Genomic DNA, 72,089 nt, shown 5'->3' on the forward strand with positions numbered 1-72,089 from the left:
TGCCCCAAAAAAAAAAAAAAAAAACAACAACAAAGCAAACTCGAGTCAAAATCCTTGATCCTGCGGCATCGATGGTGCAAGCCGTTGGCCGTATGCGTGCGTCGGAGATCTGCGGTCGGATTGTGAACGTTACCAGCTTCTCAGTCTCCTGTTACATCGTTAAGTGACTTAAGGGGAGAGTGGAATAAAACCCGATTCGATCCAGTTCAAGAAGTGCAGCGCGCCCGTTCTTGTCGACACGGGCGGTGCCACGTTCGGCGACGGCCCCTCGTCCTCTGCGCCGGCAGCTCGTTCCCGCTGATTTCGGCAGGAGGAGAGGAGACGGCTCTTGCGATGGCCGTTCACCACCACCCACCACCACCACCCACCACCGCGTGAGACGTTGGTTGTGTACACATTGACGCCTCACCCCCCCCACCCCCACCCCCCTCCATCCTCCCTCCATCCGCTGCCCTCCATCCTCTCTCACCCTCTTCCCTAAAACCTCATATTATACAAGGATACTGCAGCCACAACGTGGGTCATTTCCTGCCCTCCTGACAACCGCCGCCTGTTTGGGGAGGCTTTCCAAGGCTCCTCGTGCCCTCCTACCTCCTCCCTCCTACCTCCTCCCTCCTACCTCCTACCTCCTCCCTCCTCCCTCCTACCTCCTCCCTCCTACCTCCTACCTCCTACCTCCTCCCTCCTACCTCCTACCTCCTCCCTCCTACCTCCTCCCTCCTACCTCCTACTGCCTACCTCCTTCCTCCTTCCTCCTACCTCCTCCCTCCTCCCTTCTACCTCCTCCCTCCTCCCTCCTCCCTCCTACCTCCTCCCTCCTTCTCCCTACCTCATCCCTCCTACCTCCTCCCTTCTCCCTCCTTCTCCCTCCTCCCTCCTTCTCCCTCCTCCTCCCTCCTCCCTCCCTCCTCCCTCCCTCCTTCTCCCTCCTCCCTTCTCACTCCTCCCTCCTCCCTCCCTCCTCCCTCCCTCCTTCTCCCTCCTCCCTTCTCACTCCTCCCTCCTCCCTCCCTCCTTCTCCCTCCCTCCTCCCACCTCCCTCCTCCCTCCTCCCTTCTCCCTCCTCCCTCCTCCCTCCCTCCTTCCTTCCTCCTTCCTTCTCCCTCCCTCCTCCCTCCCTCCTTCCCCTCCCTCCTGGGATGATGGAAAGAACGGTGCATCAAGTGGAGGAGAAGGAGGGGGAGAGGTGGAGTTCTCCCCAGAGGGATGAAATGAACCGGAAGAGAAAGTTGATTCACCGCAACTCAGCCAACGGTTTGGTGTGGGGACCGATTCGACCAAATCGCTCTCTCTCTCTCTCTCTCTCTTTCTCTCTCTCTTTCTCTCCCTCTCTCTCTCTCTCTCTCTCTCTCCCTCGCCCTCTTGAATTGTCGTCCAGTTTTTTGTGCCCGTGCCAATGGAATCTGTAGATACCACATATGTTAAATAAAGGTTTAAAAAAAAACACTCTCTCTCTCGCTCTCTTTCTCGCTACCACCCCGTCTCCCTCACTCTCTCCCGCCTTCGCTCTCTCCCTCCCCCCCCTCTCTCTGTCCACCCTTCTCTATCTACCCCCTCCCCTTCTGTCTCTCATCCCTCCCTTTCTCTGTCCCCACTCTCTCACTCTCTTTCCCTCTCTCTCCCTCTAATTATCCCCCTCTCGCACCCTCTCACTCTCTCTCGCCCCCCCCTCTCTTGACCCCCCCCCTCTCTCTCTCACCCCCCTCTCTCCTTTTTTCTCCCTCCCTCTCCCACCCTTCTCTCTCTCTTCACTTCCCTCTCTCTGTCTCTCCCTCCCCCCCTCTCTCTTGCCACCCCCCCCCCCCTCCTCTCCCTGTTTATCCCTCCCTCCCTCTCTCCACCAGCAGAGATTTGAAGGGCAGCAGCCCCAGCGGAGGGCGGCGCAGCGAGGTGAGGTGAGGTGAGGTGAAGATATGAGGAAACAGCGCGACTCCCCAGTGACCGCTCGCCCTGCCAAGGTGAGGCGGCAGAAAGAGGCGTGGAGGAGGAGGAGGAGGAGGAGGAGGAGGAGGAGGAGGAGGGGGAGTGGGAGGAGGAGGAGGAGGAGGAGGAGGAGGTTGCTGGAGGGAACTGAAGGACACTGGGGGGGGACGGAGAGAAGAAAAAGGGGGGGGGGGGGGGTGTTTTAAGACAGGTGTATGGAAAGGTTAAACAAGACGGAGGGAGAGAGCGAGCGGAACAGGGAGGGGGATGCAGGGGTGGGGGTGGGGGGGGACAAGATTGAGGATCAACGTTCAGGGTCAGTTTTTCCTCGCTGTGTAATCCAGGGATTGGATCTTAGAGGACGCTGCTTGGGATGCCAGGAGCGTCACGGACCTCATCACAGGGACGGAAGGATGGAAGAAAGAGAGGGATGGAGGGAAGGAGAGCGGTGGGAGGAAAACAAAAGCAGAAACCTCAATCTCTTGTTGAAGGATAATAACAATAATAATAATAATAATAATAACAATAATAATAGTAATAGTAACAATAAAAATAACAGTCAATGTAACAATAATAATAATAATTATAACAGTCATAGTGACAATAATAATAATAATAATAATAATAATAATAATAATAATAATAATAATGATAATAATAGGACTAATAATAATAATAACAACAATAATAACAATAATAATACTTATTATTATTATAATAGGAATAATAATAATAATAATAATAATAATAACAATAATAATAATAATAATAATGATAATATAATAATAAATATAGCTGCAGGCAGTGTGTGACGTGTGTGACTGCCTTGCCAAATGCATATTTTGCCACTTGGCTGTGAATCAGGTCTTTTCATTGTCAGAACTCACCCTGGTGTGTGTCTCGCAGTTTCCCAACGCAGCGCGGGGAACGGCCTGATACGCATTGTGCACGGTGCTGGAGCAGTGATCTGAGGTGTTCTCCTCTCTGCACCTAATATACTGCATGTATTTCGGGAGTTTTTGTCTTAAATTTCCTTTGTTAAAGTCCCTGAGGAGGACGAGGAGGAGGATGCTTCCTCTCCACATCCAGTATCTGATCGGCGAGCAGCCGCTGCGCCTCCCCTTCCAGAATGAAGGATGTGAACTCACAATTAGATTCAACTTTACTTCATTGTCATTGCACAGAGCACAAGTTTTGAGACAACAAAATGCAGTTTAGCATCTAACCAGATGCGCAAAACAGTAGTAAGGTGTAGAGTATGTACATACTCTATGTATAGAGGAAAATATAGACAAATAAGATATATGCAGTACCAACAGTAACGACAGTTGAACAGTGGTGGTAAATACTTTAGATAGGTTCAGCAGAAGACTGGTAGGATTGTAGGTAGTCCAATCTGTAGTAGTCCAATAAGTAGTAGTCCCATCTGTAGTAGTCCAATAAGTAGTAGTCCAATCAGTAGTAGTCCAATAAGTAGTCGTCCAATGTGTAGTAGTCCAGTCTGTAGAAGTCCAATCTGTAGTAGTCCAATAAGTAGTAGTCCAATGTGTAGTAGTCCAATCTAAGTAGTCCAAGCTGTAGTAGACCAATAAGTAGTAGTCGAATGTGTAGTAGTCCAATCATTAGTAGTCCAATCATTAGTAGTCCAATCAGTAGTCTGCAGTGATGCAGTAGTCTGCAAAATGCCGATTGTCTGTGACCAATCGATAATCTGGAGTGCTATCACGTGACCATTTCGGAGATGAGAAAGACACAGGTTTGTTTTTTTATTAACTCATCCTACAAAAACAGACCGATATGAATCAAACTAGGATGACGGCGTGTCTGGACTGCCCTGAATACAACTATCATTCGTGCTGTGGCCATAATAACGATAAAAAGATTTAACTTATTACTTATTGACAGAGAGTGTTGGTTATTTCGTCCTATCCCATATCTGTCATCCGTTCTCTCTCTCTCTCTCTCGCTCTCTCGCTCTCACTCTCTTTATCTCACTCTCTCTCTCTCTGTCTCCATCTCACTCTCTCCATTCAGGAATCACACTGACCGCCATTCACCCGCTGCTGAGGAGAGACACGCCCCTATTCACTGTAATGCTACACTCTTGGACCTGTTTTCTCACACACACACACACACACACACACACACACACACACACACACACACACACACACACAGATACACACACAGGGTAGAAGACACAAGCACAAAACCTCTTCTCGTGCATTGTCTTCCTGACACCCATGATGCAACGATACATACATGTGCTTTGTGAACCATCTCTCTGTTTTGCTACAGCTGCTGCAAGTAACACACACACACACACACACACACACACACTCTTTGGATTGCAAACAATTTTGGTATCTGCGTATGTATAAATGTTTAATGCATGCGCTGACACGAATATCCACTGTTTCTCGCCGGGGGTCGACCGACACAAGCCTCACACATACATATGCATACATACACACAAAGACAAACACACACACACACACACAAGTGACCGGTATACATTCTCTACAGTGCATGGGCCAGCTGCCAGTGTGCCCACATCCATCCCACTGCCAGTTATAATGCACACATTGTGGTCAAATCCCCCGTGGATCAGCGGTGGCTTGACAGGCGCCTCACTGTGCTCGGGGTCCCTCCAGATAAGCTATTGTAAGCCCCTCAGCCACTACATTATAGAGGCTTCCCCTTCTACAAGATGGAATATAGGTCATCGGGTCAAAGGGACTTAGTGCCGTGTATTACATAGGAATTATGAATGTGCCTTACTCCGTTTCATCCCCCTCCGCCACTCCCTCCCCCACCTCCCCCAGCTCCCCTGCCTCTGCGCTATCCGCACCAGTTAATAGCGGCTGGATTATCCGGTGCCCTTAATCAAACCGAGCTTAGAGAAAGTAAACAATGTATGTTGACATGTTTGGGGGTAAACAGTCGGTGGGGAAGTTGTCCACCGGGGCTTGGACAAATCCCTGGTGCTATCAGCGGCGGTGGTGGTGGTGGTGTTGGGGTAGGCGTGGTGTTTTTTCCCCGGTCTCAGAGTTTATCTGCGAGTGTTTATCCGACCCGAGTGGAATCTAGAACAAGAACAGGCTCTTCCTGACCCGACCAAGGTCGAGCTGACGACCAAAAACTGTGAAATAACAGCCTGACGACGGCTTAATTGTGGTCGGTGAGTCACTGCCCTGTCTGTCTCTGTCCCTCGCTCCTGCGCTCCCTCAATCTGTCTGTCTGTCTTTTTGTCTGTCCCTCTCTTCTGCTCTCCCTCAATCTGTCTGTCTGTCTGTCTGTCTGTCTGTCTGTCCATCTGTCCCTCTCTTCTGCTCTCCCTCAATCTGTCTGTCTGTCTTTCTGTCTGTCCCTCTCTTCTGCTCTCCCTCAATCTGTCTGTCTGTCTTTCTGTCTGTCTGTCTGTCTGTCCCCCTCTTCTGCTCTCCCTCAATCTGTCTTACTGTCTCTTGTGTTCTGTCTGTCTGTCTGTCTGTCTGTCTGTCTGTCTGTCCGTCTGTCCGTCTGTCCCTCTCTTCTGCTCTCTCCCAATCTGTCTAACTGTCTCTTGTGTTCTGACTGTCTGTCTGTCTGCCTGCCTGTCTGTCTGTCTGCCTGTCTGTCTGCCTGTCTGCCTGTCTGTCTGCCCGCCTGTCCATCCGTCTGTCGGTCTGTCTGTCTGTCTGTCTGTCTGTCGCTCCCTCCCTCCTGATATTGCGCTGTTATTTGATCTCTAATCAATTCCAGTTTGTCTCCCTCAATCTCTCTTCTACTTCACTCTACCTCTCTTTCTCCTGTCTGTCTCTCTCTCTCTCTCTCTCTCTCTCTCTCTCTCTCTCTCTCCTCCCTCCATCGTCCCCCCACCTCCTCTGCCTCGGCATCTCCCTCCCACCTTTCCTATCTGGCCATGCAACCCAAAGGGTCACAGGCCGGCGGTTCTGAGGGATGCTGGGATTTGGGGGATGTGGGTGGGTGTAATGGAGTTGGGGGGGGGGGGGTGTCTCTTAAACCCCCGTTTTCTGAGGCGGACCCTCCCCCACCCCCACCCGGCCCTTTTCTGCCGTCTCATTAAGTGGGGAGCTGAGCGCTCCATAGGAGGGTACACTGGGTCGCAGGCGTCTGCTCGCACCCCACCCCAAAAAAGCTGAGGAGGGCTGCCATCTGCGTCTTTTGTCTGGGGGCGGGGCAGGGGGGGGGCTACACCCACCTTTTATTATCTGCACACCCCTACACACATATACACACTCGTACAACACACACACACACACACACACATAGACAGACATAGACAGACATAGCAAGATAGTGAACAAGGAAGAATCTTATACAAGCTGGAGGACGTAGAGGAGGTTCCACCTTCCTCTGGTCTCTCTCTCCTTCTCTACCTCTCTCTCTCGCTCTCTCTCTCTCTCTTTCTCCTTCTCTCTCTCTCGGCCTTGTCTCTTTTTTTCTCCGACTACTTCTCATCCTGTCTCTCTTTTTCTGTCCTTGTCTTTTTCACATTTGGTGTCTCTCAACTCCCCCCCCCCCCACCAGCCACTGCAATTGGTACACACGTCCTGAGAGAGAGGGAGAGAGAGAGAGAGAGAGAAAGAGAGAGAGAGCGAGAGAGAGAGAGAGACAGAGAAAGAGAGAGAAATAAAGAAATGTACAGAATGACAGTTTATCTGCCGTCGCCTCCTCTCTCCAGCTCTCCGCTCTCCGCTCACCTCATCATGAAACATTAACTTCCCCTCCTCTCCGCTCTGCCCTCGCTCGTCCCCCTCGTCGCACTGGCACACAATGAGGGCCTGTGTGCACGTGGGAGTTGCCGATTGACTTGCCGAAATTGTCCATATAGCTCATTGTCTCTGCCCAGACTTTTTGGCAAAAAAAAAGGCCACCCCTCCACCACAGCCCCAATGGATGATAATGCCTGAATTATTCAAAGGGAGCAATAACTTCTTGGCAAATTCGTTTACGGCCGACTGATGTGAATGAAGGCTCTGGAATTTAAATATGAAACCAATAATAAAAAGAGAGTGAGAACCAAAATCACGCCAGCCGCGGCTTTGTCTATAAATGTAATGTCCATGAACAGGCGTAATGGGTGAAATTATAAAGAGGGGGGAAAAAAAAAAAAAAAAAAAGAAAACCTCACCGACGTGCGATGCGTCATCAGCCGTTCAATCCCATTTCATGTGATTTCTTTCTTCATAAGCCTCCCTGGGAGTGGGACAAGCAGAGAGCAGGGTTCATGACCAGGGGGCTAAAGATGGGCGCAACAATACACATGGAATCACCATTCAGGGGCCGATGAAAGTTTGTGTGTGTGGTGGTGGGGCGGGAGGCGGGAGGCGGGAGGGGCTTGAATAGAGCCCAGCCCTTTGCTTTGGATAAAGAACAGATGCTCAATAGGGAGACATATTTACAGAGAGGGGCACCCATGGCCTGGCGGAAAAGCTAAGCTGAAGGGGGGGGTTTTCTCCCGACCTTGTGCGGGCGTCTTTGCGATGGCTGGCTTTTTTTTTTGGAGAACCTATGCAAGTGTGCACGTTGACATTCATGCGCGTGCAGGTTCTTTAAGACTGTAAACTCCCTGACACGCTCGCTCGCTCGCCCAACCACTTGACTTACACCGCCCCCAACACACACACACACACACACACGCGCACACACACGCGCACGCGCACACGCACACACACACACACACACAGAGACACACTCACTCACTCACTCGCTCACCCACCCCCACCCTGCCTTATTGTCCTTGTTGGTTGGGCGTCCCCAAATTTGAGTGAATGAAAGACCTAGTTTTGGCGGCGGAGGATGACAAAATCCTCCCTCTGGCTTTGCCCCCTATTGTCTGCCTGGGCCTCTGCCTGGAGGCCATCTCTGGACCTAGTTACCCAGAAACAAACTCACCCTCACTATGGTCACCGCCGCTTTATGTCAATGTTTGGGCGCCCAGATGAGGCCCGTGCGCTACAGAATAATGATAGCCCTCTTCGACTCCACTCCTGGGGCCGCAGCGTGCTCAACGCAGCCAATGGCTTCCTTCTCGGAGATCTTTTTTTCTTGCTCGCCGCGTAAATAAAAACAACACGTCAGGTCCCAAAGTAGAGCCCTGGGGGACCCCGCAGGGGATACAGCGTTTAGACGGGGCCGAGTGACAGAAAGCGAGAAGGTTCTCTAGGAGGAAAGGAAAGTCCAGAGCTGTGCCAGAGCGACACCAACCAGTTTCTGCTGATGAACATTTGGGATTGTTCACATTTGGTGGAGGCTCCGGGCAAAAGATTTTGCTGAGCGTGCCAATTTTCAGCAACAATCTCAGAGGAATATTGCCCTCTTCCATCTTCACCTGTCTACTGTTATTTGGCTAAATCTTTTCATACGAGTCCTAAATTTAATCTCCTCTGCTCCCCTTCTTAGTTTTCAGATTCTCCCCCGGTGACCGGAATATTGTCATTTAGCCGAGCGGATCTGGGTTTTATTTGATAGAGTAACAATGGAGTTCAGAATGCCTACGCAGTACGGCTGGGCAAGTTAACATACACAAAACATTTTGTTTACGAGGTCCATTCACAGTGCTTTGCATCAGGCATCAAATGCATCACTGAGTCGAATTGAGATGGAAGATTGAAGTGCAATTTTAAAACAGGCAAATTATCGGCTGAGAAGCAGCTGCAAATACAAACGTTTTGAGCCTGGGTTTAAAAGAAGCATTCCAACGAGCCTGAGAACTCCCTGGAAGTTTGTTCCAGCAGTGTGTATAATAATAACTAAAACTAATCCAGTTGTATGTGGTCTTACATGCGGCATAAGAAGGATCTGGGAATTTAGCGCCAAAGCAAACACGCGTATTTTTCCTCGAGCATCACTCGCGTGACCAGGGCTCCCCGTAATACCAGAGTTGTGGTCGGCAGGTCATGCCTTTCACTGAGAGCTACGTCCAGGCATCAGACTTATGAGGATTTAGTGGTCACAGTCATGAGTTTAGGATGCAAGAGCCTGCCTTGGCCAGACATCATCATGAAGGATGTGTGTGCGTGCCCGTGTGTGTGTGTATGTGTGTGCGTGCGTGCGTGTGTGTGTGTGTGCGCGCGCGCGCGTGTGTGCGTGCATGTGCGTGCATGTGCGTGTGTGCGTGTGTGTGTGGGCCCCTCTACTCCTCGGTCATCCACCTACCACACGCCAAACCAAAGCCGAACGCATATATAGTGGAGAAGTGGGCGGAGTGAGGACCGTCGGCATGGTTTCTGGAAGTAAAAAAAACAACAAAACATCAATTATTTCCATGGACATTGCGTCGAAAGAAATCTGGTAAATAAATTTCAAAAGTCAGCGTTTTTTTTCTACTCCCGGAGAACATAACTCTGTCTACCTCTGCTCCCCTATACGTATATTCAGACACACACACACACGGACCAAAAAAGGGTTTTCTAAACGAGGCGGTTAAACTGTCATGGTGATTGCTGTTCTAGATGATGCTGTTGCAGGGAGATCACGGAGTTCTCACCCACACACATTCGCTGTGACTCATAGCTTCCCAAATCTGCAGCAGAGACGCAGAACCGGCTGAGAGAATGTGCGAGTTAACCACGAGAGAATTCGACGGAATCCATACGTACTGTAGGGAGAGCTGGGTGAAATGAGCCAATTTCTTTTACTTACGCCGTCCTCTAGTCGAGGAAAAATGAGACGGAGGAAATTTCAGGATGTGTCCCATCAACTGAAATGATAAGAATGCATCCGTGACAAAGGGCCCTGAGGGTATGACTTTGCAAAAGAAAAGTGTTCCCGTGGCTCGACTTGCCCCAGGTTAGCGGCAGGGGTAAGTTAGACTTCAAAAAAATAATTTACCTCTTTAAAAAACAACAGCAGGGGTGGATCATCAGCCGCAGCAGACTGCAACTCAGGGTCTGGCCTGTCTGACACCATGGACGGTTCAAACTCTTGCATCAGGGAAAATATCTGTGTTGTAAAGGGAAAATCCCGGTGGACCTAAATCCAGAGGAGATATTCCATGGTCTCATTCACACGTCCAGGGGTTTGGTGTACGCCGGCTGTTTGGCCTGGCTTGCTTCTCATCCGACCATCAAGAGCTCCGTCGTAATAGGTCTTAAATGGACCGTAAACACAGAGGCTGCAGGCGATGAGACGTGTGGGGTGGGGTCGTGAGCACAACAATAGCCTTTCTCTTTTGCTATACCCAATGCCCTCAGCGCAGCGTGGGCCCTGTGGTTATCGGGGATGTAGCGGCATGGGATGGTCAGAGGAGCAGCGGCTGTGCCGGACCAGATGTTCGAGGAACACGGCAAAGGTGTCGTCACTGATCCAGCCAGATTTTGTGGAGGCACCAGTCCATCCTGGAGCTTCTCCTGTGATGACACGGTCTTTGTGTCTCACCCTTGGAAAGATAAACATGGGAGGGGCCGCGTTCCCAGCAGCACTGACTCGGCAGACCATGGTCGCAGGATCTCCTCTTTCTGCGGACGCCATGGCTTTTACTTCCTTTACCTCCTTCTTCTTTGTGTACCTCTGCCAGGTTGCCCCGTCGATATTTCTGTCTCTGGCCGCTGGTCTGATTTTCCACCCTTGACATCAGTGGCTGCGCTCTCCATCTCGTCGAGGGGGTTTGAGTCCCAGTGGTTTAGACTCTTGCAGGTTCTTGGCATAGCAGTTTTTCTACAATGTTTGACATATGATAAACTATGATAAATAAATAAATAAATAAATAAATGAAAATTGGGGGGGATTTGCATGGTTTTATACGTGTATGTATGTATATGTGTGTATGATACACGTTTTAGACCTGGATAAAGTTGCTTTGACATAACAGTCATTATACCTGACATGCAGAAAATTTACTTTGACAAGCAAAAAAAACGTATTTTTTTGTGTGTAAAAAGTAAATACTTACCACTTCCGCTGTGTGCTTCTTTCCATCACAGCCAAATCGAAATGATGGGATGGGCGCTCCCTGAACTTACGGTCACATGACAACATATGTGCACAGTTGCCTAGAAACAAGGGGTGGCTCAACTTACCCACTGGCTCGTCTTACCACACCCTCCCTACACACAGGGTTGGGTCAGATTCTGCGTTACAGAATATAAATGCCATGGTAATATTTCGAAGTTACGTGATTCACCGGGTTGCCAAAAATGAGTCATTGAATGTAGATACTTTTAGAATTATTTTGAGATGACCAGTATTTCCAAATGTCACCGTGTACGCTAAATGAAAATGCGAAACACTTTTATGAAGCCTTCATAGAAAACCTTGAGAAGGTGAGGGTTAGGGTTCTGTGGCTCTGTGTGGGGACAGGAGTGTTCTTTCCTCTTTGCGGGTAATGAGACAATTACGGTCCTTCAGGGTTTTTGCTTTTTGCTGGAGGCCTGCGCTCCGATGACACCAGCCTTTGTGTGACGACCTGTTATTCATTCACATGAGAGCCCAAAAAATCTGAGCGAGTCGATACCTGCGTCTCTCCGTCCCGAACGGTTTGCAAATCCCGCAAAAAATCATGAGCCGGGCGATTTGTTTTTTTGTATTCAGTCGCATAATCCGCTGCCCACTCGCCCGAGGTCGCTCTTGTAAATGTGTGAATCTCAACGGAAAAAATAAAAAAGATTCACAAATAAAGTGATAGAAAGTGATAAAAACTTGAAAAGTGATCCTTAAAATGTAATTATAACAAAATTGGCCTTTTTTTTTTATTACAATTACTTTTTGTAATCGGATAACCTTATCTCCCAGTCACACACACACACACACACACACACACACACACACACACACACACACACACACACACAAACACCCACACACACACACACACACACACCAACAACCTCAAATTTATGGCATGCATGGTAACCCATGGCAATGAGGTTGGCAGCCTAATGAAAAGAGGGTTGAAGTTCACCCCCTTCCTGATAAACAATCCTGAAATGTGGCATTATGATAAACATATCCCCGGGCTTCACTTTATTTGATGGTAAATGAAAATAAATGGCATAAAACGTCGGGGAGCACTATTCTCGTCTGCGCCTAAGGCGATACCCATGACTTGCGAGAGTGCTTTTCAAGTAAATAACGTACAATGTTTTTTTAAGGCATCACATTCTGTCTGACAATTTGGCGGAATCTTCCTCTGCACGTCGGGAAATTAAAGTCAAACGGCCTTCGGCAAAATATCAAACCGGAGACGTTTTCGGATGCAGACCCTCAGACAATCCGGGTAAAGCAAAGCCCCATGCTTAAGTTGAGTCTCTTATCCTCACTCACACACACACGCACGCGCACACACACACACACGCGCGTGTGCGCGCGCGCACACACACACACACACACACACACACACACAAACAGAGGCACACACACACACACACACTCAACTACACAATCTAGCATGCACACACCCTCATCCAGAATGAAGCAGACACAAACATACACTCTGGAACTAGTACACAGACATGCACACACACACACACACACACACACACACACACACACACACACACACACACCGTGGGCCCCGCGGCAACGTGCTCTCTCCCGCTGAGCCCCGTCTTATCCTAATGGGATTGCCACGGTGGAAGTCGCCCAATAATGAAAATAATGAAATCAGCGAGGACCCCAAACAAAGGTTACAGCTCCAACTCGCGAGGCTTCCCCAGCACCCAGACTGCAGAGTCTGCCCTTCCCCAGTTTAGGAGAGGCGGGGGGCGGGGGGCGGACTGCGAGTGGGATTGGGACGTGGGAGTTGAGGGATGGGGGAGGAGAGGCTTTTCAATCAGGGACGGGTTCAGGCTCAGCGGGGGCCGCATTTGGGATTCCAACGTTCAAACACACCTGGGCTTTCAGAAACGTCCAGGTTCAGTGTTTCCAATCCGTAATGAATCCCAAGATCGCACACTTCTGGCGGCGGCGTCCGCCTTACGACCGGCGAGACAACTGTGGATGTGGATGAAGATTCACAAAAAAAAGAAGAGCAAGAAGAAATGTTTCCTCCCCTCCTCAAACTTTGGGGAAAAGTAACGAAAATGTAAATATAAAAATATGCTGCTGTTTAAAATTGAATTCAGGGACTTGTAGTCGTATCCCCCCCAACACAGACGATCTCATCTCCACTGAACGTAACGAATGACTTTATTTATATTCTGGGGAGCCCGACGGTAAAATATGTCCAAAATATGTGAGAGGAGGATCCCGTCGGTGCAGGAAACGGGAGTGGAGGGCAACAGGAAGCCGGTGTAAATATTCTCTCGGCGGCATTCCTCGTCCTCCCTCCCTCCCTCCCTCCCTCCCTCCTCCGCTCCTCTCTCGCTCCCTCCTCCCACCGCTCCGCTGCTTCGCCGCTCCTCAATTCCCTGCCGTTCCTTCTCTCCTCCCCCGCCCTCCCCCACCCCCTCCTCCACGCCTCCACACCTCTTCCTCCTCCTTCTCCTCCTCTTCCTCCTCTTCCTCCTCCTCCTCCTCTTCCTCACCTTACTTCCAGTGTTCACAGCAATCACGGCGTCCCCTCTCTGAGGCTTTCTCGAGGAAAGATGTGAACTAGAGAGGTTGTGTGTTTGTGTGCGTGCGTGCGTGCGTGTGCATGTGTGTGCGTGTGTGCGTGTGTGTGTGTGTGTGTGTGTGCGTGTGTGTGTAAAGGTCTGTCTTTTATTGTGGAAGCCGCAGAGTGGGACAGAGTGCACATAATTTGCCCTTTCGACCTCTCTATCTTGCTCTCCCTCTCCATGTCTTTTATTGTCTTCCTCCCCGTTTCTGTCTGTCTTCGCCGTTTTTAACCCCTTCATCAACCTGCCCTTTTTCCTTCTCCTTCAGTATTTTGATCCTTATGTCTGTCTGTCTGTCTGTCTGTCTGTCTGTCTGTCTCTCTCTCTTCATCACCGACTCCTTCTCCCCTGTAATTTTCGCAGGTAATTTGGCAGCATCCCACATCAGAGGGCCGGGGCCCAGTGAGAGGAAGGGGGATGGGGTTGTTGTTTTAATGCTTTAGCAGAGCGGTGCCACACCTCCAGTGGGGCCCCAGAGACAGCAGTCTGGAGCCCCCATGGGTAAATGACAGGTTAGACCCTTAAACTCCAGCAAAACAAAATCCTAGCTTGCTCGGGCTCCTGGTTTCACATTCACAGCAGAGGGGTCCGTGGCATGCTGGGTGCGTGTCTGGCCTCTCAGCCTCTCTCTGTGTTAACTCCTCATGTTTATGTGTGTGTGTGTGTGCGTGTGCGTATGTGTGCGTGTGTGTGTGTGTGTGTGTGTTTGTATGTGTCTGTTTGGGCGTGCTGTGATACCTCTCAAGTTTGTATTTGTCTAAGTCCATTGAGGATTGAGTGAGTAAGTGTTTTGTTTTTTCGATTTTGTCCAGGTCCCTCTTTACAGGTGTGTTTAGGTTTTGCTTTCGAGATGTGCATGTGTCTGCATCTCTGCCTGTGTGTGTGTGTGTCTGTGTGTGTCTGTGCGTGCGTGCGCGTGTGCAAACTCCAAAGACTTTTTCCTCTTTCCCACCGTGGCTATTGTCACCAGATGTCGGTGCCTGGGAACAGAGGGGAACAATGGTCACCAGGAGCCAAAGGCCAATCGCCCAGGGAGGGGTGATGTCACTCTCTCGTCAAACAGGTTTCTATTTCACCCTGTCATTACAATGCTGTGTGTGTCTCTGTGTGTGTGTGTGTGTGTGTGTGTGTGTGCGTGCATGTGTTTGTGTAGCATGTCCTCTGAGACCACTTCTCTCGCAGAATCAACACAGAGCGCAAAGAGAGGGTGAAATGCGTGGCGTTTAATAAGAGGCCGAGCGAGGGTCGAGGGACGGGGAGTCGGGGCCGATTGCCGGGGTGTAAAAGCCTGCAGGGGTCGCGGCGGCGCCTCCGATTTGAGGGGCAGGGCGTGGTGCGGCTGTATAATGCGTTGTTTTGATACTGTATCACAAGGAAGGGCTGAGAATATCCTGGAGTGGAGATAATACCCAGGAAGTCGACCCCCGCCCCCGCCCCCTCACGCCCCCCCCGCCCCCACACCGTACCCCCGCCCCCCGTCTGTACAGCTCTAAGCAAACAAAAGAAAAGGCCTGACTGCTATCTTGATGGAAGACAGATTAGCATCTTGACCAGAAAACACTGACAAAGCAGAGACCTGCAGGGACCGAGGCCCTTGGGGAAAATAAGCACATTGACAGTGGCGTGGCTGCGTGGTGTCAGCGCGAGGTCACTCAAAAGGGTGGTGGTGGTGGTGGTGGCGGCGGGGTGGGGGCGCCATCCAACAACAACAAAAAAAAAAAAAGACCTCTGTCTTTCTCACTGGGCCGTGTACCATCAACAAGCGCCTGCTCTGCGTGATGGACGGTGTTTGGCGCCGGGTCTGTGAATGCTTTGCAGATAGCAATTATGCACGCACGCATACGTACAGGCACCTGTGCAAGCTTGCCCTTTGCATCTGCACAGCGGGAGTCGGGCAAACAAGGCCGTGCCGTGACAAAGCGGGGGCTATTTGTCGTGCAGGCTGGGACAAACAAACAGGGGATTTGCCGACGTGGTCCTGTGCGAATGCGTAACGTGAGCCGCCGTGACCGGTTCACACGTAAGCCCGGGAATTACAGTTATCATGTAATTGATCCAAAGAGAGGAGAGAAAAAAATAAATAAACTGCTGAGAGAGGATGTGGTTGCGGTGATCATGTGCTTAGTTTCCCACCCCCCCACGGAGAACAAATACCTATGGAGGAGGAGGTGCCGGTGGCTGCTGGTGGTGGTGCCGGCGGTGGCCGGGGGTGGTATAGGTTGAGCGGGAGAGCATGAAGGGGTCAGGAAGACACAAACACACAAAGGGAAGGTCGCATTCGGAAGGCTTGTTGACCACACCAGGACAGGACAGGGGACAAACTGAAGGACAAAGGGCCACGGGGGTTGATTTAGGGGGCCCCCCTCCTCATTCCTGAAATACCGACAATGCCGCGTTACTCTTTTTTTTTTTTAATGGTTGTTTTCGTTATTGTTCTTTGGATCCCTTTATTTTAAACCCCCAGTCTCACTTTTCATTCTTTGAAAACTTTCGCTGGCATTCAAAGGCGGACGTGATTGATCCAATCAGGTGCTGGGTGTGCTTGCCCTCTCTCTCTCTCAGGGCGGGGAAACTTTGTGCGTCCGGGGTCAAAAGGTTGACCCGGTGAATGCGGTTGATGCTCGTGGCGCTTCGCAAAGAAATACCGGGCGGTAGAAAAGGTCAGCGGCGCAAATGGCTGTTTCGCCTACTCTCCAAGGCCCCACCGCCAGAACAAAGGCTCATTACTGTGGGATGTCCATGTTTGCCGTGAGGACACTCGACGGTACCCTCTCCACTCACTCTAAAGTCTATCAATCCCTTCCCGCGTTCCTATCCCTCGCTCGTTCCACCCGCTCTCCTGCCCGCCCCCCACGAGTGCGGAGGTACACGCTGAGGGCGTTGCCTAATTACCCATGAACACTGATTTAGTCCTCCGAGAACGATGTGAATTGGTGACATTTACGAAAATGTCAGTGAGTTTTCACAGGAAACATTAACAAATGAGAAGGAGCCATAACGGCACAGAGGTTTTATTGTGTCGATGTATCTCCAGCCTCGGCGTTGACGGCCTTCCGAGACTCTGAGGGTTTCGCTTCGTTGTCCCAAATCCACAGAGGGCTGGTTGGATGTTGATGACTCCAGAAAGATGCGAAACGATTGTGGGGAGAAAAAACCCCCAAACAAACAAACTGTTAAATTTCCCTCAGGAGACGGCGGCGATTAGATGTTCTCGACGTAGGCAGTTGCCGCAGATATCGCTCAGCCACCTCATAACAACTGTTTATCCGAGCCCTGCAGTGGGTGGTGATCGTTGTCGGAGCCTAATGTTGGACCGCGTTGCCAGCTGTGAGGCATTAGCATTCGTTTGGAAAATGTGACGCCGCCTACTTCTCCGTGCCGTGTGGATGACGAGGATGGGCTGGTTGTTATGGTTGTCCCTTAGGCTCAGAAGAATGAGCTCTGTTAATGAAAATATTTGACCTCAACCTTTCTCCCCACGCAAGGTCTGAGCTGGTCGGATGTAGCTTTATGACTTGGCACGCCCCCTTTTCTTTGACACGGGTGTTACCCTTTAATTAAGGGCATTGGGCAGCCTTCAGTTGGAATGAGGGTGCGAAGCGCAGTGACCGTGTATGTGTGTTCGTGCGTGTTTTTGGAACATCCCAAACGTTGAGCTATTTCTTCTTGGGCCTTTGTTGGGTGTCTGAGTCGCCCTTCCCATTTGCTGCACCCACTTAAACAGTGCTTGGACTGACCCGCCGTGCGCCGGCGCAGTAGCGCCATCACAGTGCATTGTGGGATATGCTTGTGTGCCAGTTCCGCCTGCCACCACGCCACCCGAGAGGCGTTTTCGGGACCCTCGGACGCATAGACACGGGCAGAGATGTTGCAAACACGCCAGTTTATTGTAGAGAGTGGCAAGATGGAACAAGCCGGTAGCAGGTGAAAACTTGTCACGACAGAGGCTCATCTTTGTGGGGGGATGGATGATTTACCTGTTGCTGGTTAATTGCTCTGACAAGCAACGGGTGTACAGCCACCTCTGATCCCGGGCCCAATTACCTGGATCCAAGACAGGTGTGGCTGCATAAACCACACCACCCCCACACCACAGCAGGCCTGCGTAGTTTCCAGTGATTGCGTACAACAATATTTCACCAGATGAAGTAAGGCATCAAAGAACTTTTCCAATACCATCTGATGAATGTTATGATTTAGAACATACTAAAAAGGCCCACAAACTAATGCTAGCGTGCAATTTCAGATACAGCATGTGACTTAAGATTGGCTGATTTTGTATTCCAACGGTTATTTTTGCTGTCTTCATCTTGTAGTCCTCATTTGTTGTTGTGTTGGTGTCTCTGCTGGAATCACCCAGCTGCCCTGAAGCCCCTGGCTAGAGAAGAGGCAGCATCTGAGAGGCACAAACCGCAGCACCGCAGCCAGTAAGCTCAAATGGGGGAAACCGGGGTAATATCCCAAAGAGGATGTAGCCGGGGCACTTTGCAAATCCACTCTTTTTGTACATGCAGCGGTACCTTTCACATCCTCCAAACGGGGGCCGCTCTCAGATGGGTTTCCTTCCTCCTCTGGTACCACTCAGGGCTCGCCCATGGTGGGGGATGTGGGGCAGGGCAGGGAGGGGACCTTCAGAGATTCCCCTGCGCGTTGGACTTGAAAGTTTCTGTCTCTGTGAACTTTACATCAAACGGTCATGGGCCCACTGCCGGCACTTTGAAGTGGCATGGGGGGTGGGGGGTATCAGAGCTGAATACCGGCCTGTGCCTCCACATGTTGTGTTGGAAGCCCGGGGAAGAAAAGCTCTCCGAAAGGTCTGCTGAGAATGGCATGGGATCAAGGCTAAGGATGTTTCACTTAGATCCCATTCCTGTCACACAGAGGAGGAAGTGCCACAGGCCCGCTGCACTTACACCGTATTGAAGCACCTCTCCTTTGGCCCAGATTGGAGGGATTTGAAGGCAGAGAAATGGTAGATGGTATAATGAGCTGTCCTAATGTTAGCCCAATGATCTTATACCGGTGGTTCTCAACATGGGGTCCAGGGACCCCCGGGGGTCCTCAAAATGATTAATGTTAAACTTCACCGTTACTCAATTGACAAGACACACTATTAGAGAATAATGTTTTGACATTATTGTTTACCTGTAGGTCCTAAATGTTTTGAGGGGCCTTTCCCAGGGAAGCAAAATGAATTTCAGTGCCCTACTGACCAATAAAGTTGTATCGTATCGTTTTGATCATAGTTTTGTTGTTATCTCTGTAACGCAAATCAAATTATTGAAAGTATTACTGAAGTTGCTTTTATCATTATTATTACTATTATTATGGTTGTCGTGACGATGATGATGATGATGATGATGATGATTATTATTATTATTATTCTTTTTTTTTATTATATGGAGTTTCCAAACTATAAAGCTGTTGAACATGAGGGTGTAGGCACCATGCAGTGAGTTTGTATTCATTTATATTATTTTTATATCACTATTATTATTATTATTATTATTATTATTATTATTATTGTTATTATTATTGTTGTTGTTACCATTATGATGTTGTTGTTGTCTTTCTTTCGTTGTTGATGTAGATGAAAAATAAAAATAAAAACAGCGGTGGGGCGGGCGGGCGCAGGGACCCTGCAGAGCTCCCCCATCCTGCTCCTCCATCCAGAGCCGCCGCTCCACATCCCGCTCCGCATTCACCGAACCCCGTCCGAGCAGAGTAGCGGCGTCCGTCGGCAGCTGCCCCAACTCCTTCTTCGGCACGAACACGGGAAAGCCCCCACACGAACTACGGCGAAAAAAATGGCCAAAAGCGAGCGGCAGCGAGGAGGCGCGGCGGCCGAGGAGGTGTTCTTCGACCCCGCGGCGTCCCTGGACCGGCCGGACTTCCAGGTGTCCGGCTGCCCCTTCAATGACGTCTTCCACTCCGCGGACTCCCCGATGGAGCAGATCGACACTTTCCTGAAAAACGTGCAAGTTTTGCTGGAGGCCGCGAGCTTCATCGAGAGCGCCGAGAGGAAGGATGGAAGTGAGTTGCGCTCGCGTCGCGGTCGCACTTGCGCGTCTCGGAGGAAAAACAACACTTTCATTGTGAACAGTCTCAGACAACAAAGGGCTGAGTTGATGCAGCCGAGCCCCGCTGCCTGTTACGACCGGCACAAGCCCGTGTGCGTGCGCGCACCGGTCGGCTGCAAAGTGCCCAAACAAAAACCTCGTTTAGAAGCATATATTCACCTGCCCGGGGTGACTTTTCCTTTTTTTTGTTTTCCCTTTTCTTTTCCTTTTTTAAACGTGCATTTCCATTCTAAGGGCTCCCGAACAAATACTCACTGGCTTGCACATGCATGTTTATTTTCTTGCAGTCACATATAAAACAAGGTTTGGCTTTGTGGCTGTGCTTGTGGGCAGTGTTTCCTATGATATATCGCTATATCTGATATATATATATATATATATACTGTATATATGTATATATATATCTGGTATGACGTGAGCACATTGCAGCGCCCTCCAACTCAGTAAAGGATGATGTCATTGTACCCCCGCATAGTAGTTGGAGGAAGAGAGGGGGGAAAAGGACAACAATCGAACAAAAAACAGTGCTTGGTTACATGATTTCAAGTGTTTAAGTTGAAATCATTATTACGATTTGGGATTTTAATTGATTGTACTTAGTTGGCTCCATCTCCTAATCGGCAAAAGGCTCAATCATGTTGCACCTGCAACGACATCACTGGCTCCATGTCCAACACATCTGCATTAGTTGGCTCGAGATTGCACTTGAAATTGTAATACCAAAATTTTTTTGTGCCTTATTTGAGTTGTCGTGATATCTTTTGATGGTTTTATTTTCAATGCGTACCAGTCTGTAACATATATATATATATATTCGTTGCAGAGTTGGTCATGTTGGGTGATGCATGTGCAGCAGGGTTGCTCTGACAGATCCCAGCAGTAATACTGACACATGCAAATCTTGCACCAACAGATTGTGGCTTAAGTTTTTTTTTATTTATTTATTTATTTATTTTTTAATTCCCCCCCCCCGTCCACCAAATGTTTGCTTCCTGGTATTTGTGGGCGTGTTCGCACGGCTTCCACATGGCGCAGAGTCCCGTCCCGATTGGCCGCGCCGGCGCGTGGCCGCGATGCCAGTCGAAGCCGCCAGCCAATCGGCTGTCCGCGTGGTGGTGACGTCACGTGTTGCTGGGCCTGGCTTTGGCTCGTGGACACAAGCCCCCTGCCCCGGTGCACCATGGAACTTGTAGGTCTGATGAGATTATGACGACGGGGAACGGTCAGAAAATCCCACCGCATCACAGGTGAAGCGGTCGAACAGTTTGCGCGCAATCTGCACATTAAGAATTAGAATTTGAACTATTCTGACAAACGAAACCTGCCTCTGCAGCGCTGTTTAAATTAAAAGAAAAATATATATATCCCAATAGAACTATTCACATTGGCGGTTGTGTTGCTTCTCCATGTCTCCATGACCAGTCGAATAGGCCTGAGAATGCCCCATCAACAAACTTACACGGCGTGGACAGCAGAAGCCAATTTTAAGTTTGCGTTAGTAACTCGTAGACGTTGGACGTGTGGCTTATGAGAATCAGAGTCACACTTTATTGGCCAGGTTTGCTTGATTTCACTCCGGTTCTCAGTGACTCTTAGTTATTGCAGAACACACAGAACGTAAAATAAAGTAGGAAAAAAAAAAGAGGTAAAAGTAAAGCAAGATTTAGGAAACATATTTACATACATTGGGAGAAGATCTGTAATAAACTATCTACAATTTCTGTAATGACCAAGCAGTATATTGAATAATAATGAACTTTATTTCCAAAGCACATACAATAGATAAACCAAAAGGGAAGATGATACAAGTGCGATAATAAAACAACTTAAAGAAGGATAAAATAATTCAAATGAATGGATAAAATAAATAAAAAATAATTAGAAAGGGATGGATGAAAAAAAACAACCCACTAATAATTGAAAGAGAGTTGCTAATTATAAGCCAGATTAAAAAAAACATTTTTTTTTTTCACAGTTTAGAAATGTCCACTGAGCCCCCCTCTCTAACACTTTTTGGTACGCTGAACGGTAACGGTTAAGAAATAAACATAGAAATATTTAATATTTACAGTGGGCGAACGAATGAATGTGCATGGAGTCAGCTGTCCGTTACCAAGATGGTATTTTGGAAGAAACTGTTTTCGGGATGCTTTTGTAATTTTTAATTGTAATTTTAATTTTTAATAGTTTGCAAGTTTAGCAACTGTCGGGCTTGGCGCATTGAGACGCTTCTCGGTTTGTTGTTGTTGTTGTTGATGTCGCGTATCTTTAAAACTCAACCCCCGCCGCAACTACACTTCCCAGAGTGCTCCGCGGTCGGCCCCGCCTGCCCCCTCCTGGGCTCCGCCCCGCAGCTGTGCGGCGAGGTAAACAAACAGGGAAGCGGAGGAGACGGAGCAGCGGTGGCTCTGGAGCCTCGGGGATATTTTATATTGTTTATACCCGTTTTTTTTTGTTTTTTTTTTTTAATATATATATATATATATATATATATATACTGTTTGTTATCGCGTTTGCTAGATATTTTTTGCAATACTTTGCTACACCAGCCTCGGGATTTTTAAACGCCGGGCCCCGTCAGGACGCGAACCGGTCGGCGTGCCAGCTTGAAACCCCGTCTGCGAACCGATGAGGACAGTGGAGGAAAACCCCATATTTTTATTATAAATCCTCTCCTCGTGCTGCGGCCACGGGCGCGTTACACCCCCGCGCGTATTAGATCAACCCGCCGTGCCTGTCACTCCACAAGCGAAGGTTAGAGCAGCACAGGAAGGTGGAAACCGAAGCAAAAGTGACATAGCCGACGTGACAACCGACTACGCGGCGCTGTGGAGATGACGGCCATTCAGCTGATTAACATCCAGCGGTTGCTGGAAGCGGCGGAGTACCTGGAGAGGAGAGACCGAGGTAATGCCGCGCTGAAACCCGCAGCTAGTCGACACCCGTCGCTGTGCGTCGTAAACGGCGCTTCGTCCGCGCGTTCGGACGTTTACGTGGCAGTCGCGCCGCGGCTCGCCGTTCGCTGCCCTTTCCTCCGACGTCATGTGTCTTGCATCTCACGTCATCTCTTTCTCTCTCTCTTTTTATTTTTTTTATTTTATTTTTGGGCAGAATGTGAACACGGGTATGCGTCGACGTTTCCCTCAAGCCCGACTGCAAACTATCAGAGGCAAAGAAAATTCCGAAATAAGAAGTTCAACAACAACCACAATAGGTAAGAGACGTCCGTCTGCCTCCGGCCAACTGTGGCGTTGCATCGCGTTGTTTACCGCTGTGTCGGTCCCAGTCAATAGCACATGCAAATGTTCAAAGTTTGTTTAAAAAAAATAAAATAAACCCCCCCCCCCCCAAAAAAAACAGTTGGCTTCTGCGCCAAAGAAATCATAAGTTGAAAGAGTCACGCACCCATTGAGCAGCATTTGCACATGCACAGCTTTGGGGTCGGTCTGGGGGAGGGGGGGGCTTCTCGTCAGCTGATTGTCAAAGCGGCTGCAGTGGCGGAGGTTAGGGACCGGGGGGAAAGTTACACCTCGACAACATCGCGAGCACCGCGCTAACCGTGTCATTACGGTTGAATTAAACCCGCTGTTGGTTATTTTAACTTATAACTGCCATTGTACCGGCACGTTGTCCTGTTGTTCATTGTCGAATGCGCTCTTTTTTCACGTCACGTGTAGTCTACACCGGAGGTGGGGGGGGTATTTTTCTTCACCCCTAAAACGGAAAAGGCTGCTATTTATGGCTGTGTTGTTTGCAGGCGACCAAGGTGAATAAGTGGTGCCTTTTGCGGGACTGATAATAGGTTTATCAATTGCAAAATGTATATAAAGAAAATCTAGGTTTTTTTTTTTCACTTGGCTTTGATTAAAAAAAAAAAAAACAACAAAAAAAAACTGTCCCTCCAAACATAATAAAAACATTTGTCATTTCTACAGTTTAGCCTCTCTTCTGTTGCAATGCCATAGCTGTAGAGAAATATTTGTAGGACCCAAAGGTGAGGATCTGTTTTTGCAGTCTGCTCCTCCTCTCTTCTCTTCCATTTATATTTATCTGCCCATCGACAGCCATACATGAAACAATGCCGACTCTCTCCAAAATGCTGTTAATATTTATGTAGCGATGGAATCGTCCACTAACACAAACTGCACATTACTCATCACGAGCAAGGCACGCTGCCTCATTCTGCATGGCAACAGTCATGATCAGATATAGGCCTGGGCTTGCTCCAGGTTACATGCCAGCAAGAAAGTGTTCTTTGTTGCATGTTGAGGGTTAAAGTGATGCGCTTATCAGACTCTGTCCTCTCTCACCTACCATTTACAGGACTGCCTTTATCTCTCATCGACCTACTGTGTGTGTGTGTGTGTGTGTGTGTGTGTGTGTGTGTGTGTGTGTGTGTGTGTGTGTGTGTGTGTGTGTGTGTGTGTGTGTGTGTGTGTGTGTGTGTGTGTGTGTGTGTGTGTGTGTGTGTGTGTGTGTGTGTGCGTGCGTGCGTGCGTGCGTGCGTGCGTGCGTGCGTGCGTGCGTGCGACTGTGTAAGAAAGCCATTGTTGCCGTGTGGTCTTGCTTAAACACCGAAATGGCCATAATCTACGGTGCATTGTCACTGAGCTTGAGGCTCGATGATTGCTGATATGGGAGGCTGAGAAGGGCGGCACCGATGAAAGCCTATAGGATATCGGGCTGACATAGATTGATCTCCCTGAATGGGATCAACGGGGCCCTACAAAGATGTGTGTGTTTCTTGATACAGAGGGCTGTGACAGTGGCTAGGCAAAGGATTGTCACTAATTCAGAATAATGGAAACTGACTGTCGAGGCGGTGGGCGCGGCCACACAGATAAAAGTGGTTCGGGTTAATCGAGATACATCTTGGCGTGCCAAGCTGGTTGGCCCGTGCAGCGCGCAGCCCTCCATCCCTTTTGTGAGGCTGTAGAATATGTAATTTAAAACCTTGTATGAACAGGTGTGTGAGTGCTCAGGCCTTAGCCTACGAGCCTGCATATGAGATTCACGATTTGTTGCTATTGCACTATGTTCACTAGGCCTGCCATCCACCCTGTGTCACATCACCTTTGACTTAACACCTCCATTTCCTAACTAGTAATGTATTCTAATGGATACATATGCTGTTTTTAGTGATGTAAATAATTAAGCTCCCACAGCCTCGTTCTCTTTGACCATTTATGTCCTTCCGCTCTCTTAAACCGCCCCTCCACCCCCATCGCCATCCTCCTTTCACCACATTTCCTGCTTCTGCATTAACAAGATGAAAAACATATCAGGTCAGCGCAGCATGACAAAAAAATGGAAGCAGGGAGAAAATAATGCATTTATTAATAGTCCCTGAATAAAGAAAAGCGCCTTGCTTGTGTGTGTGTGTGTGTGTGTGTGTGTGTGTGTGTGTGTGTGTGTGTGTGTGTGTGTGTGTGTGTGTGTGTGTGTGTGTGTGTGTGTGTGTGTGTGTGTGTACACGCGCGCACGCGCGCAGATTGGAACCCTGGCCATTCGAGCATCAGGAGGAGGGCCTGTCTCCCTTCAGCACGCTGCCTCACAAAGAAGCTCTTAGGGACCAGCTGATTCACTTTGCATTATTAACAGAGCACTGAACCCGGGCTGCCACGTGGAGAGAGAGAGAGAGAGAGAGAGAGAGAGAGAGAGAGAGAGAGAGAGAGAGAGAGAGAGAGAGAGAGAGAGAGAGAGGAGAGAGAGAGAGAGAGAGAGATGAGAGAGAGAGAGAGAGAGAGAGAGAGAGAGAGAGAGAGAGAGAGAGAGAGAGAGAGAGAGAGAGAGAGAGAGAGAGAGAGAGAGAGAGAGAGAGAGAGAGCACTTTCAAATGCCAACAACCACAGTCTCTTTTCTCGTTCACTCTCTCTCCGAGCAGTTGTTTGGGAGGCTTCATAAGGCAGTTGTTTGGGCCCCCCACGCTCACGTGGCGGATGTTGCTGTCAGTGTGAAGGCTGCGTGGCACTTCGCGAGCACTCTGTATCATTTGGGAATTATTAAATAAATCCACTGGAACGAGACAAAGCAAATTCACGGTGTCTATATCAAGGCTGCGCTTGTGTCGTTTATTTGTGTATTCACCCAACTCTACAACATATTAGCAGTGGAACTACTAGATTTTAAGGCTGTCTGTGTTGAATTTGTATATTCTCCCCATGTTTTCTTGGGTTTCCTCTGTCTAATTGGAGTTTCTAAATTGCATGGGCGATGTGTGACTGAATGCGTGCGGCCCTGCATCAGACTGGTGTCCCACTCATGGTGTGGGGTAGTCTGCAGCCCTCCTTGGAGCCTGGCTGCCCAAAGTGGCAGACAAAGATGGATTGATGGTTGCTCTCTATTGGCTGCCAGTATTTCATAATTAATGTTTTTTTGGTTTTTTTTTACCTCTCTTTGCAGGTCGACACACAATGAGTTGGAGAAGAATAGGTGAGTTGGTCTTGCTTTTACATGTTTTTGCTGCTGAAATGTTAAACTCCGCATGCATTGAGACATCCTGGCCTGACATGTAAACAAACCCTCAGATGTTTCCTTGTGTTAATGAAGGAATGTACGACGGTTTAGGATTAGGTGATTAGGTGAAAGAAAAGAAAATTAAAAGGATGGCCTTTCCCTCCTTCCCTCTTACAAAGCATGTCAGGCTTGTTGTTTTCCACTGGAACTCTGTTTTTGTTTTGCGATGGTCCCGCCCTTTGCTGCGTCGCGAACACATTCCTACACCATAATATGCCCCGGATTGCACTGTGTTTTTATTGTCTCAAAGCTTTTTTTGGGCCTTGAACTGATCTTCTTTGACAGGCGTATCTTTGCAGTCTCTGGTAGGATTTTTATCTACAAAGAATCCCCAAAGGTATTTGTGGCTATTGAGGGAAAGACCCTAGCTTTTTGATGGCGTGCCTGATACGAAAGGAGACTGTGGTTTCTAGGGATCCTTATCAGATGGTGAGACTACCACCCACATCGGGCACTAGCTGGTGTTTAGGCTGCGCTGGAGCCATACGGGGCTATTGAGACCATAAATAAGTGCGGCTAGACTTCCAGGATTTATGGTAAATAGAAAGCTAAGCTTTGCCTTCCATTTCATTATCTCGTGAGGGGCGCGTGTACAATGGAAAGATGTGGGAGGCCTGATCCATTCAGCGTAATTACACATCACCTAGCCTTTTTTGTCTCCCTCGCCTTTCTCTTCCTGGCACACTCTCCTAAAAGAATGGGAACATTGGAAGGAGAGGCGTCCAGCGAGTTAAATATAGACCCGAGTTGATGTGTCATCATGGTGCTCATAGGCGACGCCATCTCACCACACAAGGCCAGCTGGTTGGCCGGCTGTAGCGGGCAGATAGATGGGATGCCTTTTTTTTTTTTTTTTTTTTTTGGTGTGTGTGTTCTGCTCTCAGAACATACACGCATTCTCTCTCACTCTCACTCTCTATCGTACATAATGCTACGGCTTTGAAGCGTTTTCATCCCTCCATTTTTTTTTCTGGCCAACAGGGGCCCCGTCTTCACCACATCGCAGCAGTGAAGCTCAGTCCTTTAGAGGTGACGTCACACCCGGGTCACGCCCGTAGTAACAAATTAAGTCTCAAGTCCTAAGAGAGCGGGCGTGTTTTCCAAAATGGTGTCGCGGCCGTAAATGATGAGTTAGAGGCTCATTATGAACCGTAGGGCCCAAGTGACGTGATTGAAGGTAAAATCGGTGGAGGCGGTTGCTCACAATAGTAGTTGCACGCCGTGTTGGCGTGGGGTCGCACCACACACCTTCTTCCCAATGGAGGCTCATTCTCTCGTTCGCTGCCTGCTTTGCTTCGCGGCCGAACACATGGAGCACGGTGTCCTTGCTTTGTCGGGGAACCTAAACCCTCTTCTCAAATCTCCCTCAGTATAGGAAGAAGAACGGGGGGGGAATTAAATGGTAATCCATCTTTTCAAGAGCCACACTTAAAGTCAAAATCGCTTATAATCTCGCCGTTCCTCATTTTAGCATTTATTTTTTTTTTGCCGGCGGTTAATCCAATTCCCTTTTTAAGAACATGCCCTGCTCTAAGCTATATGTATCAGCCAGAGTTGTGCACTCAAGTGCATGAGGCTTATGCCATCATTCTTCGAACAGGAGCTGCCCCCGTTCCGTTCCAGCACACTTGGCGGTGCTTTAAATTGGAGTTAGCCGCCATTCTTTTACAGTCTATCTTCACCGGGGCCCTTTTTCAACGACTTATCAGCCACTCACATCTCCGCTGCAGCCACGGAGCTCCTGGTTCTGTAGCTACCGTCGGGCTCCTGATAACCCCTGCTGTACGGCAGAGTTATGGCAGACAGCAAAGGCCACAGGACACAGATGAAAGAGGCTTTAACGTACACACAGGCACGAGCGCACACGCACGCACGCACGCACGCACACACACACACACACACACACGCACACACACATTCCAGATGCTCACAAAGCTCGGCACGACCAGATAACACCGCGGTCTTCACCGACTTTGATCATGTGCCTCTTAACGGCCCGGTTCACTTCCACATGTCAGTGCTAAATTACTCTGTGTTAGTCAGGCTTAGCAGCATATAGACACACTGTACGGAGCAGGGAGCCGAGGGTGGAGCGGTTGGATGGTGTATGTCTCGACTAGATAATGTTGTGGTTTCACCCCTTTGATCATAGGGGCTTCCTGCATATTAGACTTTTTTTTTTGTTTTTCACCATGGTGATACATTTCCTCTAATTAAAGCCGAGCTTTTGCGGACTAGCTGCTCAGTGAGCATTGTTTGTTAAGGGTAGGATAGAAAATGATAGTCATTGCTCAGAACTTGCTGTAGATTAAATCTGTTTTGATTAGGCCTTTTTGTATATTGTCTCTCTTTATGGATAATCAATACAGTAGTTTTGTTTTTCTCTCTCTCTCTCTCTCTCTCTCTCTCTCTCTCTCTCTCTCTCTCTCTCTCTCTCTCTCTCTCTCTCTCGCAAATGTGATTGATCCAGTGCCACAAGCACTAACACCGCCTATTTATTATAATGCTGTTTATCAGGGACCGGCTCCGAATGAAGACTACAAATTACAGGCGCTAGTGTCTGGATCCTTGTGGTATTATTCACTTTTTTTTTTCTCCTCTTCCAGCCAATTCCTTTTGGTGGGCTGTAAACAGTGTGTGTTGAGTACTTTTCAGCGTATGCCGCCCGTGGAAATTAGTCCTACTTTGTCACGGCCACCATAGGCAGAGAGCCAGGCGGGGGCTGCAAGCTATTTGTTTTGGCTCTGTATCACGAGGGCAAATGAAGATGGTCACGCCTCATTTGAAGAGCGTGGGAGTCTCATTTTATTATTTTTTTTGTTTACTTCTAAACGTCGACAAACACACAAACACTCAGCCTTTCCACATGGATGGTGCAGATACTTTGGTTTCCATTAAGTGAGTGGGCTGTAAAATAATGCCTATCGTAAGCAATTAGTATATGATTCGGGTGAAATGTTAAATTGGTCCTGCCTAGTCAGTTAAAAACAAAAGATTCAAAAAGGGATAATATTCATATAAACTATAAACGCAATCATACCTATATGTATTGCATACAAATACACATGTACACACATATGTTCATATATAATATTATCTATGTTTTACAGCAATGATGCTGTTTTGCTTTCATTCCATTGCTGTATGTGCCCCTGGTCTCAATATTGTGTCTCATGCAGCCATTTGGGCATAAAGATATAAAATGATGAGTCAATAAAATCAAGAATATTTTTCCTCGACTGTTAATGAACATACAAGCGTGTATAACTTCAATATTCAGTTTGACTTAACAGTGAGCGTCCCTTGCTGTAAGTTACATAAAGGTCATATTTGTCAAACAATGACGTTGTCCATGTACCCCCGCCTTGCATCCGACCGGTGGGAGATAAGGGTTCTGCTCCCTCCCCAGCAGTGGTGTAGAGTAAGCAGTCGCACATGAATAAGGACCAGGTCTCCACCAGCTTCCTGCTGCCGCCCAGCAACCGCTTCTGAGGCCTTGCTGCGGCGTCGTTCGCTCCCTCCAACGTGACAACTTGTAAGCTTTTCTTGGCCCACAAAAGCAGCTTAGGGGACTTGATCTTTGGTCTGGCGAGCACAGCCAGAGAACGGCGTTGCACGCACACGTGCCGTGACACGTTTCGCACTCCCTCCGACACTCTGGCGCCGGCCCCACCGGCCTGCCCTGAGGAAGAGGGAGCAATTGACCTGTAGGGAAGGAAACGGGCAGAAATGACAGAAAACAGTCAAACATACCTGACTCAGAAGACCATTGACCAGCACTTAATCCTAACCTGCACTCGTGCTGGAGGTGCAGAAAAAGGTGCAAAAAAAGGTGCAAAAAAATTACAATAGTTGTCATCATGCACTTTAGAGTCTATAAGTGTACTGGTTACTGGCTAACTTAAAGGCGTGCAAACCACCTGCCTTACCCGCTGTCACTGTTAGGTAGCAGATGACATAAGTGGACACTGGAGAAGCCCAGGTCACTGTTGCTCCACCAGCCCTCTCCAAATGGCCACGCCCTCACACTCACACGAACCGTGCAGAGAGACTTTAGCCAGGATACTCCTCCCGCTCCTCTGACCTTTGACTCGCGCTCTATCTCCGCGCCTACTTGTTGTGCCCTGATGCAGCGAAAAACTGCACCCGGGCCGCATTCCGTCAGATGATGGTGCGTAACCAAACGGAACGGGGAGCGGCGTCGGCCGGGCTTAGTCGACGCCTTTCCCAGAACCGGGCAGGTGTTCTTATTCGGCCATATTTAAAACACACTGGTGTTTGTTGTCTGTCGAGACGTCTGTTTTGGAAGAGCTGCTTTTATATTAACTGAGAGGTCAATTTTCACATTTAAAAAGGGAAAAGGAAGAAAAGTCAGAGGCTTCTATCGCCTCCTGCAAGTTTAAAATGTTTTTTCTTTTTTCAATCCACGCCGTTAAAGGCAGCATGTCAAGCCAGGGTGGAATGCTCTGTTTTCCTTTCCCCTGGCTGGAGCAGAGCGTCACATTCACATCCTGGTTGTCCTGAATCTGTAGCGTGTATCGGATGATGGACGGAGAGACAGAAGCAGAGAGAGGAAGGGAGATGGATGTTTGACACGTAGAAAAAATGTAATAAAACACAGGACGGCTCCAATCGGGCCAAATCTGACTACCAGTTCTATTTATAACCCCAGAGCTGGGGAAAACGGGAAAACACCACTCACTTATGGCCAATCGCGGGAGCCCTCGGAGGTTAGAGGCTCACCAATCACAGCGTGCGCTCCCGCTAACTCACGCCGCCCCCCCCCTTCCTCTTCCTCGACGAATAGGCAGGCAGCGATTGCATTGTTTGCCCCGGTGACGGCTAGTTTACGGGATCATCCGGAACTACGGCTGCGCAGGCCAAGTCAAGTTCAGTTACTGCGGTTGGCCTTAATTATGTTGGAGTCTGTTTGTGCACGCATGCATGTGTGCATGCTTGCGTGCGGCTCGAGTGTGATGTGTGTTGGTGATTAAACGAGTGTGCAGCATCCCATTTCCGGATGCGGGAAAGCACCTCTGGACAGATCTGGACAGAGGCAACATCTGGCTCGATCAGCCGGGGGTTTTGCAGCAGTCCTTTTTTAGGAGCCGTGCCATATTGAAGTTTATAATCCAAAGCTTCTGTCCTGACCCCGCGGGTCACTCCAAGCCATAGGGGAGGGGTTGGCGTGGGGGGGTGACTGCCTGGGTGGCCTGCAGCTGGGGAGATGCAGGGGAAGAGAGAGTGTGGGACAGATTGATGGATGGATGGATGGATGCAGACATTTGTTTAGGAGCAGAGAGATGTATCAGAATCACAAGATCTGTGTGTGTGTGTGTGTGTGTGTGTGTGTGTGTGTGTGTGTGTGTGTGTGTGTGTGTGTGTGTGTGTGTGTGTGTGTGTGTGTGTGTGTGTGTGTGTGTGTGTGTGTGTGTGTGTGTGTGTGTGTGTGTTCTGGATGCCCCAGTAAAGACATGTGCGCTTCTCTCAATCCCTCACCTCCCCTTCCCAGATTTTCCCTCTCTCTCTTTCACTCTCTCGCCCTCCCTCTCGCTCCCCACATCCTGACCGGAGTCTTTGTCAGTGGAGAAGATTAAAAGGCAGTTGTGCACGTGCGAACTAATCCGTGCGTTAGGGATGGTTGTCTGCCCAGTCTCCCTTGGCCCTGCTACACACACACCACACAGCTGGCATCTGTGTGTGTGCGGGCGTGCGTGTGCATGCGTGCGTCCGAGTGCACGCAGTGTGTGTGTGTGTGTGTGTGTATGTGTGCGCGCGTGTGTGTGTGTGTGTGTGTGTGTGTGTGCATCTGCGTGTGCATCTACACTTCTGTGCCACCGGCTCTCTTCTTTCTCTTTTTGGCTCTACTCTTAGTTCTCTGTATGGTAGTGCTGCTCCGTTGATTCTCTTGTGCAACCCAGATCTTGTTGTTATGCATCGCCTCCTATGCTTCCTTTTGGGGGGGGCTATCGTGCGCGCTGCACCTCAATGCTAAGCGGCAGACTTCACACTGCTTGGGCAATGGCGGTGCAGCAGGGGGGCATGGCGTCCCCGTGTACAATTCCCTTTTAAATTTCTTTTTATTTTTTTCGGGTTGCAGAGTATTTTCACAGCGGCTCCTAGACTAAACATCCCATCGCCGCTGGTTCTGCTCAGCGCTCGCAGGAAGGATACGCTCTCTTCCAGACACTGAATCTGCTTAGAGTGGGAGGAGGGCAGGGGGGAAGGAATTGAGGTCACAACTGCCCTTAAAAAAAGAAACACCCCACACGCGTTGTTAGGAATCGGGAGTACCGTGCCCGCCTGCCCGCGCACACCTGCACCCGCACACGCACGCGCACACGCACACGCACGCACGCGGTGGTGAATTATCGCCTGTCTGCGTTTTTATTTTCATCACTCTCTTCCCCTCCGCATTGAATCTGGGTCAGCATCCATAGCAGAGTTCCTGAGGAATTCCAAGTCTCGATAGCGGTTGTTTGGCTCCTCAGACGAGATGAGAGGATTGTATAAGAAGGGTTGGGGGCGGGTAGGTGGGTGGGTGGGGGGTGGGGGGGGGGGGGCATTCCTCCCATTCCTCAGCGCTGTTTATCAAACCTAACATCTGTCAGTCCGCCCATCATGTGCAGTGAGGAGGCTGCACAATGGACGATTGTACCGGTTGTTATTGTAGTGCGTTAACTGCGGACTAACATAAGACAGGGTCTCGGTGGGCTGCTACCTTTCCCCCACGTTTCCAGCTTAGGTTTTCAGGCTGCTGGCGTGGTTTTTTTTGGGCGGGGGGGGGGGGGGTCTGCTTTGGTTTGCTGTTGAAAGGGAAGAAAGTTAAGGGAACCCTCGTCTGTGGCAGTCAAGGGGGGCCTGATCGGGGTCCGACCGAGCCCGTCGACACCATCAAAGCTGACGGAGGACGGAGGCCGTGGCCTCTTGGTCCCCTGAAGCTTACAGCAGCCCCAGGGTGTTGGGTGGTGTCGTGAAGCCGGGGGGTGGGTTATGGGTTATGTACTGTGGGTCTGCCCCGCCCAATGCTTTACATGTTCTGTGTTGATGGCACTGTAAGCTCCTTGGGATAAAACTGTCCATCAGATGATGTACAGGATTTCAGATTAAAACAAAAAAAACGTTCCATTCCATCCATTTTTTTTTTTTTAAATGGGGAACACGCTTTTCTCTCGTTCTCTCCATCTTTCCATCTTTCACCCGTTCTCTTTATTTAGCCCATCTGTCTGTTTTTATGAAGGAGGGCTGAAAAGCAGCTCTTCCATCAGTCGAAGAAAGCCTCCAGCGGCTGTGGAGCAGGGCCTGTTCTAATCTCTCTCTCTCTCTCTCTCTCTCTCTCTCTGTGTGTGTGTGTGTGTGTGTGTGTGTGTGTGTGTGTGTGTGTGTGTGTGTGTGTGTGTGTGTGTGTGTGTGTGTGTGTGTGTGTGTGTGTGTGTGTGTGTGTGTGTGTCCATCCATTACTGTATGTATGTATGTGAGCCGAGAAAGGTGACGGATTAACTTGCGCGTCCCCAGCAGGCTAAATATTACTTTCACCACACTGGCTTCGATGTACAGCCCGCACCAGGACTCCCCTGCTTGTTTACCTTTGCCCCAGAGACGAGGGTGCCATTTGAATTATCATCTAATAACTCAGAGTTTGGGGGGCGGGCGCATGTTCCTGGGTTTCTTGTCCGATGCGTGACTTTAAAGGCACATGACTGCTCTGGGCTTATGATGCTTGTTATGCATTAAAAGTGTGAAATCCGAGAGCGCAGTATGGACAATAGTTTATACCAGCTCCTAGTTGTCGTGTTTCCAGCCAAATCTCCACCCTTTCCATATACAGGCGTGTTTCCATCCATAGTCACTTCCTGCTCATTCTACACCATTTATGGTCGGAATAATAACGCAGTAGTCGGCAAAAGCACATATGGCAAGCTCCGGTTTGCCAGCCAAGCTGTTATTTAGCTGTTTTGATGACTGTTCCAGCAGTGGAGCTAACCAGTGGTGGTTTCCACTCGTAAATCCAAACCCCCCTATTCAGTCAGGTGCCACGGGGCTGCCTGTATAGGTGAGCATGTGACCCACGCAGCAGTCATGTGAAAGGGGTGGAGTGAGCCAGAAGCACCCATGAGAGAGAGAGAGAGAGAGAGAGAGAGAGAGAGAGAGAGAGAGAGAGAGAGAGATAAAAGAATGAAAGAAAGAGCAAGGGAGGTGCAGAGAATCACTGAAGGAGTATCTCCACCGGGAAAAACAACCCTCGCCTTTGTGTCAGCGTTGCTAGCCAGTTAAACAAAGGTGGTGAGCAAACACGGGGCGCGTGTTTGTGTTAGGGATGCAAATCTAAAGGCATTTACTTGATCCATAGTTGCTAATCTTGACAAACAATCGTCGATTAATTGATAACGTTAGTGCCAATGACATCACCAGGGGGTGGTGCTACACCAGGTCGCGCACCCCCAGGACTTTGTGGGAGTTGAACGTTAGTTGTTTAGCAACAATAAACAATAAACATTTTGTGTTCGACGCGCGGCCATGTTTGTTGTTCGTCATTCTTTCGGAAGCCCGCGTCTACTTCTGCTTCCTGCTCCACTGGGTATTTCTTTCTCGAATGCCCCCTGTCGCTCCGGCGAGGGACCGCAGCGGAGAATGTGACACATTTTTAAACGGCCTGCGCGGGCAGGAGAGCTCCCGCTGATGTAATTACAACGAGACCGCAGATTGTTCAGTTGATTGTTTAATTTGAAATCTCGTCGATTCAATTCTCATGAGCAATTTATTGATAGTCGATTCATTGTTAAGTGTGCGTGCGTGCGTGCGTGCGTGCGTGCGTGCTCATAGACAACAAACTTCACCTGGCTGCAAAATTACCCTTGGTTTAACTGCAGCACATCACAGCAAAACAATTAATTATCACGCAATGTAATTTAGGATGCATTTATTTCATTTGATTGTATTTTATTTACACCGCTCATCTTTATGCAGATGGAAGCTGTAAAGAGTGTGACAAAATAGTTTTTTATCTGGAAACCTAGGAAGCCGCTGCCTCTTACTTAAATAATGGATTTCACAGATCTAGGAACAAGGACCATACTTTAATGCCAAAAAGGAAACCGATAAATAATTTCATGTAATTTCCTTGTGCTTGGGGCGGGGGGTTGCCAGGCTCCCGATACCAAGATAATTGTGCGCTAATTTTGTGTAGTGCGGAAAGCTCAGGGCCTGCTCTAGTTTAAATGAGGCTTTGTGTCGCGGTGAGCTGTAATCACTTCAGTGACCCTCGACATCGGCCCCATGCCGCCTCCGCCCAACAAGCCGCCTCAGCCCAACGAGCCGCCTCCGCCCAACAGGCTGCCTCCGCTATCCTCGCCGCATCAAGTCCCGTGTAAATCGTTCTTCTTCTCCGTCTTTCCACCGGTGTGTCGCTGCCCGGGCCCGTATAATGATGTCTTAATTTCCCCCACGTGTCAGCTCAGGAGATTTACAGACCATCGTCGGTGATATGTAATTAGTGTAATAAGTGGGTGAAGGGTCATATTTCCTCTCCCCCTACGCACATTGGAAGTAGGTCACACTGGTAGGGTGGTGGTGGTGGTGGTGGTGGTGGTGGTGGGGGTGGGAGTGGGGGTTTCCATGCGTGCAGCTAGAATGCGTGAGCATGCTGTGTGCATGCACCACGCCCGCGTGTGCGCGCGAGTCAAAGACATTTGGGAATTCAAGGGAAGTGGTCAAAGGGGTGCGCGGGGGGGGCTGTGTTGAGTAGTGATGTGTATCCGGGGCCAGAAATCTGACCCTTCTCCTTTAAGTGCACATCCAGTAATTATGTCATACATCTTGGATGGCCTGAGAAGTCATTCATTAATTACTTATTCACAAGTTTGGAATCTGGGGCAGGCAAGTATTTATACCTTTTTTTTTTTGGGACTTACTGAGAATAATGGCGGTTCCGTGGGATGTTGAACTAAAGAATCAACAGTGTTTTTATTGTGCAAGTATTACAATTTGCGCAATTTGTCCAACGTCCGGCCAGAAAAGGCACTTTTTTTTATTTTTTTTATTTTTTTTTTTTTAAACACCAAAAAAATGTAGATTTATGTAACTCCTTAATAGGACTGCAGACCCCTGGTATGTTAATTCATGTGAGGCTTAATCAGGAAGGCTTAGAAAAAAATTCTTGCGATCTTAATTTTAGTCGCACGGCTACATGCACCTTACACACGGAAGCGGTTGTGTGCGTGTGTTTGTTTGCTTGTTTTCGAGTGGTACTGCATATCCGTCACAAACGCAGAATGAGAGCAGTGTGCCCTTACAGTGAAAAACAAAAGAATATTAATAACTGAGAATAATGAGAACTGGATGCCGGGCCGCCGTGTTTTCCTCTTGTTCCTGTTTCTCTCTTTTCACTCCCTTTCTGTCTGTGTTTTTGGATAATTAGGATCGTCATTTTTTGGATAATGAATAATACTGATAATAGTATTATTCCAGTGGTGAGTTGCATATTGCTGAAAACCAGTCAGTGTTGGTGGGAGGAACTCTTTTGAGTGGGTCCTGTCATCTGCTTGTTAATATTGAACTCATTCAGTCTGGCGTCCTGGCACTTTACAAAGGACGCTTTTGGTTTTGATCGCTCGCTGAATATAGATTTGATGATTTCTGCATCACACAGAATCTGCTGTAATCACTCACTCTGTGCAGGTGAGGAGGAGGAGGAAGGAGGGGACGAGGGGAGGAGACGAGGAGGAAGGAGGGGACGAGGGTAGAGGAGGAGAGGAGGAGGAAGTAGGGGACGAGAGGAGGAGGAGGAAGGAGGAGGACGAATGAGGGGAGGAGAGGAGGAGGAAGGAGGGGAGGAGAGGAGGAGGAAGGAGGGAGAGGGGACGGGAGAGGAGAACAGGAAATTCTGACTGACAGCGGAGGGATGAATAGTAGATGACGACAATGAAGATGAGTGGAATACACGGTCATGGCCGAAAATAGTGGCGCCTTCCACATTTGGAAAAAACTGAAAATTGTCTCTCAAATATGTTGAAATTGACAAAAGTAGATGGTTTATTTCACTTTTAATAGTACAGAAACGTTGTTTAGAGAATGCAAAGTGTTTTATTTATACTGATCAGAGGAGGACGTAGTGTGTAGGCAGGGGCTGTGGTGGGCAGCCCTGCGCCCCCGCCCCGCCAGCCAGGCCGAGCTTCAAAGGCCTCCTTCATAAAGAGCTCCACTTCAATCACATCACGGGCAGTTTGGACACGATCAGAGAAACAAGTGAGGTGGCTGGAGCTGAAGAGGGGGAGGAAGAGCGAGCAGCGCGAGGACCTTTCTGAATTAATAAGGCCGGGTGCTGGGCAGGATCTCACGACTCCATTTCGTATGGATTTAATTCATTTTGATATATTGACATTTTATACACAACGAGAACTTTCAGTGTACCATCTGACGTGTATTCCGAAAATATTTCACGGAAATTAAATATTTCATTCGTCTAATTTTTTTATGAAGCAAATACAAAAATATGCACAATAAATAGCTGAATTATATCTTTTGTGCAATTGAGTTGCGCTACAAACAATCTGCAGGAGACCCACAAACGATTTGAGTGGAAAATGGTTGCACAACTTCCAAAAAAATATTCAATCCATTCAGAAGTTTAAATAGTAGAATCGAATCGTATCGGAGTATTGTTTTTTTTTTTTTATATACAGTCATTGGATTAGAATGGAGTTGCAGAAGAGGCCAGAAGGTGGGTGTGGTGGGGACGGAAGGTGTGGGGGGTGGCGGGGCAGATCACGTTTTGGGTTGCTGCCAGGCCTGGCTGCTCACTCCCACAGTGGAGCCAAGAGAACCGTCCGCTTGCCTGGGGACCCAACTGGGCCACAGGAACGCACACGCACGCATGCATGCACGCACGCACGCACGCACGCACACACACACAGACACACACATATAAACACACACGCACACATACACACACGCACACACACATGTATGCACGCTTCCAACGTACACACCTCCCACAAGCCCCCATGCAGACACCCAGACACACATGTTGGGAGAGCGGAGCGTCCCGGTTGTCTCGGCAGGGACGGGGAGGAGAACCCGCCAGCCGCGGCCCTCAGGAATACAATGAAGTCCTATATGGAAGTCAAAGCCTTGTGTACACCAGGTGTGCAGCCCTGGGGAGACCCCCCCACTCCCCCACTCCCACGGGATAACACTCCTGTCTTCAAACACTGAAGAGGAGAACATTGATTTTATCTTGTTCTTGTTTATCTTTTATCTTCGGTTCTCCAGGTATTTTCCATCCGGTAACTCTTTCCCAGATAGACTCTGGCTAGATGACGGTACACCGGGACCGTGGTGTCTCATCCCATGAAAAGCCGGTTAGATCAGTGATCGATCTGCGCGGCGGTGATGCGGGCGCGCTGCCTACCAAAAGACAGTGAGGGATTTCTAAAGGCAGGTTGTTTTACCCACCAGGCAAGAAGTCTTTTTTATTTTTTATTTTTTATTTTTTTTGTCCCTCCTCCTAGAATCCCAGTGATCCACCCCCTCACAGCAGAAATAAATTTGTAAATTTGTAAAAAGTGGCCGTCCGCTCTTGTTGTCCTGTCGTCAGCGATGGGCGTCCCACATCCCTGCTGTGCATGACAGTTTTGAGCACCGGTCCCGGTGGCGATGGACCACGTGTTACGTAATCCGCCACAGATGGAGGGCCACGCCTTCAGCTGGGGCTCTTGATCGGCCGGCTGGGTGAATGAAATGAATGAAAGCGGCAGCGAGGGCCCGCGGCCTCAACTTTCGATCCATCACCCCCATCAGCCTCCACCTTTGCTCGCCCTGATCCTCTCAGCTGCGGAGATCAAGTTTTCCTCTGCATAGAAGGCCGGTGTGGAGGTTTAATGTACCTAACTACTTGCTGCCGGTTCTAAGAATTTGTGCATTGGGTTCTATTTCCGTCTGTCCTACCTACGCTGGGAGGTGGAGATGTTGTGCAGGTATTTAAGTTCACAAGCCACTTGTAGTGTAAGCTGCATGGGGCTTAAGGTCTTTGGCCCCGAGGCGTTAGCGATAAACAACTGTCCTGAGGAATCTGGGACCTTTGACCTCGCTGACGAATAACATGAATGGCCAGGAGTCCGTGACATTTAATCTATTGGTTACTGTGTTGGAGATAGCGTTAGAGAGACAGGGAGACAGGATCTGGTACTATCTGTTCACGTGTCATTTCTCCATCATTTTTAAATGAAGTTATCTGTGACGTCCATTGATCAGGTTAGGGCTTGATTTCAATTTTGCCTAGGAAGTGACTGCTTTTTGTGTGTGTGTGTGTGTGTGTGTGTGTGTGTGTGTGTGTGTGTGTGTGTGTGTGTGTGTGTGTGTGTGTGTGTGTGTGTGTGTGTGTGTGTGTGTGTGTGTGTGTGTGTGTGTGTGTGTGTGTGTGTGTGTGTCTCTCTCAGTCGGCAGGACGGGGGATGTTCTGATGTGGAAAGTTCTAATGAGAAAAGAAGAATAAACCGCATCAGAGGGACGTAGAGAATGAAAGAGAAACCACACACACACACACGGATGCACTCACGCACACACACACGGATGCACGCACGCACACACACACGGATGCACGCACGCACGCACGCACCATTACAATCCATTCAAAGAAATCCAAAACTACCTGTGCATCTTCATCAACATAATTATCACCTGGGGTGTGGCAGGGCGGCTGTTGTTTCACACTGACTTGGCACAAAGCAGTGACTCAACCACACACACACACACACACACACTTACACACTAATAGATGGATGGTGTTTGTTATGGATGTCTGTGTCACTTCCCACACAGTGGGAGTCTCAGTCGCCCACGTAACCAGTAAATCATGTACACATGGTTCACTGGTGGGGGCGGGGGACGGGTGTAGTTGTGGTCTTATGGTCAGCATTGGGGTGAAGCACCAGTGGTCAGGTCGTGTCTGGAGTGTTTTAACTGGACGGCTTGGTCAACCACACAGATCACAACTAGGAATGTGGCAAAATAATTGACTTGTTGGTGGTGTTGGTGTTGGTGTATTAAAAGGTGGGTTTCTAATGTCATCATGTGGTTGTTTGTGTTTGTTTGTGTCAATATTATTTTAAAGGGGACATAAGTACTGCTATATAAATAAATCATAGACATAACAATCCATATGACTGAAATCCTGGAATGACTATATCGTAAGTTTGTGTCTTTGTTGGAATAATTGTTGGGCCAAATCTTCTGATGCATCTTCTGATGTCAGCAGACATTTTGGCAGCTCTGAAATCAGGGCAGGGCCAGACATGTCCTCCATGGACCGGTCCACCCTCCCTGCCTGCCCTTGATTTCTGAACGCACGATGAGTAACGGTTTGAACGTGCGACCGCGTGCATTAAGCCAGCGGGAGCACGGTCCCCTGTTACCCTGCACACCCACAGATGCGTGACGTCCCTGCGTGCATTTGTGTGTTTTTGTGTGTGTGTGTGTTTTTGTGTGTGTGTGTGTGTGTGTGTGTGTGTGTGTGTGTGTGTGTGTGTGTGTGTGTGTGTGTGTGTGTGTGTGTGTGTGTGTGTGTGTGTGTGTGTGTGTGTGTGCGCTCATCTTTTGTTTCCTTCTGTAGGTGCACATAATGTGCTACAAAGAGTATGAACCTGTGTGAGCCAGCTGAACAAATAGTGCGGCACTGACGGCAGAATATTTCGGTATTAAAATACGGGAGAACCGATTCATCAAATAAATCAAATAATCAATCGGCAGAATATTAATTAAAAAAAAAAAAACATTAGTCATTAAATAATTGATTAAGTGAGGCATCATGCAAATGGATTATTCATTTTAATGTGCTAAGTACAGCTTCAGTAAAATGGGTTGGCCTGTCGTTCCATATTTAAAAAATGAAAAGTTATCTTGTTGACTGCTGCGTAAACATATTCATCGGTTGCAAATGGCCATTTATATAATTTGTGAAGAGCATACACCATAATACTGCACTATTACCTGATTTCCTAATCTAAAGAAAATGCATAGAGTAATTGTATAATTGAAAAAAAAAAAATTGTGAAAGGAAAATAATTAGTGTATTTATTGAAACTATTATATCCTTCTGGAGCCTCTTTTTAGGGTTGGGTATATAAACTCATGGTGGTAGGATCCCGTCCAGGCCACCATGGATGGGGACAGGGTGATTAATAGCGGGGCGCTATCTGTGTGAGTGTGTTGGGTGGGGGTGGCGGTGGCGGTGGAGGGATCAGACGGCCGCAGATACAGAGCGAGAGCGGGCTGATAAAGAGTGAACGAGGGCTCCGTTCAGCCTCGTGAAGAACAACTGATTAGACGCCCAGAGCCAGACTGATAGTTATCATCACCCCGTGTGTGTGTGCGTGCGCCTGCCTGCCTGCCTGCCTGCCTGCCTGCCTGCCTGCGTGCCTGCGTGCCTGCGTGCCTGCGTCGCCCAATTCAACGTGGCACATTCATTCCTCCTCAGACCGGGCCGGTGTAATGGCTCACTTTAGTGTTCTTATCAGGGCCATCCCTGCGTAGCCGGACGTCTTGCCCTCATCTCGCTCCCACGTACACACAGCTCCAGCCAGCCGTGGCTCACATGGCTGCCCTCCTCACAGCTTAGCGGTCGCCCTCGCCCGGAAAGAAGGGGTTAACTCCTGTAAGACCTGTTGAGCGGCTCCAACCCATAGGACTCAGGCCGGTACTTTGGCCTGGGCCTGTGTTGTTTCCACAGAGTCCCACTCCACCTCGCCCCCACCCCTCAGGGCAGCCGAAGGAGCAGCCCCGCCAGCCTCCCCGCTAATGGAGTGCTGATTGCGTTATAGCCGCAATTATCTCTCTTTACCTCTCAACTCCGGGGCCATTAGCGGGACTGATAGCGCGCGGGGCCCCCGTCTGCAGACTCAGACTGAGGGACTGTCGGGAAGATGGAAAGTGGAGAGGAAGGGGGGTGGATGCTCTTACACCACCCCCCCCACCTGTCAGCTGAAATTTGTAATGTAAGAGGGAAACCAAAGATGGACGTGAGAAAAGAGGGACCAGCACGGGGATAATGTGGTGATTGGAGGCCGCCGTTCTGGTGGACAACAGTAATGGTTTTGGGCCTCCACCGCTTAAGAAAATGGGTTGAGGATTCCGAATTTTTAACCAGATGGTTCTGCCCCCCCCCCCCCCCCCCCCGCGCAGGCGAGCTCACCTGCGGCTGTGTCTGGAGCGGTTGAAGACCCTCATCCCGCTGGGACCCGACTGCAACCGCCACACCACGCTGGGCCTCCTCAACAAAGCCAAATCACACATAAAGGTAACCAGGCTTCATTGACGGGCGGGGTCGCCATCTTGTAGGGCGTCAGGATTCTACAAATCCATGATTCAATTTGACTTTCCATTTACACGTGTTTTTTTCAGCACTGACGGCTATGTTATTGTGAAGCCCCTTTCACACATAATTCCTGGTAAATTAGATGGATAGTCTTTCCGGCACTGCTAGTGAGTTTTACTCACTTATTCACACATGTGGCTGCATTTAGGAAAATTTCAGTCTTGCACCTTTTCACACATGCCATGATAATGCTGAAAAAAATCCCTGAAATAATTAAAGTAGGCTATATATATATATATATATATATATATATAAAAATAAGTAAATTTACGCCCGATAGATTGGGCGGAGGCGGAGGTGCTACTGACGGTTCAATAAATGGGGGTGGATCTAGCCGGGGGCCCGATCTTTCATTGTGATTCACGGGAACTTTAGTGACTTTCATTGCACTGCAGGGTTTTGTGAGACCCTCCGAATCTCCCGCCGAGTTGCCATTTTCAAGCACGACAAGTGAAAAAACCAAACTCCTGCACCTACACCGCATGGCGGTGTAGGTGCACACTGCTCCCTCTCACATTTGGAAAACAGCACCCTTCATTTTATATTAAATTTTATTTTGGAAACAGGTCATTACACAAAAACGGTTTGGATTTAACTGTTGACACGATCGGTCATTTAGTCAGCACATTTGACACCCCTAGTTCGCACATTGGTTTAAGTAGCATATATGGACTGTAAATTCTATGGCGACCACGTCGGACAATATTATCTCACAGGAATATGGGGAGAATCGCCGCGAACCTGCTTTGATAGATTTTTGATTCCGATTTGGAATCGTGAAACCCCGTACCATGTTGGGTTCAACAACACAGGCGACGTGTCTTTATTACTTTACCTGTCATACAGAGTCACTTTCCGTTTGAGCAGGCTATAAACATGCCTGTTGGGTTGCTCTGTTCCTATAGATGACCCCAGCATTCAACTGGTGGGTGCTGTTAAAGTGGGAATCTGTAGGATTATTTTGTTCAAAAATTCCATATAATAACCCTTTCCAGACGGCATTGTATGTTTTTGCGTTCTGCATGTTCCTCATTGTGCCGTCTCCATTATTGGTGGCTGGGTCCGCCATTCCTGGAAAAAACGCAAAGATCACGCACGTGCAAGAGGTGAAAGGCAGCCGCCGTGAATTTGATAAAGCAGCGGAGCTAGTTGTCAGCCCGCCCCAAAAAAACCTAAAAGATATCCCTACCACCTCAAGTGAAGAAAAAAAACAAAAAAAAAAACAAATCAGTGGATCAGAAGGTCAAACTTCGGAGAAAAGAAAGTGACCGTCTTCGGGTGAAGACGAGGGCTTCCCTGGATCTTGATGAAGAAATCTAAACGCCACAGTTTGGTAATGAACGGTGGGATTTGTTGTGGAAGTCATTCATTTAATTTTACTTTTTTAATTAATTAATCCATCCATCTATTTATTTATGTATTTTTATTTGTATTATTATTTTTATTATACATATTTTTTTGATTACCACTATTTTTCTGTTCTGACCCCCCCCCCCCCCCCCCTTTCCCGCATCTATCGAAAGAAATAAAAATTTAAATCAGCACATTGTGATTCTGGGATGGAACAGTGTGGATCCCTCGGGGGTCTGCTGTGGTTGAGCGTCGGCCGCGTGTCACACGCACCGTCCCGCGGCCTCGGCCGGAGCCTCACTGTGGCTCGTTGTTCTTGGCTCGGCTCCAGGCGTCGCGCTCGTCTCCGTCGGCGACAGCGACACCAGGGGTGGGGGTGGGGGTGGGGGTGAGGGCGGGTGGGGGGGGGGGTGCGGCCGTCCTCTCGGCACCGTGTCAGGGCTGTAAACAAGCCTGTCTCTTAAGGAGGTCAGGGCCCTGCGAAGTGCAGCGGGTGGGGAGAAGGCACCGTCATTTTTTCTTTTTTTCTTTTTTCTTTTTTGTTAAGCTCCAGGAGTTCTCATTGGGCATAAAATAGAGCTGAGTAAGAAATGTAACAATGCGATTCGATTTCTGAATACATTTAAATAGATTAATACTTTGTTTGGAGGTTATGGAACTGTTTTCTGCTTAGATTAAATACCACCCTAGTCACAAATGAAAAAAAAAAAAAAAAAATGCAATTTCTTTAAAGACTGAGTTTGTTCTGTGAATGCTTGTTGACTGGTAAACTGAGTCGGGAGCCGTTGTCATTATGTGTAAATTGTCGATATAGATATAGAATTGTATGGTGCGCTATCTCATTAGTCTGATTGAATGGAACCATCCAGCCCTACAGCAAAGGTTAAAATATGACATTGAGGAGAATTAACCATTTCACCTTCCTCTGCTCCCCCTCGCTCTCCTCTCCTCTGCCAGAAACTTGAAGAGGCAGACAGGAAGAGCCAGTACCAGCTGGATTCCCTGGAGCGCGAGCAGCGGCACCTCCAGCGCCAGCTGGACCTGCTGCGGGGCGGCAGCGGGGCCGGGGGCCCCGGCGACGGAGAGCGGATACGTATGGACAGTGTGGGCTCCACTCTCTGCTCCGACCGCTCCGACTCTGACCAAGGTACCTGAGCCGGCGTCACACCATCAGCGTCACGGGGTCCAGCTGTACGCAGACGACCGCCTCACGCGTCGCCACCTTTGAACACACTCGCTATTTAAAATCGACCTTTTTGCAAATTGTTGTGATGCCATTCTGATAATTCACGAGCGGTTGTTCTGATGTCCCCCCCCCCCACAGAGGAGATTGAGGTGGACGTGGAAAGCACAGAGTTCTCCCATGGAGAGCTGGACAGCGTGAGCACAGCGAGCACCAGCGACCTGGACGACCACAGCAGCCTGCAGAGCGTGGCCAGCGACGAGGGCTACTCCTCCTGCAGCGTCAAGCTGGCCTTCAGCTCCTAGAACCCCCAGGCCCCGCCCCCTCCCCCCACCTCCACCTCCACCCGCCCTCTCACCCGTGCCTCTGCCCGCCCATCCATCCCTCCATCCCTGACGACGACAGGCCCCCCCCCAGCCAATGGCGCTCTCGTTGCGCCCGTCCCAGTCCCCCCCCCATTACGCTGCTCAACCCACAGTCTCCGAGGGGAGGGGTGTGTGTGTGTGTGTGTGTGTGTGTGTGTGTGTGTGTGTGTGTGTGTGTGTGTGTGTGTGTGCGCGCGCGTGGGGGGTGGCATTCCCTCTGTTACCGTGGCGATAATGCACCCCCCCCCCCCGACCAGCACTGAAACGGTGCTCGACCCAAAACGCGGAGCCCCACCCGCCGAGATGAGGATGAAGATCCTTTTGAGACCAGAGACCTGAAGCTTACGACGCCTGACTTCTAAAAAAAATCCACCAAATTGAAGGGAATTGTTATAAATATATTCTTTTATAATCTTTTTTTTTGGGGGGGTGGTCTTTCTTTCCCACAAACCCTCAAACATTTTGATGATTACATTTCTAGAGAATCGTACCCGCACCCCCCCCACCCACCCACCCCCCTAACCCTGCATCAAAGAGATGCACCTAGATTCAGACGCTGTGGAAATCATCCTCTCTCTCTCTCTCTCTCTCTCTCTCTCTCTCTCTCTCTCTCTCTCTCTCTCTCTCTCTCTCTCTCTCTCTCTCTCTCTCTCTCTCTCTCTCTCTCTCTCTCTCTCTCTCTCTCTCTCTCTCTCTCTCTCTCTCACCCTCCTACCCTCTCTCCCTCTCCCTCTCTCTCTCTATTTTTTTGGGGTGTCGTGCTCGTACCGCCGACACTGTACCGTGGGTCTCTTCGCCACATCGACACGGTTTGGCTCCGTTGAAAACTTCCTTTCTATTTTTCAATTTTGAATGGTCTGTCGTCGTGGTCGTCACGTGTCTTTTCGTTGCCTCCGCTCGACGCCGCAGCGACTCGGACTCTGGTGCTATTGTGAGAACGACCCGACGTGGGAGGGAGGGAGGAGCAGAAATGCGTCGACGACAAAGCGTTTCCATCCCAGCTGGGAGATAAACAACAATAACTGAGAAAACGGAGGAGGAAAAAAAAAACTAACAAAAAAAAAAACCAGATATAAACATATAGAAATATATATATATATATATATATACGTACATTCCCATCAAATGTGGGTGCTCGTGCGTTTTCAGAGTTGAAAATTGTAACGTGTGTGCGTGCGTGCGTGCGTGCGTGTGTGTGCGCGCGTTGTTTTGTTTTTACAACATCCCTCACCAAGCAGCTACAACAAGCGACCCTGCACTTGCCGACTTTACAGCTGTTCTTAGAAACTGGCACAAAAAAAAAACCAACAACCCAGGACAAACAACAACAACAACAACAACAACAAAAAGACCAGAAATCAGCTCCGAATCCCAATAAGAGGCTCCTCTGCCTTTTGAACAGAACATCCATCCCCTTTCCAGCAGTAACAAGCAATAACTCACTGACGTCTTTTCCTTCTTTTTCTTTCTTTATTTTTTAATTTTATTTTTATTTTACTTTATTTTTGTTTTATTTTATTTTAGTCGTTTTCCTCTCTCTGCAGTTTGCTCTGTTTCCATTTTGTTTGTCGCTCTTCTCTCTGAAGACACGTCCCCGCGTGTGTGACCGTCCAAGAAATAGCAAATTCAACTTGCTTGTTTATTTTTATGTGTGTGTATATATATATATATATATATATATATATATATATATATATATATGTATATGTATATATATATATATATATATGTGTGTGTATATATATATATGTATATATATATATATATATATACACAGATAGCTTAATGAATTAAAGATAAAAACGGAGTTAAAAAAAAAAAGGTAGAGATGGTTAGAACTATCGCCTCTGTTGCTGTTTGACCTGTGTTTATTGTGCATTTTAAATTATATTTTTGGAAAGATTTTATCTTCTTCAGAGTGGCAGTGGATGTGGCATGGACAGTATTACTTTGTTCATTTTGCTGGTTGAAACGTTCAAAAGTTACTTATTTTGTAGCTGCCCAGAAAAACGAAAGTAAAGTGTAAAAAAAAAAAAAAAAAAACCCAGCGACGAAAAACAAAACAAACCAAAAACCAAAAAAAATAAAATAAAATACAAAACGAAAACATAAAAAAACAACAACTTGACAGTTCACCGTCCTACGCGCTCGTGGGAAGGACTTCCTCTTCGTAGATGCTGAGTGGGCGTGGCGCTTAGTTTTATTTATTCGATTCCCCCCCCCCCCCCCCCCCTTTAATTATTTTTTATTTTTATTTTTGTTTTGTTTTTATTTCTGGAGCTGTAAGGCATTCCACTGGCGGTCACGTGATCCGTGGAGCTGAAGTCCCGACTGGAGGGAGGGCGGTGACTGTGCGACGACGCTCTCTACGTGCCCCCCCCCCCCCCCCCCCCTGAAATCAGCCCCGAACGGCACTTCCAGCAGAGTTCTCCTTTTCTCTCCCTCCTCCGACAAAATCTCTTTGTCGAAGAGAAAAACAAAAAAAAACGTCCTGAATTGACTTTTGAAATATTTATTTCACGATCCCACAACGAACACAAAGAATGGGGGGGGGGGGGGGGGGGGTTAACTTATTATGTTTGTCTATTTTACTCCTTTTATCCTTCATTGCTCAGTTGAATAATTGTAAATGTGATGATTATTGTTTTATTTTTTTGTGGGATGGTTGGGGTGGGGGGTTGGGGGGGCGTTTGTTTTTCTTTTTGTTTTCCTAATGTTTTATTCGACGGACGCTCGAAATGTACTCGGCCCCTCGCGCCTCGCCTCGCCTCGAAAACAACGACGGCCTTGTCCCGGCGCGGCCCCCGGACCCCCGCCCCCGAGACCCCGAAAGAACAAAACGCCGACGACGCAACTTCCTTCAAAGAAACGGAACAAAACGGCAGCGCTGACGCTCGCTCAAGTTTTTTTTTTTTTTGTTTTTTTTGTTTTTTGCCATCGTGCGTTCTCATGCGACGTCTTTTTTATTTTGGACCTGTCCCGAGTGTCCGCCTTTTTTTTATTTTCTTTTCTTTTTTCCTTTAGACGTGTCCCGCCCTGAGTGCACCGTAGGGGGTGGTGGGAAGCCCCAAGCGGGCAAGGCTCGACCCTCAGTCGTGACTGACCCTACCACACAGCCGGGCGCTCAGCGGATTTGGGATGTAAAACCCCACCGTCCTCCACTCCACAAAACATCAAACATGAAAGTCTCCATTCCACGTTCCGGGGACGCTCGCGAGGCCGCCGATTCCAGGGCGTCGTCCACCAAGGCGCGTGGTTGGGCGTGGGTGCTCTGGGGCGGAGCTTGGTTGGGGGGGACCCCTCCCCTCTCCCCCGCTGCGGTGCTCTCCAAGCAAACAAACAAACAAAAAGCCAAAACCACCTCAGAACACCTCAGTGTCCTCTTCTTCCTCTCCTCTGTTGCGCGTTTTCTCCGAGGGGCGGGGCTCGCGTTGACTCCGCCCGCTTGCAGTTTGTAAACCTCCATCTTGTTGTTTGTTTGTTTTTTTTGGGGGGGGTGTGTTTTTCTTTGTTCATCTGTTGGTTTAATGAACCTGCACTACTGAGAGAGAGAAAAAGGGCCCACGTCTGACGACTCGTAGTTCCCACTGGTCCGGGACCTCGGTCGGGTCCTGGTGGATACACCGCCTGCGGCGCTTCGGGGGTGGGGAGGGGGTTGGGTGGTGCACAAGAACCAGTCCAGTGGTTCAAGGTCATCAGCTGGTCAACCTCCTCCACGGGGGCTCGGCACAGCAGTCCCTCATTGGCTCCCTTCATAATGTGGATCTTTAAACAACTGGAAATGTTTAATTTTCTCGTTCTACAATTGAGCTATTTTGAATAAATGTTGTGAAAGCACTGCGAGCCGACCCACGACCACGACCCCGGTTCCCGGTCCCAGCGGCCGATCCAGCAGGACGGCGACGGTCTGACTTGTGTATTTTATTTTATTATTTTTTCTTTGATTTTCTGGCTGTGCTGCAAGGTCAAAGGTTGACGTATATTTAAAAACAAAAAAAAAAAAAGAGAGAAAAACTGCATTTTATTGGTTAGGGTCCGGCACAAGGCTTCTGGCGAGGTCAGGGGCGTTTTAAATATTCGGGTAATAAAATTGTTATTTTCTTTTTTTTGCTTTGCAGCTCGGCCAGAAATAAAGACAAAGTCGGGTCTCTCAGGCATCTTGAGAGGCTGATTTAAGCAAATGGGCTCTGAGTCAGTTTAGCCCGAACAATCAATCAAAACCGGAAGTCCCACTTTTGGAGTCTCCTGTTGTTCTGAACTTGTGGCCATCCTTTGAAAAACCTGCACTCTGATGATGACTCTAGCCGTGTAAGTTGAAGATGCAATACTTAAATAAATAAAAAAACAAACAAAAAAAAAAAACACCAAGATTGTCAAACTTGACCTGTCGCACCGGCCTCTTTTCTTTCCTCCTTCCTGGTGTTTTATTTTAGCGAAGAAATGTTTGGGGTTTTTTTTTTCCCCTCTCCCTCGGAAGATCCAGCACTGATGCGCTGGTTGTTTTTATTCTGACCTCGGGCCTCGGTCTGCATCGGGCTTGCAGGGTGATTTGAGATCGCTAAATTACGATGTACCTCCTTTCGAAACCACCAATAGCGTTTATTGGAACGAGGCTTTTCGCACGCAGACACCAAATGCTAAACGCACCAGATCCCGTCGACCGGGGATCCCACGAGGCGCCGGCGTGATCAAAGGTCGCCGGAGGAGTTACAAGCAGCTAAATGTTTTGCGAGACCGCATGAGACTCCGCCGCGTATCGCTGGGCTCCCAGGCCCCCCCCCCGAAAAAGGGATGAAAGAGAAATCGAGGCCAAACCTCCCACGTTGCACAAAACCGCATAAGTGTGTGTGTGTGTGTGAGAATCCTCTATTTTAAGAAGTTGCGTGCACAGCTCCGCGGAGAAGCCCCGGTGCCGGCGTCGTAGCGTTGATGTGTCGACCAGCCCCTCGTCATCAGTGTTTTCTCGCTGAGCTCAGGTCTGGGAGTCGACGCCGTTCAATGAAAACACGATGAGCGTGACCTCTCCATGAGATTAAATCACCCGCTCATCTACCGAAACGCATCACATTTATTTTACTTTTATTTTTTTCTACCAACGCAATCTCAAACATGAAGTGACGTTACTACCATGATAAAGCAGTCCAAGCCTGTCTGTTATAGGACAGAATAAGGGAGTATTTTATAGAAAATGCATCTAAATTAAGTACTAAGGCAAAATCCACAGTACATTCATATGTATTTATAATACATAATTAATTGTGATTAGTGTATGTCTGCAATCTCCAGTGTTTTCTCTCCTTTTTTTTTTAAATATTTATATTTATTTCCTTATTTATTTTTCACAACGTTGACACTGCATTAGCTGGAGCCATTTCTGAGGGAATTGGAAATTAGGTAAAATGCTGCCGCCTCGAGGCCAAAAATACTCATTGCATATATCATTTAATTTAAGCATTCTGCAAATATAATACAGTCTGAAATATTTAAAGCATATAAACTTATGTATAGCATTATTTCTAAACTGGGATGCTTAGTAGTATATATAATAGTTTATAATATTCTAAAGAAATTGCGTGCGGCTGTGGTCAGACAGTTTTTTGTCTTATTGATTAAAATCATACAAACAATGTCAGGTTGAGGAAACGATCGATGAACGTAACAGTGAACCAATGGGTTCCCTCCACAGCAACTAACACTGGACCGCGTTGACCATTACAAGCGTATTCACACAGGTAGAGGTGCACATAGGTAAGGTTAGAATGAACAAGTAAATAAAACAATAAAATAGTAAATAAGAATTGGTTTTTTTAAGGAAATAAATAAATAAGGAGGCACGCAAACCACCTATCTTCAGGAGAAGAAGAAAGAAGAAACAGTCTTTAATTGTCACACGACACTCCACAACACATGCTTGCACACACACACACATGCACATGCTTGATGGTGGCCGGTGAAATGGATTCTCTGCTTTTGACCCATCCTGGCTTGTCCTTCCTCCGGGGGCACAGCCAGGAGCAGTGGGCAGCATACGTGGACGCGCCCGGGGACCAGGTGATAAATGTCCATCGCTGGTCAGACGATGATGGGTGCATGTTTTTGGTGGGGGTCCTTACTGACGTGAGGTGGAGGAAACCCCATGTGAGCACGGGGAGAACATGCAAACTCCACACAGAAAGGCTCCTATTTGGGAGATAACCCGCCGGAGCACGGTGCCAACAGCGCCCCAGGCGGGAATCGAACCCAGGACCTTCTTGCTGTGAGGCAAAAATTAGAATTATGAGATATATGTATATATACATACATACATACATACATGGTGTTTCGAAATCTATCGCAGCAACACTAATCCAAGTGCAAATCGGTCAAACCAGGAATTCCCACGCGACTTGAACGCAGCACGGTGTTCTCTGCCGATGGGGCGTTCGAGTCCCGAGAAGGTTTCCTCGAACAAGGTGAGTAAACAAAGACGTCCAACCTCAGAAACCGTGCGACAACCAGCACTCCATTTGTTCACGCCAGATGCAGCGTTTATCTGCCTATTTGACGGACACCGTCTCGAAGATACTTTGCTGATTGGTTCGGTCGTGTCATGTTCACTGGTTGTGTACTTGTTGCTTGCACTGTGACGTCCATCAGTAACAGAAACACTGACGAGCTCCTCGAAAAACACATCCTGACGTTTGTCTCTGGGAGAAATGTTCTACTCACCAACCACCGGGGAGCGCTGAAGGACAACTATTGAACCGTGTCACCATTCGAGTGAGGGAAGGCCAATTTTTTTTTTTTTCATATTCAAAAACAGGAAAGTCACGTCTGTCACATCTGGAGCTGCAACGATAGATCGATAGTTGCCAACTATTTCGATCGTCGATTAATCGTTTTGAGCCTTTTTTTTTTTTTTTTAAAGAAGAAAACTCACAAATTCTCTGATCCCTGCTTCTTAAATGTGAATATGTTCTGGTTTCTTCAGTCCGGTATGGCAGTACACACAATACCTCCGGGTTGTGGACAAAACGGGACATCTCTGAGGGTATAGCTCTGAGGGTCGTTTTTAATTTGATTTAATGTTTTTTTCGAGGGATGTCTCTGAAACACCGGAAGGCCAGAGGTCACCTCCGCCTGTACCGTTCCATCTCAGCGGGCCCCCCGCAGCGCACCCCCAGCCGCTGTTTTCCCACCGTGTACGAAGTCATATCCACTTTCCGTCCCGGGTCAGGCTGAAAGCAGCCCGCTCCTCCTCTCAAATGCACGTAAACACCCTGCGAGAACCAAGAATGTCTGGGACTTGGCGGGAAACCGCCGCTCGGCCTCGACCTCTGACCCCCGGCCCGGCCCGCGGCCTCCAGACCTTCTCCGGTTCCCGGCGCTAAGGCGCGGGATGGAAAGACATCGCGACGGCCCCCGAGGCGCAGGTCGTCTGGACGGCGGAGGGAACGCGCGTCGTCTGATCGTGTGGCTCCTTCCGGCGGCGAAATTGCAGCGTCGCGTTCATCCGCGTGACTCACACGCTGGATCTCATCCCCCTGTTGTTGTTGTTTTGGTGGGGTTATTCCACTCGTCTCCCGGGAGCTCGCCGGGGGCCGCGTGGAGACGGCCCAGAAGAGGCTCTGGCCGACGCGGGATCGGGTGGTGGTGGTGGTGGTGGGGGGGGGGGGCTGCTCCTCTTCTGGTGACCCACATGAGTCATCGTCCCCACGGCGACCAGGCAGCTGACATCACAGCGGGCTTATCTGCAGAGGGAAGGCAGTTCCCTGCAAATGTCCTTCACTGGGGGGGAAGGGCGCCGGGCGACGGAGGGCGCCGCGACAACCTCTGCATCACGGCTCTGACGATGTGGCCCAGCGGAATGAGTACGGTGGGGAAGAGCGGAGTGTGTGTGTGTGTGTGTGTGTGTGTGTGTGTGTGTGTGCGCGTGTGCTCGTGTGTTCTCCGTAACCCACTCACACCGCGTGGGGAAACACGTCTACGTCAAAGCTTCTCCTCCTCTATTTCTTTCCTTTTTCCTCCTCTCGGTCCACCAGCGGTTGAAAGGTTCCTTCCTGAGACTTGAGGCGTTTCTTCTCGGCGAGTCGCTCGGTGAAAGGAGTCGTTCAATTCGGCGACGTCGCGTTTGGCTTGGTTCAGTCGGGGTGGGACGAGGGTGGACTTCCTGGGAACGGTGGAGGAGAGTCAGAGGAGCCGGTTGTGAATGGAGTTCTCCCGAGAATCATTTAATTCTGTCGCAATTATTAATTTCGGTGGAATGCAAAGTGTAAATCAGTCTCTTTTGATATGAACGGTATGAAACCACGGCCTTGGTCTTCTTTTCTTTTTTTGGGGGGGGGTTTACTTTGCAAGTGGGAGACGAAAGAAAGCCTCTGTTTCTGCATTGACTCCCTACTCCTGAATCATTTATACGATTTGTTGGCTATGAATGAATCGTTTGCAAGTCTTGCGTCACTACAGTCCCCCTCCCTCTCCCTCTCTCTCTCTCTCCTGCATAGTGTTAGTGTGGAAAGGAGCGGCTCGCCCGGCGCGCCGAGTGGCCGCGTCTGTGCGGCGTTGTATTTTGGGCGACGGGCTCACTCTCCGGGGAAAAAAAACAAAACACAAAACGCCGAACCGCTTTGAGGCGATTCTCAAATCTCGAATCTCAAATTCTCAAATTGGGTGAATTGGGCTTTGTTCCCGGCGCGACTGCAGTGGCGTGATCCGTGGGAGGCTGGGAGGCTGATTTGGCCCGTCCAAAGTGTACGAGGGGGGCGTGAGGCGGGGGAGGGAGGTCAACTCCATGTTTTGTCTCCCACGCAGAGACGAAGCGCTGTGGCCTCGGCCTTCGCTCCGTATCTCCCCCTGTCAGGTATTTGATGATGGACGACCTCTCCTGGTTCCCAGTCCCCAGCGGGGATGTTGGAACCGTCAAGGGTTTGACCCCTTTGCCCCGGAAAAGGCACTCGTTTTTTGTTTTTTTTTCTCTTTCAGTTGTAGCTTATATTGTTTCCCTCATGGCGCACGCCAACGAACGGTACGTGAGTCCACGTTCAGCCCAACGCGCTAGGAAGACCGGGAAAAAGATAAATCTACAGAGATGAAGGAAGAAGGAAATGAACAAGAAAGTGAATCATTTATTGTAGAGAGGAGGCTAGGTGGAATTAGCCAGTAGCAGATAGAACATGTCATGACAGGACTCCTTTCCTGAGTGAGTGTGGAGATGGGGGTTTTAACCTGCTGCTCGTTGGCCCAACCAATGAGCAACAGGCATGCAGCCACCCTGACCCAATCACCTAGATCCAGGTCAGGCGTGGCTGCTCAAACCGTCCCACCTCCACACCCACAGTTTGATAAGATTTTTTTAAGAGAAGATCTATTTTTGTTGGTAGATCTGCGCTCCAGTTTCAAACATTTTGCCGGGGACCCCGGGGAACCTCCCGGAGGGGCCCCCGGGTGGCCCCCCGGACTCCGCCTGGAGAACGACCGATCTAAGCGTCATACGGCGACAGCTCACTCCTCCGCAAACGGGATGTGATCATGACATCGTCCTCCGCAGTGTGCGCTATGTGGGACGCGCGGCCCCGGAGATGGATGCGCCGGGGAGCAGCGGGTACGTGGCGCAGCCCTCCGGGCGGATGAGGGCGTGTGAGACTACGGGGAGGACGGAGGAGTTTGAGCAGGCTGGTGGATCGTAAGGCGTCTGGGTGGAGGGGTTGCGGGAGGAGGAGGAAATGACCGCGTGTGGCTAACGATCCGCTGCGCTTCCTGCCTCCTCGCCGTGCGACAGATGGGACGTTTGTGATGAATCGTCTCCTGTCGCGCGTGCGGGGGGGGGGGGGGGGGGGGATTCTCATCTGCCCCAACCCCCCCACCCCCAGCCTCGCCTCCTTTTTAACGGTCCACTGGTGGTGTTGGGCGGGCGACATGTCACTTCTGCTGCCATTGCTTTCAAGCACAGAGGCGATGCAGATAGACATAGTCCCGTGCACTAAATCCCCCGCCACACACACACACACACACACACACACACACACACACACACACACACACACACAGACACACACTAAAATGTCTACGTGCAGAATTACGTCCACGCCAGGGAGGCGGACAGATCAGATCAGATCGGGTATTTTTTCACAGCCATTGCAGGCTGCTTCCTGCCTTGTGTCCTTGTATCGTTTGAGTTTTTCCACGTATACGCTACATACCATCCTCCGTCTCGCTCCCAATTCAGTTCCGTTCATTTCCAGGGGATTGACGGGCGCGGTGGGAGCCATACGTTGACGTTGCCAAAGCAGGTGGGAAACGAAAAGGAGGGAAAATAGAACGTAAAGTAAAAGCACCAAATGTGGAATAAATATGCACACATCTCTCTGTCCCCCTCTCACTTCCTCTCCCTTTATCCCCCCCACACACACACACACACACACATCCTCTGTGTCATGCAGGCCATGTGACTTGTCACCACAGACCAGTCAGACCAAATTATGAATGGCGTAGCGGGGGATCAAGGCCTCTTTAGTCTTTTGTGTGTGTGTGTGTCTGTGTGTGTGTGTCTGTGTGTGTGTGTGTGTGTGTGTGTGTGTGTGTGTGTGTGGGTTGTCCTTCCTCCTCTTCCTCGTCACTCTTCATGCCCCGTGTGTGGTGTGTGTGTGTGTGTGTGTGTGTTGTCCTTCCTCCTCTTCCTCCTCACTCTTCATGCCCCGTGTGTGGTGTGTGGTGTGTGTGTGTGTGTGTGTGTGTGTGTGTGTGTGTTGTGTGTGTTGTCCTTCCTCCTCTTCCTCCTCACTCTTCATGCCCCGTGTGTGGTGTGTGTGTGTGTGTGTGTGTGTGTGTGTGTGTGTGTGTGTGTGTGTGTGTGTGTGTGTGTGTGTGTGTGTGTGTGTGTGTGTTGTCCTTCCTCCTCTTCCTCCTCACTCTTCATGCCCCCCATCGTGTGTGTGTGTCTGTGAGTGTGTGTGTCTGTGTTTTTGTGTGTGTGTGTGTGTGTGTGTGTTGTCCTTCCTCCTCACTCTGCATGCCCCCCCCCCCCCGCATGTGTTCAGGGTCAGAGCTCCATTAACCAATCACCTTGGATGTGGGGAAGGCGGGGCTGATACGAGGACACACTGAGTGAAATGTGTCTGGTTGTACCTGCCCACAGGCATGTGATCGCTGATATTTAATTGCTCCCTACACACACTTCGTCATGAGTAGGTATGTGTTTGTATCTGTGGTGTGTGTGTGTGTGTGTGTGTGTGTGTGTGTGTGTCTGTGTGTGTGTGTGTGCGCATGTGATTCACTGACTGCAAAAAAAAAAAAAAAAAGTGATTTTGCATATCCAGATTTTGAAGCCGCTGTCGATGTGTCGGTGGATGCAGCAGAACAAAAGTCCGGTGTGGAGGATAAAAGATCTGATTGATGTTCCAGTTAAATCCATCGTCACGTTACGTTACGTCACGGGAGGTCATTGATCAGGCGCTTTTGTCCAAAGCGACTTACAATAACGACATTTTGGCGGTCACAACCAAACCACAGCAAAACCATCTCCACCAATAAGTATCATAGGTAAATGATTTTTTTCACAAATCTGAGGGGTATCACTGGATAACTGATAGTCGTATAAATAGTTGTATAAATAACTAACTATACTAAGGTGTCGTTGGGTATTTGTGAGCCAACCGCACAATGGGGTCATTTTGACGTCGAAGAACGTGATTGTGCGTTTTTTGGCTTAATCTATCCTCTCAATCACTCGGGTTGACTCCCAATTACCCAGAAATACAACTACGGTGAAAAAAAAAAAAAAAAGAGTTTTCCTTTCGAACGGGGGGAAGGAGCCGACAGCTGCTCGCATGTCTCTGGTGAGACTCATCGCGTCGACTCAGAGCTCGGCAGGTGATTTGCTCGACCGCAAGTCTGTTTGGAGCGCTGCCCCTCGCTCCATACACGCAGCGGGGTGTATTCATAATGTCCCATCGCATATACTGTATATAATGGGAAAGTGAGGACGGTGTTGCCCCACACCTGGCTGTGATGAAGGCTGATTCACGGCTTCTCCTATTCCTGAGGATTATGAGATGAGTTACTGTGCCAAGGAAGGGAAAATAGAGCGGCACGGCGGACGAGTGCAGCAACAGACATGTCAGTGCTGAGAAGGAAAAGTCAAGCAGTGTGTCACCAGCAGAGCAGCCACGGCCGTGTGTGTGTGTGTGTGTGTGTGTGTGTGTGTGTGTGTGTGTGTGTGTGTGTCTGTGTGTGTGTGTGTGGGTGGATGGGTGGATGTTGTACAGCCGCGTGTGCGGTATCATGCGCGACAGAGAGGGAGATAAGATGAGGGCACAGAGAGGAACCGCATGACACAGATGAAACGGATGAATAAAAGCCATCGAGCTGTGGGAAGGGTTCTGCTGGGCGAGAGAGAGCGAGAGAGAGAGAGAGAGCGAGATGGAAAAGATGACTCACTCTTTTCTGCTACTCTAAAACGCAGCGTGCGGCAACAGCCCATCCCTCCCTGTATGTTACCCAGTCAGGCTCTCTCTCTCCCTCCATCAGACCTGTCTTAACCAAAATGGACTGTGCACTGTGTATGCTTTATACTGCGCTGTCTGTATACTTTATACTGCACTGTCTGTATACTTTATACTGCACTGTCTGTATACTTTATACTGATCTGTCTGTATACTTTATACTGCACTGTCTGTATACTTGCGTGCAGATTTTATACTGTGCAGCCTGCAGAGCAACTACTAGTGTAAAATATCACAATATGGTGCAAAACGTAATATTTAATTAATCTATTTGATCAATATCATGCAAGAAAATCATAAATAAAAGCTTGATATAAGAAAATATATTTTTCCTTTTGTTTTAATTTTTCATTATATTTGTACATTATTTCTATTTATTATTTTAAATTATTATTTTTTGACATCTTCTTTCCATTAGTCCTAATCTCTTCATTGTGCCTTGGGCGGGCCGCACCGCGCGGTCTCCATGGGCTGCGCGCGGCCCCCGAGCCGCAGGTTGGCCACCTCTGCATTAGAGCGTGGCCCCAGGGCCGTGGAAGCTCTTTCTCCCGGCGGGGCCAGATGGGGCACGCCGCGAAACCAACCAGGGATGAAACATCCAATCACAAAGCTCCATATCTAAGGTTTATTTTTAATGTGGTTTATGGTGTCTGTTGCACAGTGATGAATAGCGCTGGCTCCCACAGGGACTTGTTCTGGTCGCCTGCTATGCCTCATTATGGGATATATTTTAAATCATTTCAATTCAATTAGACCAACAGTCATTTCCTACGCGGATGTTTTTTTTTTTTGTTTTGTTTTGTTTTTGGTTTTTTTTCTAAAAGCCAAGCACATAATTAAAACCGCTAATTGATTTGAAACACCAATCCATAAATCAACAAAGCATAAACACATCTTTGCCGCCTTTTCGGCCTCTGCGTTTACCTCAAACCGTCGCGTTGTGCAACCGTTTGGAATCGAATGAATGAATTTCACGGGCGTTGCGCGGCTTTTTTTTTTTTTTTTTTACGCCGCGAGCCGGACCATTTAAATAAACCCGACGCTGAGAGCTGCGAGCTGAACGACAGCGATCTGTTTCGAAGCCGAAATCTGAAATATCACCGACACAAAATATGACGCCTGGCAACGAGGTTCTGCTGGAAAGGAGAGTGAATGAACGGAGACCGAGCGGGAGGAAGCCCTGTCCGCCCCTGGTTGGGACTGGGTCTTTGGGCCGAAGCGGCGATGCAGCATCACGCTGTTTGAGTCACACGGGAGCTCCACCCCGCCCAAATATTTGGGTTGCGTCTTAAGTCAGTGTGGAGCGATCGTTTGAATTGGGGGCGGCAAGTCTGACTCATCTGTGTGAGTGTGTGTGTGTGTGTGTGTGTGTGTGTGTGTGTGTGTGTGTGTGTGTGTGTGTGTGTGTGTGTGTGTGTGTGTGCGCGCGGGCGCTCTTACTTTTGAATATACTGTATATTCATCTCTTTCCAATGACTCAGACTTATCTGTCACCGTCGGTTCAGGAGACAAAAACTTGAAATTCAAAGTGAGAAGATTTTTCTGTTCTGGCAGCTTTTACAAAACGTCACCGTGACACCGATACTGTTCTGCAACACTTCATCAAAAGCGCGGCAGAGATGGAGCTCGGCCCCGGAGTTGTCTTTTTTCTTTTCTTGTCGTTTAAACATTTTTTTTTAAAATGTGTCAACTTTTAAGAAATTGTAAACGAAAAAACCCGGAGGTCGATGCGTCTGTGTCGATTTCTCAAGTCGATGCTGTTGACGCGCTCGTCTGCTGAACCAAAACTACCCTTTACACGCGGAAACGGCCCCAAACTGTTGTTATCGTGCTGTTTTAACATTGTCTTCATCAACTATTTCAGTGGAATCTAGTGGATCTAGTGGATCTAAAACCGGCTTCACTCAATGAGTCCCGCGGCGGAGGACGCAATTTGGGTTCGTGGGAGATAAATGACGCACATTTACCATTCACACAATTTGACTTGGTTTGGTCGGGTGACTGCCGATTAGTTTGGATTATTTTCAGAGTCGTTGTTGTTGTTGTTGTACTCTATTTTGGATATTTGACCCCCCCCCCGCGCCTCCGGTCGGGCCCCCGTGGCCCCGACATCCCTCGGTGGGATCGGGGGGAGGAGCCGGGGCCCGGACAGGAAGCCCCGTCACACCAGCGGTTCGTTCTGCCGCACCCGTCGAGTCTGGATCGGCCGGATTTGGGGTTGTCACCGTCGGCCATTGTGTCGTCGACGACGACAAGATCATCCTTCCGACGAATAACCATCACTGCACACAGCAAACTGTATGATGCCTTGTCACCCCAAAATCCCCCCCGGAACAAAGGGTCAGGGTTAGGCTTCAGTCAACAGTAGAAGATAAGAAATGGGTGCGAATGTTCATTGACGATCCCGACAGGCTTTGGAAGGAAGCTTGGGCTTGAGAGACTCTCAAGTCTAAATTTTTAACGAATAAAGGCGGAAAATACTGATCTTTGGGAGCGATCGGGAAACATCGCGACATCGGGGAAAAGTCGGTCGTCATGAGACCAAGCCAGCGTTTTTTGAACGTTTTTCAAATTCCACGCAAGTTATAAATACATGATGGCAAGGAGCTTTTGTGTCGCAGATCAAAATGGCGAGGCTCTACAAATCTATGTGATGAATCAGCTCCAGCAGAGCGGCAGCCCTGTGCTCGTCAGGACAGGCCTCGCTCTGAAAGTCCTAATTGTTGGTCGAGATGAAAGGTTTGGCTCTTTTTCGAGATCCGGTTCTTCAGGAGTCACTCCGTAAAACGGGACTCAATATTCCGACTCTTCGTTCCTCTGATTGGGTTGGTTTGTGTACAGTGAGCGATGCGGGGATCACAGAATCTAGCCAACGACGAACCGGAGTCAATTCTTTTCGGTTTGCGAGTTGAAGATTCACTCCCGCGCCCGCTCTTTTTTTCCGGAGTGACTCGGAAAAAGACCAGTCAGCGGTTCAAGGTTTTGTTCGCTACGAACGAATCCTTTGCGAGTCTTGCATCGCTCTTAGTAGGCCGGAAGCGCAGGCACAGTCCTGCGTGTTCCTGACGTTTTCAGCGGTTGACAGGATAGCGGCGTAGTGCCGTGGGTTTATTTCCTCGTAAAAAAAACAAACAAAAAAACGTGCCGCGCAAAGAGGAAAGGTTGGAAAGCGCCGGCGGCAGTCGGGGTTATTCGGTTGGTGCTGTGCGTCCTTGACCTCTATTAAAAGCTCCTGGTGTGTTTTTATGACATGGTGGCATCGTTAGCGGAGAGCGAGGCTTCGCCTGAAATTCCCTCGAACGCGTCTCCCCCCCCCCTTGCAGTGGGCGGCGGCCACGATGTCGAGCATCCCCAATTAACATCTCCACTCCGCCCGATGAATAGAGCATCGGGAGCGCTGACGTACGTAGCGAGATAATGACTAACGCTTCCCCCTTCAAGCCCGTAATCCTCCAGCATCGCTTATAATTCCGTAGTACGGGAGCGGTAATTGCGACGTACCCCCCCCCCCCCCCCCCCCCCCCCCCCGACACACACACACACACGGTGGAGGGGGATCCAGACTACACCATCCATGTTGGATGAATTAGATGTGGCATCTCGTTGTGTTGTGGCTGCAGAGGTCACAGGCGTCACCGTACGTCACACGTATAATGTTTGTCTCAAAAGTCTGTGTGTGTGTGTGTGTGTGTGTGTGTGTGTGTGTGTACTTACATCTGTAGTCATTCTAGGCTATTGTAACAGCTACCCTCATAGTTGAATGTGTGCGTGCGTGTGTGCTCGCCCGTCGCCTCTGTGTAGCTTTGGGCGTTTGCAAAAGCGTATCACGTCTACTCCTTTGTCGTCTTCACGCTCACTTGTCTCAATCGCAGCCTCCGTCCGGCCCGGCGCCAGCGACAACAATGACGACCACAACCACGGCGGCAGCAGCAGGAGCGGCAGCGCGGAGCGTCCAATTAGACATGAGAGCTCGACGCGGTGGAAGAAGCCGCCTTCCGAGAGAGGCCGGCGTCATTCACACCTGATCATCTCACACGCGTCCACTAACGAAGCCGCGCCGTGACGGCTGTGATGATGATGATGATGGTGGTGGTGGTGGTGGTGGCGGGGACTGGATGACCAAGCAGGAAGCCAGGAGTCACATTTCCTGGCCCTTGATCCGGCCCCTCGGTTCCTGTTGAACATGTCATCTTCGATTCATGTGGCCCCTTGTGGCTCCTTGGATGTGATCAGCGAGAAATGGGGAGCAGGTGACCCCCCCCCCCCCCCCCCTCACACACACACACACACACACACAGCTGTGGGTGGGATCCACCCACGGCTGTGGCATCAGCAGATTAAAGGTCTTGGTGCACTCAGTTCTTTGAATCACCGCCCTCATAGAGACACCGCACCCTGAAATAGGAGCTATTGCTGAAAAAAAAGTACTAATACCCTGACGCAAAATCATTCCAGCAAAAGGCGAAGTACCACACTGACATTTCTACTTAAATAAAATTATATAAACTGTATAAGCTTAAAAGTAAAGGTACTTGTCTTCTTTGGTGTCCTGATATAACGGTGCCTTTAATATGGCACAAAGTGCGACTCTAGATCAGCGCTCATTCATTTCCTGATTATTAACTAAATGAATGTGAGTGATGTGAGTCTGCCCGGCAACAGTCGCAGCTGATTTGATCTTTTATTGTCGTGCTCTCTTTACTCACTGCAGAGCCGATGATCCAGCGAGAGGCTGCTCACAACCTACCTCTGCTCTGGTTTTTGGGTGTTGTGGTGTTTCATCCCTTCTTTGATAAGACCATGGAGAACGACCAGCTCCGTGTGTGTGTGTGTGTGTGTGTCTGTGTGTGTGTGTGTGTGTGTGTGTGTGTGTGTGTGTGTGTGTGTGTGTGTACACTGTGACAAATGCATGAGTCATCACTTGATTATACATTTAAGATAGACGTGTACGCATCTCGCCTCTCTTTCTCTGCCTCCCTCCCCCTTTGTGTGTGTGTGTGTGTGTGTGTGTGTGTGTGTGTGTGTGTGTGTGTGTGTGTGTGTGTGTGTGTGTGCGTGCGTGCGTGCGTGCGTGCGTGCGTGCGTGCGTGCGTGCGTGCGTGCGTTCGGTGTGTGTGTCAGTGTGTTTACGAGGCCAATCTAAGATGCAGCGCGATCATGTTCCATCTAAAAGAAAATGCAATAAATACGAGAGCGTGTCCCTGCAGCTCGGCCAGGTCTCCATCGCTGGAGTTCTGCTAAAAAAGATGTGTTTTGCTGTTTTTATATCATTGGTCTTTTGGGGAAAATGTGCATGTCGCAATTTGACAAATGTACACCTTGAACCTACTTTGCAGCAATCCTATTTTTTTCTAAATGTGTTTCCAGTGAATCACCCGGACTTGCAAAGTCCAGCATGCCCACACCTCTGAAGCTCCGCCAAGGCTCCTCACAACAACAATAGCTTTGTTCAAATGGAGTCGGCCATTTTGAATGGAGCTGCACAGTTGGCAATGTGTTTAAAAGGAAACGGCCAAATGCTTGGATATGCGTGAGTTCTCCACCAGTGAAAGACAAAAACTTCCTGCAAAGGACCGTCGTCACTACTGAGGATTTATTGACAGTTGGACTGCACTTGTCATTATGGCTTGTTAGTCATTTCAGTGGGCTCATGTTTACCTTTTACCATGTTTAGTCTTTAGTTTGATTCTCTAAATTTACATTTATTCATTGATCAGACGCTTTTGTCCAAAGCGACTTAAAACGACAAAATCATACGTCGACCTCTGGAGCAACCTGGAGTTTAAGTGTCTGAAGCAACTGTTTCTAAATTGAACCAGATATTATTCTCACACACACCGATCAGCCACAACATTAAAACCACTGACAGGTGAAGTGAATAACATGTCTCAGTCAGACAGGTCAGAACAGTCAGTTCTTGAAGTTGATGTGTTGGAAGCAGCATAAGGATCTGAGCCACTTTGACAAGGAGCCCATTGTGATGCTGGACGACTGGGTCAGAGCATCTCCAGAACCACAGGTCTTGTGGGGTGTTCCTGGTATGCAGTGGTTACTACCTACCAAAAGTGGTCCAAGGAAGCACAACCGGTGAACCGGCGACAGGGTCATGGACGACCAAGGCTCATTGATGCAGGTGGGGAGTGAAGTCTGGCCAGTCTGGTTCGATCCCACAGAAGAGCTAATGTAGCAGAAATTGGTGAAAAAGTGAATGTTGCTGTGATAGAAAGGTGTCAGAACACACAGTGCATCACAGCTTGCTGCGTATGGGAGCACTCAGAGTGTCCATGCTGACCCCTGTCCACCACTGAAAGCACCTACAACGGACACGTGAGCATCAGAACTGGACCATGGAGCAATGGAAGAAGGTGGCCTGGTCTGATGAATCATGCTACACAGTATTAGTGGTTATTAGTGGTGGTTTTAATGTTGTGGCTGATCCTTGTATGTTGTTGTTGCATTATGTCAATGCAACAGCTTACTGTAAAACATCAACAAGAACAGGAATAGTTAGTCATAGCTCAGATAGGATCAGCTATTACGGTGTTCCCAAAAGAGCAGGGCCAGGATTTGATTACATGCCTCGTTTTACCGTCGAGTCACAGTGAGTGTGTTGTCACAGAGGGCTTTCAACATTTTCATTGTGTAGATCTGGAGCATGTCGTGGCGTTGGAATAGTCATCATGAAAACAGACAAGCATCAAAGGTTGTGATGACAGTGGGGGGTCGTTTGACACAAGGCAAAACTGGGATTTGACCATTTGACCACGTCTGGTCAAGAAAAGCCCTGTATCTCTTTGACTTGTATTTGTACTTCAGGTCTTCCAGAGCCGGTAAAAAAAAAAAAGAAAAAATAGAGCAAACCCAGGACCTCAACATGGCGGCTGCTGGTTACGTAAAACATGTGAACCAATGAACCTACACTCCCATGGTTCACTAAGACAGGCGGGGCTGCGCAGAAGATTGTATTGTTTCACGGCCTGTTTTTGCCTCATCTCATGCAAACGGACGACAACGGCACAATGTGCGAATCCGAAACCAGAGGACGCATGGATTCTTTTACAAGAAGAGAGGGCATTTGAAGACATGTCAGAGCCTTTTCCCGCACACTGGAACTCCTCCAAACCACTGCGATGAAAAAGTTGTCGAAGTAGACTGGACTCGAAACTGCAGTAAAAAAAAAAAGAGACTCAACCCAGGAGAAACGGCAGGAGTCATGTGTTTGAACAGCGTAAGGCGCTGTACAAAATGTGCCTTTTTTTGGTGTGCGTTTGCTTTGCCCGGTTTTGGACGATTCTCTGTTTGTATCCGAGGCGCCCTGAATATTCCGTCGCGTTGCTCGGCGGCGGGATGTGTGAAACGTTGGTCCTGGAGCCCTTCAGCAGAGCGGGGAGGACGCGTGCTCAGTCCTCCTGGGCTTAACGGGGCCTGTTGCGATATGCGTCACCCCAGACGGCTTACGAAGAGTCATGCAGTTCTTGTACTGACAGAGAGGCGGGAATCACACCCACACACACACACACACACACACACACACACACACACACACGCACACACCCTCTCTCTCTCTCTCTCTCTCTCTCTCTCTCGCTCTTTCCGTGTCATCCGTTGCTATCTCGCTTGGACACATTTGAATACTTTATGCGGATCCACACTCGCAGATGTTCCTTCCCTCCCTCCCTCCCTCCCTCTCAATCGCACGCTTGCACACAAATGCGTCCACAAATCCCTGTGTGATTCAGCTGCGAATGCATGTGTAGGCCGACCCCCTTCATCCCCGGCCTTGTCCAACTCACAACACAAAACACACACACACAAACACACACACACACACACACCTCTTCGACACACTGAAACGCCTCGCCGTGTACAGGAGCTCAAAATAGCCGCCGGCATCCGTCCCACCGGGGTCCGCCGGCGGAGGTTTAATTCTGTAGGGCCGACCGCAGCTTTCTCCAGCGGAGCCTGAGACGTAAGAGGCGGCAGGGGCTGCGGGTGAGTCATGGAAAGGCCTGCGGGAGGCGGTCGGCGCTTGGGGGTGTCGAGGCAGGTAGTCAGGGGGGTGACGAAGACGGCATCACCGCCCCGGACAGGAATGGTATGAAAAGGCGTGTTTGTGTGTGATGGGCCCACGCAACAGAACAATTCCATATTCCGTCCGTCAGAGTTATTGATCCGCTGGAGGAAAGGCCTGATCCTGCTCCAACCACGGGGCGAAGAAAGCCGCGGGGGTCAGCCGTTGCCTTCTGAAGAGATGATTCGATTGGAAGCGTCGGGTTTGGGTTCGCGCTCGCCGCCAATCTCGGCAGGAATCTGAGCCAGAACATTCTCAATTTTGGGCAGTTGCCATTGTTTTCATTCTCCAAGTAAACAGTGAAAACAGCCATGAAAACAATGGCCCGTTGTTATATCAATACTGTATTGCTGTTAAACCAATCAATACCCCAAACCTGTACTATTCATCAAGTTTTGTCTTGTTTAGTTTCAGCTTCTTCTGCCACGTTCCCTGACGGTTTGATTGACAACTCAGCGGGCCAATGGAAATGCGCGGGCAGATCAGAAACGTCGCTCCCGGCTTTCTCCTTTCGAGATGAGAGACTCGGAACAAGGTTGCTCTGAGGAAGGAAGGAAAAACGCCCACCCTCCCGGAACGCCAACGAGAGACCTGTCAATCAAGGTAATTACGCCCCCAAATGTAACCTTCTTTAAACCTTAATACCCTCGTTATGGAACAGTAATTTGCAAAATCACAACCACGACACCAATTCAAAGAAGTAAATTGAGTTACTGACGTTTTATTGGGAAAATGTTGTATGGAATTGAATTTGTATTTTATATTAAGACGTTTCTTCTTTTCCCATTGACTTCCATTCACTCCCAGTGAAGCTTTCTGAAGCAGCGTCTTTACTGGTTGCCGCCCGGTTCCAACGCTTGTATTCCGGCTGGGAAATAGTGTATCATGTATCGAGACAGAAACATGACAACACAACAGAGTTTTGTGATTTTGTTGCTTGTTTCTGTTTTTACAAAATGACCAAAGCACCCAGTGTTACTTGGCGGTCATGCTGCTCATCCTTTAAAACACTACCAAACTAGTGGTATATTGAAAGTGTTTTATTGGGGTTTTGTTTCGCTAAACCAAGACGTGGAATGTGTGAATTAGGTGATTGTGTGTTATTTATATAGGTCAATCAGGTTAAATACTGCAATGCATCCAGAGAGGCGGGAGGCAAGTTCGTTCCTACCAAGGACAGGGGTCTAAATAGGAGACGGTGTGGACGGTGCGGAGTCCTCCAGCTTTCTCAGCGCTGCCTGGGGAAGTGAAGCAAACACTGAGAATATAAAGGGCCGTGATGGTGCGCGGGAATGCGGAAGCTAATGAGGAACAGATGAGGCGATTGGGCCGGCGATCAGCTGAGCGGTGGGGTCGACCGGGTGGTGAAGCTGACGCCCGCGACGACGTGAGCCCAGGAGGGCCAGGTGGGTCATCGGGGAGCCGGCGCGGTTGTTACAAACACCAAATCCGATCAGAGAGATAACACCCCTGTTCACCCGGTCGGTGAAAGGAGAAAGGAGACATAATTAACCGCCCGCAGAGTTCTCAAACTGAACGTGTTTTTTTGGGGTTTTTTTAATCTTTCTGTGATATTCAGGGTGAGATTTTACTGAACATTCTGTCGCCCGCATCACCTGCTGTTCTTCACACCACTTCACACTTGGAAACGCAATACAGTCGCACCTGATCTTGGAACGTCTGACTGGGTTGGATGCTGTGTCGGGGTTTTAGACCTGTTATTTCTTCCCGGGTTCCAGTGTCTCCTTGGAAAAGTAGACTGCGATCCTAATGAGACCTTGTGGTGAAATAAAGCTTTCGGAAGCTCTCTGGCTGCACGGTGCAAACTCCAGTATCTCTGTTGTTTTCCGCCAGGCAGCACCTGCCGAACCGTGCGCGCTTAGATTTCAGCTGCAGTCGCAGGCCCAAGACATGTGCATAGAAGAAGAATATTACATAAAGACCTGTGCTCTGCAAAAGTGGAGCAGAATCACGCTGCGGTCAGGCATCTCTAACAGCAATCATCCTTCTCCCCGGTTGGAATTCCATTTGCTGCGTTAGCGCACGGCTCAGCCTTGTCATCGTGCCTTATGGTATGTAGATATTACCAACACGCTCCGATCACACCTAGATGTACACACCTAGACGTACGCACCGCGTGGCCCGCCCTGCCGCAGGCCCCGTCCGCAGGCCCCGCCCGCAGGCCCCGTCCGCAGGCCCCGTCCGCAGGCCCCGTCCGCAGGCGTGAAGCTCAGGTGGCAGGGCTCCCGGGGCCTGCTGCAAGGCAGCAGACGCCAGAGAAGTTAGGGGAGCAGATTGGAAGAAATGACTCACTGTCTGACTCCGCGGCCCGGGCTGTTTGTGCAGGATGTTGGTGGGTAAACAGGGGGAGCCCGGGGCCTATAGGCTCCCACCTCCCTCCCCCCAGAGGGCCCAGATGTTTGGCTGCAGCCTTAGTGACAGAGCGGCTCGTGATTAACACGGTGTCAACACATCGGAGATGCACACTCAACCGTGAAGGCTGAGAAGCTTCATTTTATCACCAGAAGCAACTATGGAATGCAACTATGGGGCAGTTCGATTTTCTACATGGATTAAATTAAAAGGACACTGGGATCAGAGACAAAAGTAGAACTGGAACACAAATGTTATCGCATCCCCAAATACAAATCTGGACTTCATGCTTTTTACAGTAGATAGTTGGTTTACATTCAATAACTGCACTAACCAAAACAAAATGCATTAACTTTTATTGTGTTGTACTTGTATTTTAATATACTGTATATGTTTTGTCAAATCAAAGAAATGTATTTGTGTACATTTTTAATTGGTATTTTTTTTATTGACATTTATTGCTGACCTTCAGAAGCTTCCATATATGTAGATGTGACTCTCCACTTCCCTGTCATTGGCAATACTGGTTACTTAAAGTAATTACCTTTAACAGTTATATTTACTCAAGCAAATACAGGAAGTGCAAATTCCACTGAGAAAACAGGATGTGGCTCCTCCCTTGTTATAAATCAGCAGGTCAGCTCATTATTGAAATGACTGATGAGCTTTTTTTTTTTTTTTTTTCACAAATCATAGTGCATGCACACAGTCAGGTGTTTTCCACACCAAGCTGACATAAATACAAACTCGTTTAATGTGTATATACATTATTTGTGCAGTTATTATTATGAATAATTTAACTAATAAGGTTTTTCAGCAGCTTACATTGAAACATGTTTGGTTTGGTATGGTATGGTAACAGAACAATAATAAAGTAATAGAATATCAATAGAAAAAAGTAATTCATAGTAAACATGCAACTAACCCCCGAAACAAAAAACCCCCAAAGAATTGGCAATAAAGAATGAAGCAAAAAATTTGCAATTAAAAAATTGACCTACAAATTAACAACAAACAATACAGATAATCCTAAAATACACAATACAGCAAAATATGTTTTAATAAAATAAACCTAATAAATATACAAGACTTTCAAAACTTCACATTCTGACACAAATGAAATAAAATAAACTTCGAAAATATACTTTAAAATGGTCATAACCGTATAATGTATACACTGCAGAGCTGCAGAAGGTGAGTGTTGCGTCATGCATCCTCGTGGCCTTCCTAACAGACGAGCGTGCACCGTCCTTCTATTTCCTAAACAAACGCTTGTTTTCTGTGCACACACACACACACACACACGCACAGGCAGACCCACTCAAGTGTGTGTGGCCGTGACTCCGGTTTCTGTAGTTTGGCCTTGCCGGTGGCCCGAGCCTTCTTCCACAGCCGCGTCACGCGGGCTGATGCGGCCCCGAGCGAGGCAGGATGACTCAGACACGCCCCGCTGCGACTCCATTCAGCGATCCTACGCTAATTGCATTCCTATAATCTATACGCCGGCAGGCGCACGGAGGCGGCCTCATCAGCGCCTACCTCACACACGCTATAACACACACACACACACACACACACACACACACACACACACACACACACACACACACACACACACACACACACACAGGCACTTGTTCGTTAGGCATTTGAGAGCACTGTATTTTCTGCACTTTCCTCCTCTGTATCTTCAGTAAAACCCTTTGTGACACAACTGTTGCTTGAGCGGTTTGTTTTGCGTTTTCCTTTGAAAGGAAAACTTCTTTTCGCGTAAAACCAGATTTTTATTTTTTTTTGGTCGCCGGGAGTCAACCCGAGCGATTTGCATGGGAATCTTCGAAATTGATCCGGGGGAACGAGTCTTTAACCTCGGCCATATAGAGCGCGGTCACGACCGCCCCGGCCCGTGGCCCTCGGCTGAAGCTGCCCCCTCCGTGCTGGATCAATTCAAAAGATTCCGACGCCGCCCGATTGACTCGCAACCAACCCGAAAAATGAAGGTTGCAAGGCTACAAGAGCACCGTCAGACTTTCCCTTTACGTCAGACTTTCCCTTTAAGCCTCAGAGGAGCGTCAGTTGAAGACGCGGTGAAGCTCCGTCTTGTGCCCAACGGGGAGTTATGTCACAGAAATCCGGAGTAAATGGGTTTTGTTGTATGCTGCATTCGGTATATACGTACGTCTTCCCTTGAGCCTAACGGCACCGCTGCGGTTTGCGTTCCGTGTAAACGCGAAGAGGTAATTTAACTGAGGAGCGCCGGAATAGACCAACACGGCCCTTCCCTGGGTAAACAGTGATTATCAACCACGTCGCTTCGTCAGAAAAAAAAAAAAAGAGAAAAAACCCTCGGGGTGATCCCGGCAGTTTGGCTGTTTCACTCGCCCGCCTCCGACATCCTGGCGCTTCCTTCTGCGCAGGAAATGCGTGGCCGGTCGGGCGGGAAGTTCACCCCGTTCCGACAGGAAGCCGTTGCCCGCCGTTTGCAAAACAATGTTTGGACGAGCCCCTTTATCGGCGCTCGGCGCTGCTGAATCCACAGTATCGAGTGAAACCTGTGGAGGGTGATTACAAAGCTGCTTTTTTACACTGCGGCTGGCATCAAGGATCCCTTCCTGCTTCCATTACCCATTAATAATTAATCTATTACGGTTTTTGATCTATGTGACAGCCCTATGTGTCGTATGTTTTTGATCAAATTTCCACACCCACCAAACAAAAAGTGAAAAACTCTGTTTTAACATACGACCGTTCTTATTGAACAAATTACAGTCGTAAGTCGAGGTACCACTGTACTGTAGATATACTTAATTTTTCTATTTGATTTGACAGAAGCCCAATAGTAACCCCACAGTGATAATAGTTTTTTTTTTTACAGTGAATTTTAATAACCTCATGGTAGAGGATAAGGCTCCATTGTTATTATAATATTTGATTTATTTTCTTTAACCTTCCCTTTGTGTGTCTCGAACAGTCTTACGTTGATGCATATAGAGTGTTTTACTGTTTTGCGGGTGGAAATGCCCCCTCATCCTGAAGAGGAAGTTGAGGTTCAGGTGCCGAACCTCCACCGCAGGCTGAAGCACGTATTGAGTTGCACTGTTTTTGTGTCACAGGGAAGTTCAAGGTGTCATGAAACCCCCAAGTCACGGCCGCAATGATGTCGCACGCCTCTAATGAAAGCCACTTCATATTTTGTTGTGAAAGTTCTTCACTCGCTTCGGTAGTTTCCGGCGAAGCCGCTCAAAGCGACCTCTGTCCTCTGGCGCTTTCGTTCTAGAATCTGCGGTGAAAAAAGGAGAAGTGTCCTTCCGCCCCCACTAGTTCCTCATTCCTCCAAAAAGCTCCTCAAGCTCCACAACTTCCCCCGTCGCGCCCCTCCCAGTCGGACGACCATGGCGGCCGCTGATGACGGTGCGGATGGGAGGCAGCGGGGATCGCCGTGACTCATCACCTGGCGAGGGCAGCGGCATGCCCCCGCGGCCAGCCCAAAATGGTGTCAACTATAGAGAGGGATGGGGCGGGGGTTGGCTAAGGACGAGCCGAGCGACAGCGGAGGAAACAGAAAAAGAAGAAGAAGAAACAGTCTTTATTCATCACACAATCGAGGAGAGACGATTAAGTGTCAGCTGAGATGGGCTCGATGGAATAATGAGGAGGAGACGGCCGGGGGAGGAAAGAGAGACAGACGGATGGAAATGGGTCATTTGTAAGGAGGGGCTGGTAAACGAGAGGAGGCAGGAGTCAAGGTTGTAAAAGGAAACTTGGGGATTTTTTTTTTTTTTTAAGCGAAACCTTATTTTTCCGTCACGGAGAGTCGGCCCCAGTGATCGGCCCCAG

General features: G+C 48.9%; 1 protein-coding gene across 2 annotated transcripts; it reads left to right on the plus strand.

Moving 5' to 3' along the window:
* Window positions 1-19,273: 19,273 nt before the first annotated feature.
* mxi1 (max interactor 1, dimerization protein) lies at window positions 19,274-45,269 on the plus strand (the record flags this gene model as incomplete). Of its 2 annotated transcripts, none has more annotated exons than XM_079998976.1 (6): window positions 19,274-19,499; window positions 22,658-22,760; window positions 25,949-25,978; window positions 42,239-42,353; window positions 44,739-44,928; window positions 45,106-45,269. In XM_079998976.1, 6 exons carry the CDS (start codon window positions 19,274-19,276, stop codon window positions 45,267-45,269), a joined length of 828 nt encoding a protein of 275 aa, XP_079855102.1. The 2 variants fall into 2 exon arrangements, with proteins under 2 accessions (XP_079855102.1, XP_079855103.1); XM_079998977.1 differs by lacking the exon at window positions 19,274-19,499 and adding an exon at window positions 22,328-22,453.
* Between the last annotated feature and the right edge of the window lie 26,820 nt (window positions 45,270-72,089).

The sequence above is a fragment of the Zeus faber genome (assembly GCF_960531495.2).
Source record: "Zeus faber genome assembly, chromosome: 4".
NCBI classification, from domain to species: domain Eukaryota; kingdom Metazoa; phylum Chordata; class Actinopteri; order Zeiformes; family Zeidae; genus Zeus; species Zeus faber.